The 72,089-nt window shown below is 34.5% G+C and overlaps 1 protein-coding gene and 1 pseudogene across 1 annotated transcript; one reads left to right on the forward strand and one right to left on the reverse strand.

The window, feature by feature from the left end:
* Positions 1 to 9,931: 9,931 nt before the first annotated feature.
* Positions 9,932 to 14,923, reverse strand: LOC132296255 (uncharacterized). Its single transcript, XM_059794467.1, has 2 exons — positions 10,855 to 14,923; positions 9,932 to 10,767 (listed from the first exon to the last, which is right to left on the reverse strand). The coding sequence occupies exons 1-2, from the start codon at positions 14,921 to 14,923 to the stop codon at positions 9,932 to 9,934; spliced, it is 4,905 nt and encodes a 1,634-aa protein (XP_059650450.1).
* Positions 14,924 to 34,501: 19,578 nt separating this feature from the next.
* Positions 34,502 to 44,006, forward strand: LOC132295026 (large ribosomal subunit protein eL6-like; annotated as a pseudogene).
* The last annotated feature ends 28,083 nt before the right edge of the window (positions 44,007 to 72,089 follow it).

Consider the following 72,089-nt stretch of genomic DNA (forward strand, 5'->3'; position numbering starts at 1 on the left):
TATTATTATGTTATAAATGTTATACGGATTCCAATTACATGACCCCGGCTCCTTTTTTTATTTCCGTTCTTTGGTTATTGGCTCAAGAGAGTCCAAAACCGGTGTTTTAGACATTACCTACTGAGCTGTTGAGTTCACCCCTTATCTTAAACATTTTCAGGAAACTGGAGGAGTATGAACGTATGACTTGTATCCATGGACTTAAACGCCGCTACAATTCTACTTGCATTTGTGAGTTTTCTATGATGTTAATGATATGATGTACTATGAGTCTTGGGATGACGTATATATTTTATGCATTGACATAGGAAAGGACGGTAATGCCTTAAATGACCTCGGGTTTAGGTAAGGACCCGGTTAGTGATTTGGACCGTCGGGTTCGGGTAGTTACAAATTTGGTATCAGAGCGTTAGGTTCGAATACCTTTCGGACGACGGGTAGTGGCTTGCCTAGAGGGGTAGAAGGTTGACCTGTATTGATTACGTATTTGTGTTTATATGCTTACTGTTTCATGAAACATGTTTACTTGTTACTTGCTTATATGTTTATGGTTTTGAAGGCATGCCTATTTGCTAAGTGTTTATGTGTTTAGATGCCAGTATATGTAAACTGACCGGTCCTCTTTTACAAGGGTCGCGATACCAAGTCAAGCTTGAAAGTTGTGTGAGAATTTAGGAGGTGGCCAAGTTTTACATTTATAGAAAGCCACTACTACCTTTCTCTATATAAAATATAGATAGGGCGAGTAGGGATCGTCCCAAGGGATTTGATGGTGTATCGAATTGTGAAACTATGGTAATTAGGGTTAGTAGGTCGAGTGATCACACAATTGGTTGGTTGGTTGATTAAGCTAAATTGAATTCAACTAAATAAAATAATATGAGGTAAATAAGAGAGAGAGAGGTCTTGGGGTATAGAGATCACCACCAAGCAATACTTGTCTATACCACTAACAAGTGATCAATTGAGGGTAATGGATGTGTTGCAAGATGATAAGGGTGTGTGTGCATTAGGTTGATTCAATTGGCAAGGATGACAAATCAAGCAAGTATTGTCTAAACATCATGTGAAGAGCACAATATATCTAAACAATAGAGCATATATTGTCTAGACAACATGGGGATAGCACAATAGATCAAAACAAGTCATTAATCCTTCATTAAGCTCACAATCCACATGCAACACAATATTAGAGGAATATGTCATTTGGACTCACAAGCATGGAACATCAAACATCAAGAGTAGATTGTCCTCCCATCTAACATTATACTACCACTACACTAAATCTACACTACTAGCATGAAAATGAAGCTATCTAGACTAGGGGAGAGGCACAAACCATCAAGAATAGGCATAAACCATCAAATGAATCAAAATAGCATTCATTAAGCATATCATCTTGATAATCTCTAAATCTATAGCATCAATACACATAGACATGCATCAAAAACACTAAATCTAGAGATAAGCACATGAATATCCTACTCTAGCATACATAGACATATGGGTAGAATAGAATAGTCAATTGGAAGCATTAAACCATACAAACCATGAAATAATCAAGATTTATATATATATGAATATCAAGATGTATCATACAACACTAATCCCTCAATAATACACAAGATTAGAGTATAGAAAGCATGCTTAGGGCTAACTCTAGCCCCAAGAAGATGTCTAGCCACTCATGGTAGTGATGATCCAACCCTCAAGGGCTAACTCCATGGCTGCTCCTTGTTGGTGAAGATCTCCTCCAATGGTTGCTCTAGCTTCCTCCCTTCTTCCTCTCCAAAAATAGCCTCCAAGATGATTTTCAATGTGTGACAAGAGACTCTAGAGACCTCTCCAAAAAGTGTATCATATTCCTTATATAGGTAGGTCAAAATACACCCTATGATGAGTTGTGGTCGTGCAAGGCATATTCTCCAATGATTGGATGAAGGATGGAATAAATGAGCTGGACTTTAACTTTTCTCGCTGGAGGAAGTTCGATCGATCGAACCTTAACTTGGATCGATCGAAGATGGGTTCGATCGATCGAACTGTATCTTGGATCGATCGAAGTGGTCTGACTCCTCCGGATAAGGACAAGGCTGAGATATTTCGAAGATATTTATGGGGAAAAGGATAAAAGTGGTTGGTAGGCGTACAGCTGTGGATAAGATCAATCATTTGAATAGGACAAAATAGGGTTCGATCGATCGAAGGTGATGTTGGATCGATCGAACTTGGAATTTCAGCAAAGGCTAAGGTTGGATCTATCGAGAAGTACTGTGATCGATCATAGATGTTCGATCGATCGAACTCTAAGTTGGATCGATCGAACTTTTCAGCTGCACAACTTTGATTCCTTTTTGCTCCTTTCTTTCTCCACTTTGCTCCCTCCTTTGGTTTATCTCAGGATTGCTTCAATTAAGCTCTTATTTGGCTGAGTTAACTCAATTTTGGGATTAGTGCCTGAAAATATAAATAACACGTAATAAGTCTAAAGCGGCAAAGTAAGATAGATAAAGGTACTAGAATGCTTAAGCTTAATGGGTTTAAATGCGCACTTTTCAGTGCTCATTATAAACGAAGTGTATACGTGATTTGAAAGCATGTTAATTGTGATAAGATGACAATTATGAGGTACGGTTATTATATACAAATGTATGTATGTATAAGAATATGTGGTCGAGCATGAGATGGTTGCTAGTACAGTAGCGTACTCGTTGCGACATAGATGGTTGTGTGAGTTTTGACCTAAGTAAGCGAGGAGCTCGGTTGCTCCAAGATTGTTTGGGTGCCAGTTCTTATCGAACGAAGGGCTAGGATTTCTAGCTCTTGGATTGAGCTATTCAATGTGCCATTATCTTGGTCCTTCTATTGTTTTCATAGTGTAGTGCTTGGGGCACGACTTTCAAACGATTACGTATAGCACAGTGCGATGTCCAGGGTGAGACGGATGAGTTTCATGTGTTAACGCATGGGTCTCTTTAATCGTGGAGGTCAGGTGTACAATGTGAGGTTTTCATGAAGAATGTATGAATTTTAAGAACTAGTGTTTGTGACTTGGGTCGTTGTTTGATACAGTTCTCTTTGGTCACGATTTGATACCATGTTATGGTGGGTGTGATAGAGGTTGCTTGAGTCATGAGTGTAGTCTATGGGTTGTAGACATTTATTTTGGGTGTTTTGGTACTATCTGAGGAATCGTGTTGGTTATGCTTGTTAGGAGGACTTGTTGGACTCTGTAGGTCTAGGGTGGCGTAGGCATTGACTGGAATCATGCCAGTGCCAGGTGATCGATTGTTTGATGTGATTCAGTTCGTGGGATGTAAGAGTATGTTTTAGAGAATGGTTTGTCGAGGAATGGTTCCCAATTCGAATAGCTACAGGAGTGTGTTGCGGGTAATTGACTCTCAACAAGTCGATTGCATAGCTCGATTAACGAGTGGGGTTAGGGGTTGACACGGTTGACGAGAGAGTCTCAAGGTGGTGTATAGTAGTCAGTTTTAGTTGTGTAATGCAGGATTGCATGATAAAGCAGGTAGTATGGGGTCATTGAGGTGCTTGGTTGGTTGCGGATGACGTGATAGATGGTAGGTACTGTGTTATCAAATGGATCGTGTTCTAGAATTTGAGAGCTGTGGATAGGGGTGATGTTTCAAATTGTGTCTGGAATATTAGGAGGTGGTACTTGTTGTTTGAGGATCTAAAGAGATAGACTGATGATTAAAATGATTGGGATGAGGGTGATCTCGTAGGTTAGTTAATAGCCCAATTTGACTTTTGTTGGGGCCAAGGGTGTTCTGAGGCACGGTGAAGAGGGAAGATGATGGTGTTGACGTTAAGGTGTAAGGTATTTTTGGCTGAGTATGTAGGTTGTCTTGGGAAGAATGGTCAGAGTAATCGTTTAAGCGCTAGTGACTGATTGTGTTGTTGATGGTCTTGAGGAGATAGTTGGGTGTTAAGCATTCTGGAGTTTATGCTCACTTTTCTTTTGAGATTTGTCTGCATGACGTTGCCGTATAGAGCTTCTTTTCTGGTAATAAGTGGTAGTTGCTGCGAGGAGTATCAAGAGTGGGGCATACTTTCTTGTTGTGATGGTGTCATCCTAACGATGCTTGAGGGGAGATCGTTTGGCGGTAGCCTGTTGAGTTGGTGGGACGTGAGTTCGAGTTATCATTCGAGGATGATGGTAGTAGAGGCGTTATGGCGGGATGTTTTGTACTATTGATCAGAGTTGCAGATTAGTTCGTGGTTAAAGGATCTAGAAGTTGAATTTAATCTCAATAAGGTTTGATATCATGAATCGAGATATTTATATCTAACTATTTATTTATGCATTATAGATATGTGAAAATCATGAAGTTCTAAAATTATGGGATTCATGTTTATTTGTGATGAATGGTTTAACACGAATAATTATAGTTTACATGTGGTATCAGAGTTAACGGTTTAAGAACTCATTATTTTTCATTAAAGTTGCATAAATAATATGTATAATTTTAAAATTAAATGATTGTATAATCCATTCTTTTAGAATCGTATGTTTAGATCAGTCCGTGTGGTTTTTGGGTTTAGGTACCTCAATTTCTGAGCCAAAATTGAATTACGAAAGTTGGTTACTGATACATAGTTTACATATGTGTAATAGTACAAACATATGCATAATATGTGTAAGACAAACAACTTCAATGCTTTAGGTTACTGATTTTCGTGCATGACTAATAAAGAACATTGAATTAAAAAAATAATAATAATAATAGCATTTGTCTTGCTATTATTTTATAGAAACAGTAAGTTGTGAAAGGATTACAAAGACTCATTATTATTATTATTTAAAAATTAATAAATACATAAAATTTGTGTATTTATTTATTTTATTAAAGAGATTTAAATTATTGTTATAAGTATTTGTCCAATGATTTGAAGATTCTGATTTTAATTTAAAATAAATTAAAATTAAAGTTATTGAATACATAAAATATATGTATTGATTTATTTATTTTAGGAATTTGAATTTGTAGAATAATTTGTGAGTTTAGAAATTTAATCTAATAAATTAGACATGTAAATAACTTATTGTTTCGTACCCAAACATACATACATATTGTAGAATCAATTTTAAATTAATTCAATTATGATCTTTAAGTCCGAAAATAAAATAATATATTTTATTATGTATATAAAATAAAAAGATATTTTCTATGAAATTTTGGACTATTAAGTTTTTGAGATTGAAGTTGCTTAAACTTTAATCGACAATTATGAGTATGTGTGTATAATGTTAAATGGGTAAATTAATAATTAATTAATTACTAGTTAATTTAATATTCATATTATGTGTGGGTTAGTAGCTACCAAAGTGGCCTAACCATAATGGTCGATGAATATTAATTTTAGTAGTAAATATAACTTAATGATGAATTAATTACTGTCTAATTTAATATTCATATTATGTGAAGATTGGTAGCTACAAAAGTGGCCCAATCATAATGATTGATGAATATTAATTTTTGTAATAGACATAATTAATCATAAATTAGTTACTATCTAATTTAATATTCATATTATGTAAAGGTTGGTAACTACCAAAGTGGCCTAACCATAATAGTTGATGAATATTAATTTTAGTAGTAAACATAATTGCAATATTTCATGAATTATGATACTTATAATTTTTTGTAATATTCATGAATATTGATTTTATTTAAGTATGAGAAATAATTCCTCAAAGGGAATTGATTTTCAAGTGATTAAATAAAAATTAAAGGGTCGTATGTATTTTTTTTTTATTAGGTAAATATAGGATATCCAAAGGTAACTTATTTGTTTAATTAAATAATGCATCACCAATAAAGGTATACATATAAATACATATAAGCATCATTATTAGTATTTTATAGTTGCCACGCAAAGGGGTACTATAGTTATACATTGTATTTATATTTTTAAGTTATACATACGTGTTGTTAATTCAAAGCATTATTGTTGTTAAGATTTTATCTTATTATATTTGTTTTATTACATCCCTTAATGCGCATGCTACATCTGTTCTGATTCTCAATATGACTAACTTCTCATAATGAAATGAGTAAGTTGAGTTCAAAATTTAGATATGTTAAATCTTAATTTAACATTTTAAATTGAGAAACTTACCGTTATTACTGATAAAAACAGTGAGGAAGAAAAGATTTTCCATAAAGATTGGGAGAGATCGAACAGATTAAGCATTATGGTTATGCGAATAATTGTTCCTCATAGTAATAGTACTAAGGAATATTTGATTATAAGAATGTTTTCGTGTTGTAGATAAATATCTAAAACGAAAATTATTAATTGATATAACTACTATGGATTTTTTGTTGTACTCGTACCATGTATGATCGTATTTTTAGATGACTAATGTTGCTGCAAAATTGAGAACCTTATGGATGATTGTTGTTGAGGTTGAATTTCGCCGCGGTCTAGTACGACACCGTTTCCTGCAAAATAAGGATGGCAAAGTCAAACACCGGTGTAGTACCGGCCGTTGACCCTCCGACGATCAAGTTAGCAAGGATTCTTTATAGAGAATTTTAATCGTAATTTGCTTAGTAGGAGTTTTTTTTGTGTATACCTTATTCCCAGGTCGTCTTTGTATTTATAGTCACTTCCCTTATTCTTGATAAGGGAGTTTCATCGTCCTTAGCCTATGGAGCCTACCTCGTGGAAATCCTATCCTTGATAAGATTTGAACTTATCCCATGACAAATCCTATCCTAGATACGATTTGTCATCATTCTTATCTAATAGAATGGTTATCCTTAATAACGAGATATTATCGTCTGAGAGTTGGAGAAATCTGGTGGCCGGTCAATATTTAATTCCCTTTTTTGTTAAATCAAGATTGGCTAGGGTTATTTTTCCCTATCAGTTGCCCCCTATTTCTGGGTACGTGGTGGACCAAGGAAATACTTTCTATATTCCATTTGTTTCCTTTTTACTACAGGCCCCTTCCATATTGTAGTAGGACTCCTTTACAAGAACTTCACTGTTACTTGAAAAAGAATTTTCTTTCCTATAAATAGATAAATATATATATTTATTTATTTACCTTCCTTTTCTTTTTGGTCTGAAATCTTCCAAACTGGATCCTAACTGTGAGTTTATTGTGGATCGTTGTAGATACGTAATTAGGTCAAGTTGTCTCTACCAGGTTATTGGTGTAATTCCAAAGTGGTTTCGCTATTTTTGCGATATCCGATACCTCATCATGTTCGTGCAGAAAAATAACTTGAATACTGAATCTCAATCCGAGGACTCAACCTCTGAAAGTGTTGAAGAACTCGATCCTGACTATGCTGATGAATCTGGTGTTGATTACTCCTCAAGACCAAGGACTGCTTTTTCCAAGCAACCTCCTCGTGAAGGAGAATCCTTAATGAAGGATGAGAATTTACAGAGTTGTAGAGTTAAATATTCCATTCCTTCATCTATTAGTCTTCACAAACCCAAACCAGAAGATAGATGTTCTTCTATTCGTTTGGGTGAGGTATGTTTTTTCGAGTCGACTTTTGCTGCGGGCTTGCATTTTCCGATTCATCCATTTGTAGAAGAAATTCTTTCTCATCTGAAGATAGCTCCTTCTCAAATTGCTCCTAATTCATGGAGAATTATTATAGGCTGTTTGATTGTTTGGGGAAAGTGTGGCAATGGCCGTCTAACAGTAAATCAATTCATGCATTTTTATTATCCCAAGAAGAAAAAAGACAATTTTTGGTACTTCCAGTGTAGATCAAAGAAGACATTCCTCCTTGTTGCAACCCCTGAAAATAATAGAGGTTGGAAGAGTCGTTTCTTCTTTATTTCCGGTGCATACGGGAAATTTCCAACTATTTGGAATAATTCAGATCCAACAGGTAAGATTTATATGTATATAGTTTCCAAATTATTATTATTATTTTTTTTTTTGCACCCGAGGGAATAGTACCATCGGGTACTGTTCATGAACAGTACTGCGGGTACTATTCATGAATAGGAATTTTTTTTTTTTTTGCACCCGAGGGAACAGTACCCTCGGGTACTGTTCATGAACAGTACCGCGGGTACTATTCATGAATAGGATTTTTTTTTTTTTTTTTTTTGCACCCGAGGGAACAGTACCATCGGGTACTGTTCATGAACAGTACTGCGGGTACTATTCATGAATAGGAATTTTTTTTTTTTTTTTTGCACCCGAGGGAATAGTACCCTCGGGTACTGTTCATGAATAGGAATTTTTTTTTTTTTTTTTTGCACCCGAGGGAATAGTACCCTCGGGTACTGTTCATGAATAGGGAATTGAATTTTTTTTTTTTTTTGCAACTTATTATTCTTTTTCCCAGAATTTAAGGACAAACCAACCCTCTCCATTCCAGAAGCCGAGTATGTTGGTAATGCCTCTTCTTACCCAGTAAAGACCTTTAGCGATCTCATAACTGACGAGGCTTTAGATTTGTATGTACGAGCTCATAGCTCAAAGGAAACCTCCACCCACTTAGAGAAAGGTAAGAAAAACAAACATACTTATATGTGAACTTATTGATTTTAGTTAATATCTCATTAAGTATTTCCCTTATTACTTTTTATGCAGGCAAAAAGCTCAGTAAAAGACTCCTAGCCCAAGTCCGGTAAAGTAATCTCCCTTCTACTCCTGCTTCCAAAAAATTACGAAGTGTAGGAGAAGGGAATCATGGTACATCCGCAAGCCCTGGAGTGTTATCAGGTCCTACTCTTGTACCTCTAGGTTTCAGCGGATTTGGTGGGGTTCCTACTAGTTTCGAAAGTTTTTGTTCAGTAGCAACCAACCAAGCCTTTTCCCACGGGGAATCGGTTCTCGATGACGCTAATGTCGCGAATGACAGGTTACATAAAATGGTAGTAAAAGAAGACACTGCCAGATTGCAGAGTCTGCCAGCATCTGAGCTTTCAAAGAAATTTCTTCATCTAATCAGCCAGGTGAGATTTTACCCTTATTATGCGCATCTCTTTTTTTTTCATTTATTTATTTATTTATTTTTAACTGTTCGCCATTATTTATTTATTTATAGGGCACTACATACTCTGTTGTTATCGCCAAAGAATACGAGAAGCTTTCCCTAGAGATGGCTTCCCTCAAGGCTAAATATGAAGATGTTACTTCTACACTTAAAATAAAAGAAGATGACTTGACTAATGCAAAATTAAACTTTCAAGATGAGAAAGTGAAACTTACCAAAGAATACTCTGATAAGCTGGAATTCGAGAAGCTAGCTGCCGTGGAGAGTTTTAAAAATTATGATGAATTCAAAGTGCTCATAGGCAAGGCTTGCTGTGATGGTTTTGACCGGTTCAAAGCTCTTGTCGGCAAAGATCATCCAGACATAGACTTTTCGAGGTATGACGTTCTAAGTGAGAGCGAAGAGGAAGATTGAATTCCATAGTATTAGTCATATATATATATATATATATATATATTAGGTTTTTTGATTTCTCAGTATGTTGTTCCTTTAAAACTTTTCAGAATATCTCTGAATCCAGAGAATAGTTGCTCTACTTTTGTCTTTCATGGTATTGTTTCATACTTGTTGTTTCCTTATACAGAACTCATTTTACTTTCCCAGGCTTCACTCAGCCCGTCCTTCTTTCGAAGGAACATATTTTTACGAGCTTCACCCAGCTCGTCCCTTTAGTAAGGAAAAGTCACTTATTTCTTTTAATAAAAAAGGGGACTTAATGTGTCACTAGTCCTTATGTGACTTATAAAATTCAGTAGAAACACGTGCAATAAATACGAATAACCATTTTATTAAAGACCTATCGAAAATAATAATCGATAGTTGAATATTAGCATCCGTTACACACTGGTCTGCTTTATTGTAGCTAGAAACATTCTATCACTTTTAAAAATGAGATAATAAAATAAAACACAGCCTGGCATGAGTACCTACTGGTAATATTTCCTCAAATGTTCTGCATTCCATGGGTGGGGAAGCTGGCTCCCACCAAGTGACTCTAACCAGTATGCCCCCGGTCTGTTGCTTTTGGTTACTCGATAAGGGCCCTCCCAATTGGGAGCTAACTTTCCTTCCCCCTTTTCCTTAGTAGCCGGGGTAACCTCGCGAAGCACCAGGTCTCTTGGCTCGAACCTCCTTGGCTTGACTCGGGCATTGTAGTACTTGGATATCATCCGCTGGTAAGCCGCAACCTTGACCTGGGCCTGCTCCCTTTTCTCTTCTACCAGGTCTAGGTTTAATTGTAGTTCCACCCCGTTCTGTTGAGGTTCAAAATACTTGGTTTTGAAGGTAGCAACCTTTGTTTCTATCGGGATCACAGCTTCACTTCCAAAAGCTAACCTAAAAGGGGTCTCCCCAGTAGGGGTTCTTATGGTAGTGCAATAGGTCCATAAAACTCCGGGTAGTTGTTCAGGCCACAAGCCCTTGGCCTTTTCTAGGCGCGTCTTGATCATCTTCAATATTGTCCTATTCGTGACTTCAACTTGCCCATTGGCTTGGGGATGGGTAGGAGAGGAGAAATGAACTTTGATCCCAAGTTCATTACAAAAATCGAGGAACTGTTCACTTTCAAACTGCTTCCCATTATCGGTCACAATTACCCTTGGTGCTCCGAACCTGCAGATTATTGTCTTCCAGAAAAACTTTTTTACTTCATTCGCTCCAATATGAGCTAATGGCTCAGCTTCTACCCATTTGGTGAAATAATCGATAACCACAATTACGTATTTAGTTTGTCCCTTCCCTTGGGGTAAGGGGCCGATGAGGTCTGTCCCCCATTGGGCAAAAGGCCACGGCCCAGTAAGAGGGGTTAACTTTTCTGCTGGTTATTTTGGGACATTGGCGAATCTCTGACACTTGTCACATTTCTTCACAAATTCAAGTGCATCTGTCTTCATTGTAGGCCAAAAGTATCCTTGTCGGATAGCTTTATGCGCTAGTGATCTGCCCCCAGCATGATTTCCACAAAGGCCTTCATGTATGTCCTTTAGAATGTAATTTGCCTCATCAATGGAGACACAACGCAAGTAGGGTAGAGAAAATCCCTTCTTGTAGAGAACCCCATCAACGAGGGAATATTTTACCGTACGCATCCTAATCTTTCGTGCTTCCATGCAGTCCTGGGGTAGCTCTTCGTTCTTAATGTACCTGATAATGGGTTCTGCCCACTCCATGCCATGGGCCACCTGGTGTATTTTCTGTGGCCAATCCCAGACCGTGCTAGGCTCATCCAAATATCCCACGGGTATGGCTTTATCTTCCTCTGTGGTTGCCAGTCGAGCCAGGGCGTCTGCCTGCGCATTCTCTTCTCGGGGAATCCGGTGAATAGAAAACTTCTTAAAAAAACCCTTGATATCCTCTATCTTATGTAAATAGGTCTTCATCTTCTCATCCTTGGCTTCATATTCCCCCTGGACTTGTCCAGTTATTAGTTGAGAGTCAGTATATGCTACTAGTCGTTCAACTTCCAAAGCTTTCGCCATCCTGAGGCCTGCTAGGAGGGCTTCATACTCTGCCTCATTATTGGTTGCTTTAAAACCAAACCTAAGTGCATATTTGATGCATTCCCCATTTGGGGAGATAATTACTAGCCCTGCCCCACTTGCACGGGCGTTGACAGACCTATCCACATATAACGTCCAAGTAGATTTGGCTTCTTCCTGCTTATCTGCAGCATGCTCGAGCCCATCTTCTGGTGTGAATTCCGCTATAACATCTGCTAGTACCTGGGTTTTTAAGGCCGTTCGGGGTTTGTATTGGATATCGAACTCTCCAAGTTCTACCGACCACTTCATGAGTCGCCCTGAAGTATCAGGTTTGCGGAGAACCTGCCTAAGTGGTTGGTCCGTCAATACTATTATTATATGAGCTTGGAAGTAAGGCCTGAGTTTCCTCGCGGAGATAACTAGAGCAAATGCCAACTTTTCTATCCTTGGGTACCTTTCTTCCGCCCCCCTGAATGCACGACTAATATAATATACCGGTTTCTGGTTTCCATCCTCTTCACGGACCAAGGCTGAGCTTACTGCCGACGGAGAAACTGCCAAGTATAAATACAACTGTTCTCCTTGCATCGCCCGCGACAATAATGGTGGTGAAGTGAGATACTCCTTTAGCTCTGTAAAAGCTTGCTCGCACTCAGGGGTCCATGAAAAAGCTTTCCTGAGCACACGGAAAAAAGGCAAACACCTATCGGTCGCCCTAGAAATCAACCTGTTCAGAGCTGCGATCCTTCCTGTCAATCTTTGAAGTTCCTTGGTCGATGCTGGAGACTGCATGTTGAGAATCGCCTGGACCTTCTCAGGGTTAGCTTCTATCCCTCTTCTACTTACCATGTAACCGAGGAATTTCCCAGAGGAGACTCCGAAGGCACATTTACTTGGGTTGAGCTTCATCTGGTGTTTCCTGAGGACTTGGAACGTTTCCTGTAGATCAACCAGATGGTCTTGAGCTTTCAAGCTTTTTACCAGCATGTCATCCACATACACTTCCATATTCCTTCCGATTTGGTCCTTAACAATCAGGTTTATTAGCCGCTGATATGTTGCACCAGCATTTTTTAGCCCAAAAGGCATCACCTTATAGCAATATAAACCTCTGTCCGTGATGAAAGAGGTTTTATCTCTGTCTGGCGTGTGCATTGAGATTTGGTTATACCCTGAGTATGCATCCATAAAACTGAGCAGCTCATGGCCAGCTGTCCTTTCTACCAACATATCAATTCTTGGCAAAGGGAAACTGTCTTTGGGGCACGCCTTATTTAAATCTGTAAAGTCTACACACAACCTCCATTTTCCATTGGCCTTTTTTACCAAAACAACATTGGCCAACCAGTTGGGATAATGAACCTCCTGGATGAAATCAGCTTTCATAAGCTTATTCACCTCTTCTGATATAGCCATGTTCCTTTCCGCGGCAAATGTTCTTCGTTTTTGCCTGATAGGTTTGAATGTAGGATCTGTGTTTAATCGATGCTCAATCGTAGTTGGATTAATACCGGGCATGTCTTCATGTGACCAAGCGAATACATCTTGATTCTGTCTGAGGAACTGTATAAGAATATTTGTGAAATCTGAGGGGAGTAGAGACCCTATCTTCACCTTTTTTGTTATGTCAGTGTCATTCAAGCATATCTCCACCAAGTCCTCGATTGGCTTAGCCCGGTCTTGCTCATTCTCTTCAACTTCATCGACAATCAAAGCCTCCTGCTGTCTCTTTTCTTTGAGAGAGGCAACGTAGCATTCTCTGGCAATGGACTGATCTCCTCTTAGTTCGCCCACGCCATGCTCGGTAGGGAAGCGCATTAATAGGTGATAAGTCGAAGTGATAGCCCTCATCGAATTTAAGGTCGCTCTTCCTAGGATGACATTGTAAGCAGATGGACAATCCACCACCAGGAAGTCGACCATGACAGTGACTTGTTTTGGGCTGGTTCCTGCAGTGACAGGAAGGATGACTGCTCCTAGAGGATAGACTTTGTCTCCCGTGAATCCCACCAATGGTGATCTGGTAGGTCTGAGTTTCTCCTTACCAATCTTCATCTTGCTGAATGCATCAAGAAAAATGATATCAGCTGAACTTCTATTATCTACCAAGATTCGCCGAGTATTATAGTTAGCGATCATCATGGTGACGACAAGAGGGTCGTCATGAGGTTGCTGCACATCTTTCATGTCTTCATCTGAGAATGTAATAACTGGATCACCTAAACGAGGCATCTTTCGATGTTGAATCTGTACTCCCACTTCGCACACCTCAGATGAGCTTCGCATTCTCCTTGTATAGGCCTTACGGGCTGAGCCCGATTCTCCACCTCCTGCACACCCCCCGGCTATGACCCTGATCTCTCCTATTGGTTGTTGATCAGGAGGGTGGTTATCTCGGCCTGCTCTTAGTGGGTTAATGTCGGTTCTGTCATTCCCCACAATAAATTTTCGCATGTGCCCCCTTCGGATCAGAGTCTCAATTTGATCCTTAAGGTCGAAGCAATCCTCTGTAGCGTGCCCATGGTCTTTATGGAACCTGCAATACTTATCACGAGGTCTCCTTGCCGGATCTGACTTCAACTTCGGTGGCCACTTCAGATATGGTTCATCCTGGATCTGTAGGAAAACTTGATCTATCGGCATATTTAAAGGAGTGTAATTTGTATACCTCTCCGTGTTCTTATAGCGAGATGCCCTTTCATTCTGGTTGACCATGGGTTTCTTATACTTGGTTTCCTTTTCATCTCTGATCGTCAGGGCCGGCCTTTTCTTGTTTGACTTCTTATCCTCCCCTTCTTTTCCCTTTCTCGCAATCATTGCATCTTCAGCATTCATATGTCTTTTAGCTCGAACCAATAACTCGGCCATGTTGGTAGGAGGTTCCTCTGATAAAGAGAAGAGAAATCTTGAGGTTTGAAGTCCTCCCATGAAGGCGGCTAGGGCCACCTTGTCATCCGCTTCCTCCACCTGTAACATCTCCGTGTTAAAACGACTAATGTAATCTCGCAGTGACTCTCCCTTCTGTTGCTTCACAGTAAGGAGGTGGGTAGCCGGCCTTCTATGCCTCTGGCCAGCAATGAAATGGCCCACAAAGCCCTTACTCAATTCTTCAAAGGTTTTGATGGTTCCTGGCTTTAGTTTGTTGAACCATACCCGTGATGATCCTTTAAGAGTCGTTGGGAAAGCCCTGCACATGATCTCATCCGGTATCGCGTGTAGGTGCATAAGCGCCTGAAAAGTCTCCAAGTGGTCGAGGGGATCTTTAGTTCCGTCGAAACTCTCAATTGTGGGCATTCTAAATTTGTTTGGCAAAGGGCATTTCATAACCGAGGGGCTGAATGGCAAATTGGTTTTCTGCACCAAACCATCTATGGCTGCAATGCCTTTTCCCTTCATGGTCTGCATCACACCCTCTATCTTTGCCTTGAGATCCTGCATCTCTAGGTCAACGTGGGAAATTTCCTTGGTCTTTTCAATGACAGTCGTGTCTTCATGGGGTCAGGAACTCCGTGGAAGAAAGGGGTGGATCACCTCTCTATGTCGGTTTCCCACCTGGCTTTGTTCAACTTCGGTCTCATGTCGGGGAGGATGAGTATCCTGCTCTTCCAGATTCCCATTACCCCTGTTTGGATTCGAGAGGTCTTGGCGTGGCAAGCCCTGTTGAACGGGTGGAACAAGGTGTTGCAGGAGTGCTGTATTTTGTTGGATTAACTGGTCCATACCCTGATTCAGAGTTTGGACCTGCAGTTCCAACGCTGCAAATCGTGTCTGGTCATTTGGGACGTCTAGATTTTCACCCGACTCTTCCCTTTGACCAGATCCCTGCGACGGTGTTCCTTCGGTAACCATATCGGACCGCAAACGTCTATACCCAACGAGTAATAAATCGATTCAAGGGAATCGCTGTTCCCACAGACGGCGCCAACTATTGAGGTTGAATTTCGCCGCGGTCTAGTACGACACCGTTTCCTGCAAAATAAGGATGGCAAAGTCAAACACCGGTGTGGTGCCGGCCATTGACCCTCCGACGATCAAGTTAGCAAGGATTCTCGATAGAGAATTTTAATCGTAATTTGCTTAGTAGGAGTTTTTTTTGTGTGTACCTTATTCCCGGGTCATCTTTGTATTTATAGTCACTTCCCTTATTCTTGATAAGGGAGTTTCATCGTCCTTAGCCCATGGAGCCTACCTCGTGGAAATCCTATCCTTGATAAGATTTGAACTTATCCCATGACAAATCCTATCCTAGATACGATTTGTCATCATTCTTATCTAATAAAATGGTTATCCTTAATAACGAAATATTATCGTCTGAGAGTTGGAAAAATCTAGTGGCCGGTCAATATTTAATTCCCTTTTTTGTTAAGTCAAGATTGGCTAGGGTTATTTTTCCCTATCAATTGTGAATGGGAATTTTATTATTCAATTTATTCTCAATTTCTTGTCTATTCAGTATGGGTCATTTCGAATTAACACTATTAAGACAAGGGGAAAGTGATTTAATTGACCATTATGTTAATTTATGAGGAGACAAAACTTAAGTAGCAAGGTAATCATTATGTTTATCTGACGACTCAAAAAGTTAGAAAGAAATTTAGGAATAAGTCAAAAAAGGCAATAAGTGAGCTACACCCAAAATTAAAAGATTTAGGTCAATCTACTAAAAGAAAGTAATGTAATAATGAAAAAGTGTCATTAATGTATTGAACACTTTTAGAAAGATTACATGACATATAAAGAATGATTCGAAAAAGAAAAGTACGCTTTTGGCTTTTGTATATTGCGAATTACTTGTTAAAATTCTTTGTAATACATGATAGGTTGACTTAAGTACTAATATTTATGTTTCTAATAAATGCAAGAATTTTTTATGACCTAAATCACAAATTCAAATAAGAATTTCTTATTTATGATAATTGGGAAAAAGTTTTGTTGAAACCATTGTAACACTATGTTTAATGTTAGACAATGGATTTTATTTAAATTATTTTAAAAAATTTATGTTTATTCAATTTCTCATTATTTGAATTTATTTCAAAAACTTTATGTTAATGGTTTTTCATTTAAATTTGGTAATGATATTTATTTAAGAAATTATAATTTGTGAGTTATGGTATTATTGTTGATGGTTTTTGTAAATTCAAATTTGATGGTAAATAAATTAAAATCCTTTTGATCTTGTATCATAATGTTAAAATTAAGCGTAACTCAATTAATAGAAAATTTATCATTGCCATAAAAGACTAGGTCAATATCTAGTGAAATGTTAGGAAAATTAGTAAAGGATGTGATTCTTCTGAATCTAAATTTTACTGATTTTGATATGTGTGTAGATTGTATTAAACGTAGACAAACTAAACGCACAAAGAAATGAGCCACAATAAGTACATAGCTTCTTGAAATTATTTGTAGACCTTCTGATGTTCCATCTTTTGGAGGAGAAAAGTATTTTATCGCATTTATAATTAATTTTTCATGTTATGGATATATCTATTTGTTATATGAAAAATCTCAAGCAGTGGGTACTCTTGAAGTATACATAAATGAGGTTGAAAAACGACTAGATAGAAAGTGAAAATCATAAGGTCATATAGAGGTGGTGAATATTATGTAAAGTATGATGAAACAGGTTAATACTCTAACCGTTTGTTAAACTCCTTGAAATGTATGCCATTTGTGTTTAATACACTTTACTATACATGCCACAGCAAAAGCGTGTAGCTGTAAAGCGTAATCGTACTCTTATGGAATTGGTTAGGAGTATGTTAAGTAATTCCTCGTTACCCATAATGTTGTGGATATTAAGTAATCTAAAGGGTACAAGTTTTACTATCTGAAACATAGTACGATAATTATTGAAACCGGTAATGTCAGATTCATTAAAAATGGTAAAATTAGTGGGAGTGATAAAAATAAGAATTTGATAATTTTAGAAGTTAGAGTACAAATATCTTTACCCATAACTTATAAGGAAATAATTGTTCCTTCAGTTGTTGAACCGTATAACAACGAAGAACAATTAAATGATCAACAACTCTATAATGAGATTGTCACCAATGAATAGATTGTAGAAGAATCATAAGGAATAACATTAAGACGATCTCAAAGAGAAAGGAGATCTGCTATTCCGGATGACTATGTGATATATCTGCAAGAATCTGATTTTGATATATAGTGAGATATATACGGATCCGGTTACATATTCACAAGCCATTAACAGTAATGATTTTACTAAATGGATTAGTGTCATGAATGAAGAGATTATAAAGAAATCTTCTCTCTAATATTTAAGAAGGAATCTTTTAAAATATCATGGCATTAGTAGCTTATAATGATTTAGAGTTACATCAAATGGATGTGAATACAATTTTTATGAATAGGAGTTTATAAGAGGAAGTCCATATGGAACAACTTGAAGACTTCAGAGTAGAGGGTAAAGAATTCATGGTCCGTAAACTTAAGATGTCAATATATGGATTTAAACAAGTTTCCTAACAATGGTATATTAATTTTAATGATACCATTATTTCTTTTGGTTTTAAGAAAAACACTGTTGATCAGTATATATACTAGAAGGTTAGTGGGAGTAAGTTTATATTTCTGATTCTATATATTGATGATATTTTATTTGTTAGTAGTTATCTTAGTTTATTATATGAAACTAAAAGTTATCTCTAAGAATTTTGAAATGAAATATATGGATGAGGCATCCTATGTGATAGGAATAGAAATATTTCATTATAGATCACATTGATTTGTTTTTAGAATTGTCTCATAAAGCATATATTAAAAGAGCTCTAGAAGATTTGGTTGGAGGAACAATATTATGAAAAAGTGCAAAGTAATTTATTATTACTTTGTCTATTATGAAATTTTAATTTGTAGCATGCTTTGAGGCTATAATTTATGGTTGCAGAATTTATTTCAGGACTTGGAATTATAGGTACCGTTTTCAGATTGCTGAAAATTTATGCTGCAATTGTTGATCTTCTTGTATGAAAAATGATAGGTATTCTAAAGTTGAAATACTTTATCATTAAAGAAGATATTTAGAAACAACAAATGTCTATTGAAATTATAAGCACACAAATTGCAATCCATTAATGAATGGACTAACATCCAAGACATTTATAGAACATATTGAAAGAATGGGTCTTAAATGTAGTCAATGATGATTATTTTTTAATTGTGAATTGCTTAAATAGTGCTTATATATATTTGACATTTTGCGCTGATTAAATGTGTTTCTGATATTTCCTATTAATTAATGTACATGTACGTATTGCTTTAATAAGTGGTAATAGCAATAGTCTTGGAAAAGACATTATTGTTAGATCATTATTGATACTTCTCATTTATAGACTATGTTGAATAGATTACTAGTATTGTGGTACATGGAAGGGACTGTGTCATTTAAGGATATATAATCGCCATGACTCGCATTGGTAATTTACTTACCATGGTATTTATGATGACCAATTTAATAAGTTAATCTGATTTATGGTGCACATTAATGACTATTTTACTAAACCACTACAGAAATTATCATATGTGCCAAGTGGGAGAATGTAAAATTATTTATTTAATTGTGGCCCACATGATTTGGACATGTGACATATTACTTGGTGGGTAAGTAAATAGATATCAATTAATATTATTTATTTTTGGTCAACTTATAGTTACCTTTTTGGTAATTACTTATTGGAGAAGTGTTTTCCTTTCTTATTCCTTACTTTGATGGAAAGTAGAATTATGTTACTATAAAGAAAACTGGTCCTCTCTCTGCCTTTATAAAAGTGCATATATTCCATCAATTATGTACAATTAATGATACAACACGTAAAAGTTTTATGTATACAAAAGGCCAAGAGAGAGAAATCAGTTTCTACCTTTGCCTATTGATCAGAGTTGCAGATTAGCTCGTGGTTAAAGGATCTAGAAGTTGGATTTAATCTCAATAAGGTTTGATATCATGAATCGAGGTATTTATATCTAACTATTTATTTATGCATTATAGATATGTGAAAATCATGAAATTCTAAGATTATGGGATTCATGTTTATTTGTGATGAATGGTTTAACACGAATAATTATAGTTTACATCACCCTCACATCCGCTTTCAGATTTCCCTCTTGAGGCCGTCTCCGGTCAACGCTTTCATAGACGCCGGAATCGGAGTTCCCCTTGTGATGAGAGTTCCGGGCGGATACATGAAGATGAGGGTTCCGACGACGACAGTGCTGGTGATCACCGCCACTACGTCGGAGACTATGTGGATGGGGTTCCGACCGTCGGCCCAGATGATCACCGCTGCTAGTGACTATTGAGGTGGAGGATGAGGAGACGCTTAAATTTTTTTAGTTTATACAATAAAATCATTTTTTTCTTTCTTCCCTAGGCATTTTTGGAATATATAAATCATAAACTTTTTAGTTTGGTCACTATTAGTCAAGAAAATATCAATTTTGTTTAGATTTATATATAGAGAGGAATTAAATTGAAGCAATGACATAAGATTCAACACAAGGCACTGGATCCAAAATGCATATAGTTTTGCTGTTCTAATGTTAGGCTTAGTGAAAAATCTATATAATAGAAACTATAAATTCCTTAGTGCCGAATTTGCAATTTTAGTTTTAACACTTGTTATTAATTTATAATTGTAATCATAGTAGTTATTAATTTGTTAGTAGTTAATAATTAGATTTAAATGAGTCTGATTTTTATTTATTTATTTAGTTGTGCTCAATCACTAGGTCAAACTGGCAATCATCGCATATTTGAAAGGTGGAAGCGGAAAAGGACGAGGAAGAGAGAATGTTGTGAAGATGAAGACCTAATAATGTATTACTTATGTTTTGCTTAATTATATTCGGGATCAATTATCTTTGATGTTTATTTCAAACATTGGTAAATGATGCTATTTTAATAAAATTCCACTTCGCATTTCAAATTTTGTGTATTCCACTTTTTTTTTTATCTTACTTTTATTATGTTTTGTATGACCCGGAAGCTGAAATTATAATACCATATTTTGTATTGTCAGTCCAAATGTCCAAAATCTGAATCCATGTATTGAAAACTGCTTACTGCTGGAGAGGTTTTTTTTTTTTTTTTTTTCGGGAATTGTAAAAGGTAAAGTATTGAAATTTTAATACTCCGTAATTACAAAGTCAAGCCTGAGGAAGGCTCAATTTCATTTTATACAAGAACCCAGCCCAGAGATGAGCAACCCAGCCCAGAGAAGAGCAACCCAACCCAGCCCAATAGGAGCCATCAATAATCAACCAAGCATGATGACACCCAATAAACAACTGCTGGAGAGTTAGTTAAAGTGAGTTTCTCTGTCTCAGAGGGATCATGGTCATTTCCTTCTGCTATTATTATAATTATTAGTATTATTTTCATTTTTTTTGGCAGTGAAGACTATATATATATATATATATATATATATATATATATATTATATTTAGCTGACAAGGAGCGGAAGGGTGAGGATGGTCGAACCGAGGCTCACACACTGCTTATGGGAATTTCAAACAAATATATATATATATATATATATATATATATATATATATATATATATATATATCTATATCTATACTATTATTAAATGTGCAAAGTGTTTCAGTGTTTCAGTACTTATTTATTTATATAAAAAAATATTTATTAATTGATATAAAAATAGTTTTTGTAGAAATAGTTTCTATAAAACTTTAAAAATTACCTAATAAAATCAATCACACTCTATATAAAACTCTTATTTTTAGTTATTTTTTATAGATAATTATCACAATATAACCGGCCCGGCCCAATTATGATTATGAAATTATCAGAAAAGGACACATGTCATCATCCTATTCATCCAAGAAGCCTATAAATAGAGGAATGGAGGAAGGAGGAAGGAGTACAGAAATTGAGAATTCTAGAAATCCAGAATTTCAGAGTAAAATACAGAAGCTCTGCCAAAGAGTTTCAGTATTTATTTATTTATATAAAAAATATTTATTAATTGAGTTGAATTTCAGAATAAAATACAAAAGCTCTGTCAAGAGTTTTCAGTATTTATTTATTTATATAAAAAAATATTTATTAATTGATATAGAAAGAGTTTTTATCTATATTATTATTAGATGTGTTTAAAGAGTTTGTATAAAATTCTAACATAAATAACTAATTTATCAATTTATCATGAGTTTTTTAATGAGTTTTTTAATAAAAGGAAACCTAATTAGACAAGTATTATTAATATAAAAAATTATTTATTAACTGATACAAAATGAGGTTTTTAAAGAGTTTTTAAAACACAAATTACCTATTTATTTATTTATTTTGAGTTTTTTTTTACTAAAAGTAAATCTAATTAGACAAGAATTATTAAAATAAAAAATATTTATTAATTGATATAAAAAGAGTTTATATTAAACTCTAACATAAATTGCCTATTTATTTATTTATTACAAGTTTTTTAATAAAAGAAAATCTAATTTACCTAATAAAACCAATCACATTTTATATAAAACTCTTATTTTTAGTTTTTTTTATGGATAATTATAATATTTATAAAAATCTAAAAATTACCTAATAAAATCAATCATATTCTATATAAAACTCTTATTTTTAGTTATTTTTTATGGATAATTATCACAATATAACCGGTCCGGCCCAGTTATGATTATGTCATTATCAGAAAATGACACATGTCATTATCCTATTCATCCAAAAAACCTATAAATAGAGGTATGGAGGAAGAAGGAAGGGGTACAGAAATTGAGAATTCTAAAAATCTAGATTTTCAGAGTAAAATACAGAAGTTCTACCAAAGAGTTTCAGTATTTATTTATTTATATAAAAAATATTTATTAATTGATATAAAAAGAGTTGAATTCCAAAGTAAAATACAGAAACTCTATCAAAGAGTTTTAGTATTTCAATATTTATTTATTTATATAAAAAAATTATTTATTAATTGATATAAAAAGAGTTTTTATCTATACTATTATTAGATATGTAAAGAGTTTCAGTATAAAAAAAAATTTTCTAAATAATATGATAAAACACTAAAATCTACATAATAAAATTTAAATTAACCTATTTATCTATTTATTACTATCAATTTTTTAATAAAATAAATCTAATTAGACAAGAATTATTAATATAAAAAATATTTATTAATTGATATATAAAAGAAAATAATTTTTATATAACTACTATGAGTTTCTTAATAAAATTAAATCTAATTCGACAAGTATACATTTAAAGAAAATAAAATAATTTCCATAAAACTCTATTACAAATTATCTATTTTATTTTCCATAAAACTCTATCAATAGAGTTTCTATAAAACTCAAACACAAATTACCCGTTTATTTATTTATTATGAGTTTTTTTAATGAAAAGAAACCTAATTACACAAGTATTATTGATATAAAAAATTATTTATCAACTGATACAAAAAGAGGTTTTAAAAGAGTTTTTAAAAAACTCTAACACAAATTACCAATTTATCTATTTATTATTAGTTTTTTAATGAAACTAAATGTAATTAGACAACAATTATTAAATAAAAAAATATTTATTAATTGATATAAAAAGAGTTTTTAAAAGAGTTTATATTAAACTCTAACACAAATTACCTATTTATTTATTATAAGTTTTTTAATAAAAAAAAATCTAAGTAGACAAGAATTATTAATATAAAAAATATTTTTAATTGATATAAAAAATAAAATAATTTTTCTAAAATTCTTCCACAAATTACTTTTATTATGAGTTTTTTTTTTAATAAAAGCTAATCTAATTAGATATGAATTATTAAAATATGAAAATATTTATTAATTCATGTAAAAAGAGTTTTAAAATATTTTCTATCATACTCTAACATGTATTACAAATTACAATTTTTTAATAAAAAAAAATCTAATTTTCAGAGTAAAATACAGAAGTTCTACCAACTTGTTTAAGTATAAATTCAATTAAATAAAAAAATATTTATTAATTAATATAAAAAAAGATTTTATCTATACTACTATTAAATGTGGAAAGAGTTTCAGTATTTAAGTATCTATTTATAAAAATATATATATTTTTTAATTGATATGAAAAGTATTTTTTTTTTTTTTTAAAAAAAAAACTCTATCAAACTCCAAAATCTATCTAATAAAATTTAAATTAACATATTTATCTATTTATTATTATAAATTTTTTAATAAAAGAAAATTGAATTAGACAAGAATTATTAATATAAAAAATACTTATTAATTGATATATAAAATAAAATAATTTTTCTAAAACTTTACCACAAATTAACTTTTATTATGAGTTTCTTAATAAAATTAAATTCAATTAGACAATGATATATTTAAATAAAATAAAATATTAAATGTGCAAAGAGTTTCTGTATTTTACTATTTATTTATTTATATAAAAAATATTTATTAATTGATATGAAAAAAGTTTTTATAAAAATAAATAAATAAAAGAAAAAAAAAACTCTATAAAACTCTAAAATCTACCTAATAAAATTCAATTTAACTTATTTATCTATTTATTATTATGAATTTTTTAATAAAAGTAAATCTAAAGTTTCAGTATTTATTTATTTATTTAAAAAATATTTATTAAATGTGGAAAGAGTTTTAGTATTTCAGTATTTATTTATTTATATAAAAAAAATATTTATTAATTGATATGAAAAGAGTTTTTATAGGAAATAAAACTTCTAGAAAACTCTAAAATCTACTTAAAAAAATTCAAATTAACCTATTTATTATTATGAATTTTTTAATAAAAGAAAACCTTATTTTCTGAGTAAAATACAGAAGTTGTGCCAAGGTGTTTAAATATTTATTTATTTATATAAAAAAATATTTATTAATTAATATAAAAAAAAATTTATCTATATTATTATTGCATATGCAAAGAGTTTCAGTATTTAACTATCTATTTTTATAAATAAAAAAAAGTATTTATTAATTGATATGCAAAGAGTTTTTATAAAAAAAAAAATGTCAATCAAACTCTAAAATCTATCTAATAAAATTGAAGTTAATCTATTTATCTATTTATTATTATGAATTTTTTAATAAAAGAAAATCTAATTAGACTAGAATTATTAATATAAAAAATATTTATTAATTGATATATAAAATGAAATAATTTTTCTAAAACTCAACCACAAATTAACTTTTATTATGAGTTTCTTAATAAAATTAAATCTAATTAAATAAGGATATATTTAAAGAAAATTAAAAAAAAAAATTGTAAAACTCTATCACAAATCACAAATTTTATTTTCAATAAAACTCTATCACAGTAGACAAAGATATAATATTTAAAAGTTTCTATAAAATTTTAACTCAAATTTTCTATTTATATATTTAGTAAGTGTTGTTTAATAAAAGGAGATCTAATTAGACAAGTATTATTAATATAAATAATTATTTATTAATTGATCTAAAAAGAGTTTTTAAAAGAGTTTCTATAAACTATATAACAAATTACCTATTTAGCTATTTATTATGAGTTTTTTCAATAAAAGAAAATCTAATTAGTCAAGCATTATTAAGATAAAAAAATATTTACTAATTAATATAAAAAGATGTTTGAAAAGAGTTTTTATAAAATTGTAACACAAATTACTTATTTATCTATTTATTATGAGTTTTTTTTTTAATAAAATGAAATCTAATTAGACAAGAATTATTAATATAAAAAAATATTTATTAATTGATATAAAAAGTGTTTTTTAAAGAATTTCTATTAAACTGTAACACAAATTACCTATTTATTTATTATAAAAAGATTTCCAGAAAATATAATAATTTCTATAAAACTCTACCACAAATTATCTATTTTATTTTCTTTAAAACTCTATCACATATAACTTTTTTTTATCTATTTATTGTGATTTTTTTATGAAAGAAATCTAATTAGACAACGATATATTTAAAGAAAATAAAATATTTTTTTAAAAGAGTTTATATAAAATTCTAATAAAAATTACCTATTTATGTATTTATTATGAATTTTTTTAATAAAATATAATATAACTAGAAAAAAATTATTAATATAAAAAATATTTAATAATTGGTATAAAAAATAAAATAATTTTTCTAAAACTCTACCACAAATTATCTTTTATTATGAGTTTTTTAATATAAAAAAATTTCTAATTAGACAAGGATATATATATTTAAAGAAAATAAATAATTTATATAAAATTCTACTACAAATTACCTATTTTATTTTCAATGAAACTCTATCACATTAGATAAGGATATATTTAAATAGTTTTTATAAAACTCTAAAACAAATTACCAAAACTTTACCACAAATTAAGTATTTTATTTTCTTTAAAACTCTATCACGTATAACCTGTATTTATCTATTTATTATGAGTTTTCTAATAAAATTAAATCTAATTAAATAAGGATATATTTAAAAAATAATAATAATAATTTCTATAACTCTATCACATTAGACAAGGATATATTTAAAGAAAATATATAATAATATAATAATAGATATAAATAAAATATAAATGTTAAAGAATTTGAACATTTCAGTATTTATTTTTTAATATAAAAAATATTTATTAATTAATACAAAAAGAGAACTCTATCACATATAAGTATATAACCCTTGTATTTATCTATTTTTTATGAGTTTTTTAATATAAAAAAATCTACTTTTACAAAGATATATCTAAATAAAATAAAATAATTTCTATAAAATCTACCACAAATTACATATTTAAAGAAAATAAAATATAACCTAGGGTCTTCCAAAAACCACAAACTCCATATAATAAATTTTTATATCAATTTCAATCTAATGTATAATTAGTAAAATTGAATTTCTATATTAAAATTTATTTAAAAATTAATATAATTGAATTTCTATTGTAAATTAAAAATTATACTAAATTTTAAATTATCTAATAAAATTCAAATTACAAATTACCTAATAAAATTCAAATTACCTAAAAAAAATTGTTACTTTGCAAAACTCAAATATTTCACTATTAAAATAAAAAATTATTATTTAATAAAAAATAAAATATACATATTTCAGTATTAATATAAAAACATAAAAGAATTTATTAATTTATGAAACTTAAACTCTATCACCAATTTTAAAATATTTCAGTATTTATTTATTAATATAAAATAAATTTTTATTAATCAATATGAAGCCAAAAATTTTATAAGTTACAAAATATTCACCACGTGCATCGCACGTGCCTATTCCTAGTATATATAAAATGAAGGGTCACATTGCAATTTGAATGTAATCTAATTGGAAGGTTGGATGAATGAAAAATTAAAATAAATTCGTAATAAACTCTAAACTAGTTTTGATGTTCATGTTTTACAAAGTTAATTAGGTCTCTTTTTACGTGTTTACATGATAGCTAGCGTGGATGTAGATGAAGCATTTTCAACACAAATACTACTTTATTATTCCATCTAAAATGAAGTTGGAAAGATTTGGAATTGTAGATAAAGCAAACAATAGATCTCATATTATATATATATATATATATAGAGAGAGAGAGAGAGAGAGAGAAAGATATTAGTGGAAATTTTCACTAAAATACAAATTTTCTCTCTACTTTCAATATTTTCTAACTATTTAAAAAAATATTAATTGTTAACAAACTTAATAATCCTAAAACATTTAACAAATTATTTCACACAAAAATATTGGATTTATTTAAAGAAAAGATAAGAGAAAGAGAAAAGGCTCATCAAAGAATGGCTTTTTGTTGATAGAAGACAAGTCAAAAATTCAACTTTCAGTACATGCAATGCAAAAAAAACTTTTGAATTATGGAGTTTTTGCAACTAACTCCCGAAACTACAAGAAACTTTCCTAAACTTTCAATTTGTTGTAATTTGCTCACTTAGACCACCGAAAAAAAAAAAAAAAATGAAACTGCCCTTCCAATAAAACAACACAGTTTCTTTCAATTTGTTGCAATTTGTCCACTTAGGCCACCAGAAAAGAAAAAAGACAAAGCCGCCCTTGCAATAAAACGATGCAGTTTGCTTATAATCTCAATTTCACTCAAAACAACATCTAACCCACCAATAGGATTGCAACAAGAGATAACGACCAAACCCTAACCCACCTTCCTTTATTCACGGCAAACACACAGAGAGCAGAAAAGGAAGCCACTTTGACGCCGCTTTGAACACTTCGATCATGGTGATGCACAAGCAGCATAGCTCTGAATACTTCAATCGCGATGGATTTCTCGATACTTAGAGCTCGCCAGTATGAGCTGTGTAGCCGACGCTTGGAGCTCATCGGTGTGAGATTGGTATTGTCGATGGGTCTCAAAATGAACAGCACCAGCGATGAAGAAGAATATCGAAGCTGCTGGGTCTGAAGTTGGCTTGTTGAAGTTGATGGTTACCAAAGCTCAGTGGGTCTTGCCGGAATTTGTTTGGCCGGTAAGTTCAATTACAGCGCCACCGACCTTTTTGTTCATCACCGGTGAGGTTCATTCCAATTAAATTGAAGGATCTTCTTTTGAGTAATTATGAAATAACAATTTAAAATTATATTCACAAACTTGTTTTTGCTACCTGTTATCTTATTTCTATCTATCTTTGATTATAATGCTTAATTCATTTATAAATTGTTCCCTAAATATAAATCTAAGAAACTTATCTCATGGATTACTCGACATTTACCTTTTAAGTGTATCTTAGGGCAATTACATCACGAGAAGGGACCATTATTTTTTGTTCTATCAGTTGTTATTCAAAAATTGATAGTATAAAGTCAACTTTGTTCCCACTTTATTCCTCGCTAGTGTTTACAATTGTAATGACCTACTCCACCATATGGTATGATATGTTTGCTTTGGACCTGAACTCGCACGGTTTTGCTCTTGGACTTTACCCCAAAAGGCCTTATACCACCAATTGAAGCGACACACATACATATAAGCATTTCACCTTTCCATTTCCCAGGCGATGTAGAATTGTGCACCTGTAACTTACCAGTGTGGTAACCTGTCAGTATCTCGTACTCGCCCACAGGGTCATCATAATCCACCCCCTTGGAGGCACGACGTTCCCGTCGACACACTTCCAGCTGAGTTAGGCTCTAACACCATTTGTAATGACTTACTCCACCACATGATATGATATTGTTCGTTTTGGGCCTGAGCCCGCACGGTTTTACTCTTGGACTTTACCCCAAAAGGCCTCATACCAATTGGAGTGACACACCTACATATAAGCACTTCACCTTTCCATTCCCAAGCGATGTGGGATTGTGCACCCGTAACTCGCCAGTGTGGTAACCTATCAGTATCTCGCACCCGCCTATGACACACCCGCCTACAGGGTCATCACAACAATCTATTTTATGCATGAACTTGAACTTCTCTACCCATATCCATGGCTTTGAAAATGATGACACATTATTCAGTTATTATATCAAACTTCACAAATTTGAACCAGAGTCTAAAGAATATTGTCTATACATTTCCTTGCACTTGGCTATTTTACCCAAGATTCAGTTGGTTTAGTGATATTAGATAATCAGATTTCTTTGCTATATAGGAACACATCAATAGGCCAACTATAGAAATTCTTTGCTGCCTTATTGGGCATCCTCGCGAGCTCGCCGACATTCAGGCCAATCATTCTGGTCGCCTGTCCATTTTTGGTGGCTCATTCATGCCATCCTCTCCACTATCATTTTGTCAAGCTCGCTGCCATCGCCGGCCACACCCAGTTTGCGTGCTCACTAGTAAATCCTTGTGCCACCGTCCTTTATCCTCGCCAGAAACCAGTTACAGAGTTCGTGATATGGGGAAATTTGGTTAAAGCTATGTTTGGCTTTGTTGCTCATGATAAGGACTGGGATATTGGAGTCAAACGGTTGGAAATTAAGGATACTTTTGTCCTTTCATGCTTTTAAGGGTAATATGGTCTTTTAAAAAAATTCAACCAAATTTAACTAGCCTCGGCCCTAGGCAAAGTACCGATATAATCTCTGCCTCCATTGGACAGAATGAGTACCGACCTCACATCGATAACATGATACCATGGAAATAAAAAATGTACTACCTCCATTCCACATTAGAGGTCCATTTTAGAAATGAGAGTTTTTAAGGGGACATGCATTTAATGTATTGTCCCCTTTTAAAATTACCAATTTGTCCCTTTTAATTTAAATATATATAATTATAAAGTTTGAAATTTTTTAAAAAGATAAAGGATAATAATGGAAATATAGAATTTATTTACTTTGACTTTTCAAAGAGGACAACTAATTTGGGACATGTAAAAATAAAAAAAATGGACTACTAATATGGGACTGGGGGAGTAATACAATAAAGAAATAAACACCAACAATATGATAATGAAAAAAGCTAAAAAATTAAAAATAATATATATATATATATATACATACTATAAAATCGGGTTCAGGGCAGGGCGGGTTAAACACTAAATCTACTCCTCTTCTAAACATGAGATGAGTTTTAATTTTTATTACTATATTCCTATTTCATTTAAGACTTACCAAATTCGTTCCATTAGAGGCACCGTACCATTATTATTGTTATTATCATTTTTACTTTTTTGTACCACAAACAGAACAAAACTAAGTTGTTGTTATCAATTAGATCATTTAAGCATCTTCTATCAATTAAAATCATTTTTAAGGTCGGCTCAGTTTTGAAATTAGATTCTAAGGTCGGCGGCAGTTGGCTCATCGTTAACATGATAAATTTTTTTTGGATCAAAACGAAGATCAAATTTTTTTGTTAAAATTTCTTTGGATCAAAACGAAGATAAAATTTTAACATAGGATTTTTTTCCGATGGAATTGAGGTTGTTCCTCTTTTTCACCAACACAAGATCTTGCTTTTTAAGAGCGTATATAATTATTGCAAATATAAATGAATAAAATAAACAAGAACCATATGTATAGGTTACGAAAATCTAGCTAAGATCACAGCCTATTATTGAAAATAATATTATACCTGACCAACTTTCATGGTCTCAAGCACAGGATGCATTCAACCCTCCAAATATTACAGTTGTCCTTGTGGCTCAATATTTCTTTTGCGAATCAGGTCTTTAATGGAGGTTAATTATCACTCCTTCAAATCCGGAAAGCAATTTTACGACGTCCACCTATTCAATTTAAGGGTAAAAAAGTAATTTTACTTTTCATTTAAGACCCATAACCGTCGTGTCTCTCTCATTTGAACTTTATGCAAGATTGCTCTATTAAATAATATGCATAATGAATAGTGATTATAATCTATGTAGCATGGACACACCGATCGCGGGAGTGAAAATGAGTGAAAGTGTTGGAGTACCAAAAATGCAAAAAGGCAAAAATTTAAAATTTGATCTTATTTAATCGTATACTATTGTGGGTAAAATGTTTTTAATATTTATACATATTTCAAAGATATTATATTTTGTAGAATAATAAAATGTAATTTCATAAGCACGTGTTTCAATTATAAGTCACCTTATTCCTTCAATGTTATGAGATACAGAATATTAGTAATAATAAAAATACAAATATATATATATATATATATATATATATATATATATATATATATATTTTAACTCTATATATATTAAATTTAGATTCTTAAAGAAATATGGTTTAAATTTTTGTACATGAAATAATTACTTTAAAGAATTATAAAACAATAAATTATTTGTTACATTTTGATAATTGTATCCATAGTAAATGTCACATATAGAAAATTCGAGGATTGACAAAAGAAATTCGTAAATTGATAAAATTAAGATTCATAAATTAGGGACGAATTCGCTCTTAGAGTGGACACGACTATATATAGATTGAAGTCGGACTCCTTAAGATAATAGAGAGTAATCCAACCGTTGGGCTACGATGACATTTACTAATGATTTTTATATTATTTATATCATATTCCACTACTTTGTTTTAACTTTTTAGACTATATATATGCCATTCTTTCTTAAATAAAAAAAATTAAATACTTTATTATTTGGTAGACTTGTATTAAAAATGTGGGAAAATATCCGTCTAAATGTTTGGAAATGATCGGATGAAGTGTTCGCTAAATATTCAAAATAATAAAATTTAATTTACATATTTTCATTGTTGGACAGATATATGAGGAGCATCGATGCCCAATACCGACATGACACCATACGCGTACAACTCTTTCATATAACTGTCCGTACTTTTTAGTTATTAGTTGATTAAGTAATTGGCTAATTAATTAAGTAATTGGCTAATTAATTGGTTGGAATTAATTAATATTTGAATAAATGTAAAAGTAAATAAATAAATAAATAAATCATTTAATTAAGGGACACGACACCATAGACTCCTTCATAACTGTCCATACTTTTTAGTTATTAGTTGATTAAGAAATTCGCTAATTGATTGATTGGAATTAATTAATATTTGAATAAATGTAAAAATAAATAAATCATTTAATTAAGAGTTGCAATGCACATCCTCAATGTATTATGTAATTCAAGATTTGTATCTTGAATTTTCGTGTTAGTAATGTGACTATTTTCTAATTCAGATTTTATAGAACTTGTAAGCCCAAAAAAAAAAAAAATGGACATAAAGTTTATTGATGGCATTCTCACAAAAGAATACTCTTGACATAATTATGTATAATAAAAATTTGAAGTTGTTTGGATCAATATTTCATAGGGTAGAGAAAACATACGGTGTATATATTGAAACAATATTTCACAGAGTAGAAAAAAAAAAAAAAAATGGATCACAACGAAGATAAAATTTATTTTGTAAAATTTGAGTTGTAGGGATAGTTAGATTAGGCACGAATCTATAATGAGGTTAAATTTTTTGTTATTAAATTTTACGCCTATAAATTTATATATTTTTATATTTATACCTATAAAATTTTAAAATTACTCTCACTAAAATTATAAAAAAATTCCTTTAATAAATTTACTAGGCCTCATATAAATTTTTGGGTAAAGTACACTAAAACCCCTTGAGGTTTGCCAAAAGGACACCCAGATGAAACTTATTCAATTTTTGAATAATGACACCCCCTTGTTAAATTTGACAGCCAAACATAGCCTAAAAACGTGTGAAAGGTCTAATTTGCCCTACATCATTTGATTAATTTTAATAACAAAATATCAAAAACAGTTAAATGACCTAATTGACCTTCTCCTTTCTCTCTCTATACACCGATATAGACACATATACCCATCTGTGCAAATATATATATATATATATATATATATATATATATATATATATATATATATATATTACTCCTTCCTGTAATTACCCCTCCTCTCTCTCTCTATACTCCGGCAGTGAAATTGTCCGGTGAAGGATGAGTATGGTGGTGGTGAGACAACATCTGCATTCTCTTGCCGCGCCAACACCAGCCGCCCCTTCACCCTTCCAATACTTTATATACACATATATGTATATACAAACACAAGGAGGCAGCGGAAGCTACGGCGGGATGAATCGCACCGGTGAATCAAATCTGACGATGAACAATAGGCCTTAGATTTGGTTTGGTCGAGTTCGTCTTCCGTTTCGGCAATGGCTGTTCCGACGTCACCCTCATTAACTATGATGGCGGCTACTTGGCCGCAGAAGGTCTCAACGTTCTTGTCGGACTTGACAACCGCCACGATCTCGCCGGTATAATAGGCAATGAAGAAGAGAGATGAAGGCACCAAGCGATTCCACTGTCGGCCAATCGGAGCTCAAAGCAGTGGATCTGTTGGTGTTGTGTTTGAGGTCGTCGTCGGCAATGTAAACTATTGGTGTTGGAAAGAGGAACTTTTGGACGTTGTATACTTTGTGCAACAAAAGCGAATATCAGTGAAACAATCATCCATCATCTAGATGGCATGGAACAAATTGCTCTCCCAATCCTATAAAATTATGTGGATCAATGAATCCACTTAAAAATTTACTAGTTCAATCTTGCAAATGATATGTCACAATAACGAGAACAGCTATTCAGTCCTTCGTCATATCTCACCAGCTCGTTGTTGGTTAGGTCAATTTTATTTAAGCTTGGAGGTTAAATTTGGTTCATTTGATTGGTGAAAAAAAAGCACACACAGAGTTAGGCACAAACTCATGAGCATCACCATTTATTTAACAGCTGACTGGAGAAAAAAAAACAAAGAAAAAAAAAAGGAAGTTCGAAACCATATCCAACCCCAGATCCCATTTTTGTCCGATCTCTCTAAAACTTTACTGTTTACTGTGCACAATAGAACCGAAAAGGTCTTCTCAAATCTTTTTCCATGCAATTTCAATCTTGGCAATTTGATACATATGACAGTTATGACTACAAACCGTGCTAAATTTAATCATCAATACTTAAAACAACTGTGATCACTGAAATAAAAAAACAAACAGCAAGGTCCAGGTAAAGAGAAAACACTGTATCAAGCTTAAATTTGTGATTAACTGATGCTGCTACTATGAATTACACATCACTTGTAGAAGTTCATTATATAATCTTTATTCCAAAATTCTTCTGAAAATAACCAATATCAATTTCCAGAACTGGCAGTATCTCATACAGAGTATTCAGTTTACATTGCGGAAAGAATGGGTTTGCAGAGGAGGTTAGATAGGTAATTTCAATATTGAAATTGGTCAATATAAAAGTCAAAGGGCAAAAATGTCAATTCATTATCATTGGGGTGTCTTTGGTATAAGTATCAAACTTGAGGGGGTGTCACTGTCCAAAAATGGGATAAGTTTCATCCGTGTGTCCTTTTAGCAAACCTCAACTTTACCCTAAATTTTTAAATCCGTCTTACTGTTGATCATCGTGAAACAGGCTAAAATACATTAAATAAGATGATTAAATTTCAATTAGTAATTAATTGAAAGTGGTTAAATCTAAAGTCAATTAAAAAAACATTAGAATTGTAATAGCACATTTAATTCACCGACATAGATCCTCATCACTCTATTAATTACCTAAATCTTTCCAGTGTGATCTTTGAAGAGAATGGTTGATTTTAGGCATAGGCTCTTGGCCAAACACGGCGGGGCTTCCACACGCCACCACAAGAAACCCATTGAGACTAAACCCGCCGAGAAGCCACCAAAGTTATACCCCTCCGACGATGTCAATAAGCCCCTTGTCAATAAGAACCCAAACCCACCAAACTCAAGTATCTCTCTGTCTCTTTATATATATATATATATATATCATATTGGTGTGCATTTTGTATTTGGTCTTTGATTCATAGGCGTGTACTGATTTTTCTCTCTTTGCATTTTATTTTCTCTCTCTAGGGCTAGTATTGTTCCGGGTACAGTGTGATTATCCTGGCTGGGAGGTGCAAGGGGAAGAGAGTCGTGTTCTTGAAACAGCTTCCATCTGGGTTGCTCCTAGTTACCGGTGAGATAGCTCTATTTATACAATTTTTTTTGGTAGTTTGTCATTGGTATAATGCCTAATTGATGCCTTACTCAGCATTGGTAGTTTTTCATTTGTATAACGCACCTATGTGGTTGTATACTTGTATGCAATGCAATGTGTGGGACTTAGAGTTGCTTTTCCTTCTGATCTTCTTGACGAAGATTTCTCAACTCTGAAAGGCTGACAAAACATGTCCTTGTTACTACTTGTCAGGACTTCGATCTGGTTTGACCAATTATTTTGGACAAGGATAATTTAATTACAAAATGCTAAAGAAATGTAAAAGCATCTTCTAGGATATTTAATGTTGTTTCTAATTTTGCTATGGTGGTGTTTGTAGCTAATATATATATATATTTCTTTGGATGGTATAATAGTAATGTTTTCGTATGTATATATATTATACCACCATCATTTTGCTGGGTTCCTTTCTCATGTTTTTGGATAAGGTTTGTAGGCTATGTCTCTTTGATATTTGTACTATTGGACCTCATGCCACTGCTAACCTGATGCTGGTTGCCTTGGTAGATGCTTCCGTACAATTCAAGTAACTTGTTACTTGGTATACAGTTCCACAATGTATTGACTATATATAGCCGCCTCAATCTATGATTTACTTAGTCCCCACGCAGTCTTCTAGATCTAGTATTTACGTTTGAGATGGTATGTGACGTAATTGCCGGCTGCATCCTCATTTTGTGTTACAGTAGGAACTAGGGGTGCCAATTTGTGTTATTGTGGCATGACATGGGAATTATGCTATATGGGTCGACATGGACACAACTAACACGACACGACCAGTGTAACTTGTCTAATAAATTGGTAAAGACCTGACAAGACACGACACAGCAAGGCACGTTTACTTAAAGTTTCATACTATTAGGGTAATTTCAAACACGAATACGCCACGTTTAATTAGTGTGTCAATTAGATTGACATTATTGAGCCAAACCCTAACTCACTTATCTCTTGTTGTGTTAGCGTGTTGTGCCAAGTATTGCTGCACCCCTAGTAGGAACCATAAAAACCCTATGCGGCCTCAATAGATGTCTTCGAAGGACCAGAGTTTCTAGGACTTGATACCAAGCTTCCTATTTTACAATTCTTGGTTATAGGTCTTGCGGTCCTGATTTTTCTCTTGCCTCAATATATCAACTTAAAAGAATATCATCATTGGATCCATTCACTCCCACAGTGAGGCCCTGATTATTTCATGGGGTGTTGAGGACTACTTGAGAGTTGTAAAATCACCCCCATTATCTTAAATAGCTGCTTTACTTATCAAAAGAAAAAAAAAGGCTGGCTGCTGTTGGTTCTGGTTATAGTATAACTGGAAACAGAATTTTATAAATGCTCAAACCTCTTTTGGTTTTCAAAAACACTGAAATGAAATATTATTTCAAATGCACTTTTCTTATTTCTAATGCCAACCTCATTTGCAAATTTGTGCATTTGGTTCTTTTTATTGATCTCAACTTATATGAAATATAGGGTAAAACACTCACCTCCCTTGAGGTTTTGTTAAATTACACTTAGATGAAGCACTTGACATTTATTACTTTGTACTCCCTCCAAGTTTGGTGTATGCGCTCAAGGACCTCCCTTGTTGGTATATAAAATTTACTAAATGACTCAACTACCAAAAAATTTACTAAATCATACCCAAAGCATACCAAAAAATCATTTCTTTCTTTCTCTAAAATCCCCCAAATTCCAATTCTTTCTCTCTATAATCCCCCCATGTGCCATTTATTTCTCTCTAGAATCCCCACCAACTCCACTGCCATCATCAAGCCCCATCACAACAATTCCTATATGCCAATTTCCTTCATTTTGGAGCAAACACCCAAAGAAATAATATAAGTAAAGTCATTTTCTATTTTTGAAATTGAAATGGATAATATATATACCAAAATGACATATATGAGTGTGTATATACATGTATGTATTTAAGCAAGTATGAGTATGTTTAGCATCAATGGAACCTTTAACACGGAAGGAGAGAATTAGGGTGAGGAGAGGAGATACAAGAAGATGGCAGTGGTCGAAAGAGTTGAGAGGAATATAGGTTTTGGAAGATTTGAGATCTAAAATGTTGTGGGTCTAGGGTTTCAGTTATAGTGTTGGGTAAAATGCAAAAAACCCCTCTAAACTATTAGGAAACTTGCAATTAACCCCCTAAACTACCAAAATTGCAGAAAACCCCCTGAACTATACAAATTTGTTGCAGATCACTTCATCCGGTGACCGTCCGTCAGCGTGGTTGTCACGTGACAGACAAATTATTATTTTTGGACAATTATGCCCTTTCATATATGAAAGTACCAAACTGTCCTTTTGTCATCTTCTTCTTTGCTGGCAGTAATATATACACACCGCTTATATATATACATTTCCAAATCAAGAACCCTAACCCAAATTATCTGATTGTGACCACTGCCACCATTGTCTGCGACCACCACTACCGCCGTCGCCGCCATTACAACTGGAGACCCATCTACGAACACCACTATAACCACCACTACCGTTCCTCTCGCCCGTTACAATTGCAATCAAAACCAAGAGCGAGACCAACCACCAACCTTGGCCCAATTTCAGCGACCTAAACCGAAGCAGAGCATCATCATCCAAACCAAATCAAAATGTTTCAACGACCTAAATATTTAGCATCCAGCAACTCCGGTGAACACACCAATAATTACAGAGTCTCATTTTTCCTATGCTTGGGTGTCCTTAACCGTTCATCTTCAATCTCGCACCTGTTGCATATGTCGGAATTCCTCTGGACAAGACATATACAATGTTCATCTTCTTCACATACCCTTCTGTCTATATACAGAGACATATACAATGTTCATCAACCGATTATGGGAATTGGAGACCAGAACAACATGGGTTTGAGAAATCTAAGATCAGGGTTTCAATTGTGGAGATTGGGATCGATGGGACTCGATGGTTTTGAAGGTTCTTTGAAAAATCAGAGTCTGATATAAGTGAACAAGCAGTTCATAAAGGAATTGATTCAGATTCTATATATAGAACAATATTTATATACACACAGATTCTTGGGAAGAAGATTGTTGGATTGACATAGAACTATATATAAATATATATACACGAATTTTTGGGAAGAAGATTTTTATATAATTGAAAGAACAATATGTTTAGGGAATTGATTCAGATTCTATATATAGAACAATATATATATATATACACACACACGAGGATTTTTGGGAAGAAAATCTATATATATATTGAACGATATATGTCGATTATATATAGAGAGAGACTTTCTGATTTTTGGAGAAGGAAGGTTAAAACGACGCAGTCTTTGATAAGGGTAAGCTGGTATTTCTATTTTTCTGGCACCGAAAGATGACGTGGTGGGGTAAATTGCTACAAAATCATAGTTTTTTTTTTTTTTTGGGGGGGGGGGGGGGGGAGTTGGGGTTTGTTGCAAAACTTTTTTGGCATTTTATCCTATTGTGTTTGAATATGAGAGGAGAGTAATATACAGGAGAGGAGAAAAGAGAGAGTCGGGGGTGCCGTGGTGATGACGACGGTGGAAGGAGGTTGCGATGGGAGGAGGTTGAGTGTGAGAGGGGGGTGGGAGTGGTGGTGGTGGGGGTGGCGACGCAACGGCAACTGTCGATTTGCTGGTGGCGACGGTGGCAGGAGGAGGTGGAGATGAAAGAGAGAAATGAGAGAGGGAAAAAAAAAGGGAGAATATAAAATATAATTCTTAGGTTTTGCTGTTTGTGTAATATAGTATTTACAGAAAAAAAAAAAAAATATGGGGGTAATATAGTCTTTTAGTTTGACATTATTTTTTTATTAAAATTTTGTTAAATTAAATAAGGGTATAAAAGATAATTCACAAGATTAGGGGAGCTCAATGTAATAAACCTCAAGCGCTCCACCCCTTTGAGATTTGTCCAAACCGTAAGGGAGTTCAGTGTAATTAACCCTAAAATATATTCCACTGCTTTTTGTATCTTTCATCAAAAGTTGCTGAGCTGACTTCCTGGGATATCTGTCAGGTTACTACAAAACTTTTGACACTTTTTCTACTCCCTAAAAGCAAGATCCCCAAACGACCTACTCCCCTACAAGTAACATAATCCATTTTGGAGGTAACAAGCATTTCACAACTTCTATAAACTTGTATGGCTGTGATGATTTTATTTGTCCAAATGATTTGTTTCTAGATGGAAGTTATATACTTTAATTATGGTTGTTGCCCTTATCCTCATCCCACCCAACCAAACCCAATCCCCCCCTCCCAAAAAATGAAAAATGAAAAATGAAAGAACAGAAAAAAGGAAAAAAACAGCTCCTGTGCTCCCCTTTCTCTCCACTTCACTTTGTTCGGGCAAACATATTTATGCTTAGCATTTGAGATTGCTCTCATTTTCCTCTTTTCTGCTACAGGACCTTTCAAGATTAATGGTGTGCCTCTAAGACGGGTCAATCAATCTTACATGATTGGTCCTTCAACCAAGGTCGACATCTCTGGTGTCATGGTGGAGAAAATTGATGACAAGTATTTCTCAAAGAAAGTTGAGAAGAAGAAGAAGGCGAGTTCTTTGAGGCAGAGAAAGAGGTTTGTCAATATCATACGGAACACTGAACTTACCACAAAAAAAATTTATTCTGACCTTCCATTGTGTATTTATTTATTCTTCCGAATCGTGGGAGAAGAATGTTCTCCCACAGGAGAAGAAAGATGATCAGAAAGCTGTGGATGAACCATTGATAAAAGCCATTGAGGGTGTTCCAGAATTGAAGGCTTATTTGGGTGCAAGGTTTTCGCTCAAGGCAGGCATGAAACCTCATCAGCTTGTTTTTTAGAGGTAGAACTTCCGAAAATTTTAGGACTGATATTTTTCTCCCCCTTTCATGATTTGTTTGAACTTGGTTTTAGTTTCTCAACTCAGTGATTATCTAAAATTTATGTTATGTCATGCAATGAAGTGTGGAAGAGTTTTGGTTTCTCTCTCTTTATTCTGGAGTACAATTTATCTGTGAAATATGTACTTTAAAAATTCCTTCATCTTCTGTTGATATTGTTTTAGAAGGTGTTCTTTGTTGTGTAGTGATGACCAGAAACATTAAAAATTAATATGTTCCATACTTATTCGAAAAAAAATGGAGAAAAAGAAAAATCAGAATCTTTGCTTATTGTCTGAAATAAGTGATTAGTTGGAATTGAGTTTACAATCCATAGCCTATAGGTTGTATAGAGCTCTTAAAACTGTAAATAGCTATTGCTTATGCTGTGTCTTGTCTGCTTTTGGTAATATGCAGCATATCTATACGCAGGGATGCCTAATATATTTTTAGTTGTCTTACTTTTCTAGTATGTTAGGTATTTAGCTTTTGAGAGCTCTTGCTTGTGCTATCAAATTGTCTGCTCAGTGTTTTTGATGTATTTTTACCCTTACGATTAGCGTTGGTATATGCATGTTTATACATAGGGATGTGTTTTGGGGCTTGGGATTTTAATGCCAAACATATCATTATTTGATAGCATTGGTATATGCATGGTTTATACACACGGATGTGTGTTTTGGGGCTTGGGATTTTAATGCCGAACGTATCATTGTTTGAATTACTTTCATAGTATGCTTGAAGTAGTTATCACGTTACTTTCCCAGAGACACTGATGTCTCTTCGAGCTCACTGGTGAGTAGGTCATCCCTATTGACTGCTCACCGCTCATGTGATCTAATCACAAATGCACACAATGTCTGTTATTACAAAATCAAGAAAGTGATATACAAAGGCAATAATTTTTTTTGGGAATAAATTCAGTTTTCAACTCTGATTTCCTTTTCTATCACTTGGCTAATTTTGCAATGACAATGTGTGCATTTGTGATTGCACCATATCAGCGGTCAGTATGAATGACCTACTCACTGATGAGTAGGCAAGTGTTATTACTTTTCAACCGCTTAGTGTTTTTAATTGAAAAAATTGCATTTCAATGTTGGTAAATCACTTTTAATGGATACCAGGTTTTAGCTGTAGCTAGCTTTTAAACTGCAAATATGAGTAGAATATCTATATTTTAGGTAACTGTTTCCGTAGACAATTTTACCCTTTTTTTTACTTCTTATTTTTTAATACAAGTTCATCATTTTTTATAAAGTTATTATTATCAAATATGGTAACATTTTTTGAAAGAACGTTATTGTAAAATTAAAAGTGATTTAAAATCATTTTAGTTACCAAACAGATTAAATATATTTTGATTGTGAAAAATACTTTGTATTAAGGGAGACTTAAATCAATTTTTTTACTGGCAGTAATATTTTGAAATTGACAGCCCTACTATAACAAAAGCACCTAATGGTGTTCATCTCTTTCAAAAAAAATTATAGCTTTGAGTTGAGGGATGGCAACGGGCGGGGACGAATTTTAAATTCGTTTATAAACTCTGTCTCCATTAGGCAAAGTACCGATATAATCTCCGCCTCCACTGGACAGAATGAGTGCAGACCTCACATCCCTAACATGATACTAGGGCTGCAAGTTGGGCGCCAATCCAACCTCAACCCGAAATCGGGTTGGGTTGGGCCAGCCCGAATTGTACCCAACATAGGTTATGGCCATAACCAGGCCTGGATATTCTAGACGGGTCAAGCCGGATTTCACGGGTTGATTTTTTATTTTTTTCCCCCCGGAAGTTTTCGAAGAGAGGATTTATTGAATCCATGGTGGTTATAAGATCGAATATATCCAAAGGAATTGAAATTGCAGTAATATATATATCTAGAAAATTAATCACTAAATCAGAAAGGTAATAATATGACAAATTCTCATGGTGTTAAGTTATAATTAACCTCCAAGAAAAATATATATATATATACAGAAAAGAAAATCAGCTTCCCAAATCTTTTTATTTTGTTAGATGGAAATACAATTTTCAAATATAGATCCATTTTAGGCTATTATATCAGAGCAATTATAATATATATATATTTTCCCCATATATATGTGTTGCTTCTTTGGCAGGGAGAGAGAAACCTATGAATAAGAGTGAATTGGATTTTGTATGTGATGGGTTAAATTGTGATGATGAAATAGCTCTCATGTCTAAAAATTTAAATAATCTTTTAGAAGATTTTGGTATTTGATTGTTGATAGAAACTGGACCAATAAGCTGATGAGGTTGGTGTCTGTTTGCACTACAGTGGCATTTATTGCTTCATCCTATATTATGATTAGGGCTGAAAATGAACCGAGCCGAGCTGAGCTTGGGGTTGTTTGGGCTCGGCTCGCTAAAATCAAAGGCTTGCTCGGGCTCGGACGAGCTTGGCTAGGGTGTGCCCGGGCTCGGCTCATCCTTGTTTGGTTGGGCTTGGCTCGGCTCGGTTCAAGCTCGCTTATATATATATAACCACATGCGTTTACACAAAAACATCTCAAGATCTGTTTATATATGTACACACATACTCAGAAGATGAAAGTCCCATGGGCCATAGCCGTCGATCTCCGTCAGCGCCTGATTCTCAACCATCGTCTGTGTTGTAGGCTGGTGATGTTGTATGGCACTTGTTGGTCTTCTTCAAAGTTGAGACCAGGATGAAAGAGAAAGAGTGGGAAGATAGAGAGATATTTGAGAGAAAGATGAAAGAGAGATTGAGAAAATGCATAAGAGGGGTAACATACATTATTTCAATTTAAATAAGTATGCATTCTGTCATGAATTTCCCTTGCCACCACAAAGTTGTCTTATTGATATAGCAATAGATAGCTCTATTTGTACAAATTTTTTTGGTAGTTTGTCATTGGTATAATGCCTAATTGATGCCTTGCTCATCATTGGTAGTTTGTCATTGGTGTAACGCACCTATGTGGTTGTATGCTTGTATCCAATGCAATGTTTGGGACTTAGAGTTGCTTTTCCTTTTGATCTTCTTGACGAAGATTTCTCAACTGTGAAAGGCTGACAGAACATGTCCTTGTTACTACTTGTCAGGACTTCGATCTGGTTTGACCAATTATTTTGGACAAGGATAATTTAATCACAAAATGCTAAAGAAATGTATACGCATCTTCTAGGATATTTAATGTTGTTTCTAATTTTGCAATGGTGGTGTTTGTAGCTTATATTTATTTCTTTGATGGTATAATAGTAATGTTTTCATATGTATATATATTATACCACGATCACTTTGCTGGGTTCCTTTCTCATGTTTTTGGATAAGGTTTGTAGGCCATGTCACTTTGATTTTTGTACTATTGGACCTTATGCCACTGTTATCCTGATGCTGGTTGCCTTGATAGATGATTCTCTCAGGATTCAAATAACTTGTTTCTTGGCATACAGTTCCACAATGTATTGAGTATTGACTATATATAGCTACCTCAATTTATGAATTACTTAGTCCCCAACGTAGTCTTCTAGATCTAACATTTACATTTGAGATGGTATGTGATGTAATTGATGGCTACATCCTCATGCTGTGTTACGGTAGGAACTTGGGGTGCCAATTTGTGTTATCATGTCGTATTCATGTTATGTCATGACATGGGAATTATGCTATATGATTCGACATGGACACGATTAACACGACATGACTATTGAAATGGTAACACCACACGACCTGTGTAACTTTTAGAATAAATGGGTCAACACCTATATATATATATATATATATATATATATATATATATATATATATATATATATCATTTTGTACTCCACCGAGAAGCCACCAAAGTTCAACTCCGCCGACGATGTCAATAAGCCCCTTGTCACAATAACCCAAACCCACCAAGTTCAATTCTCTCTCTCTCTCTCTCTCTCTCTCTCTCTCTCTCTATATATATATATATATATATATATATATATCATTTTGTATTTGGTCTTTGATTCATAGGTGTGTACTTAATTTTCTTTCTTTGCATCTTATTTTCTCTCTAGTATTGTTCCGGTTACAGTGCTGATTATCTTGGCTGGGAGGTTCAAGGGGGAGAGAGTTGTGTTCTTGAAACAGCTTCCATCTGGGTTGCTCCTAGTTACTGGCGAGATTTTCCAACTCTATTATTTTATATTTTGAATGATTGTGCATGTTTGAAAAGCTCTGCATTAGACGAGTTGAAAAGGAAAGATGAGTTTTAAAGGATAGATGATTTGAAAACTTACTATAATCCATCACAAAAGATTATTTTATCTTTTCTTATTAAATTATTTTATTTAAATTTTTCTTATTTAAATATTATTTATACTATTTTTCTTAATTTTATAATTAGTATCAATTCATCATAAAAAATAAAAAAAAATAGATATGTGATTATCATTTTCTAAAATAATTGACTTATTATAATAAAATTTATTATACTCCCTTTAAAAAAAAATTAGTGCTAAAAATACCTTCTTTTTTTTTTTTTATACAATATTCATGGAAAATTAATAAATTATGTAAATAAAAATTTTCTTCTTTTATGTAATATATTCATGAAAATATATTAAGAACTTACTTAAATTGTTTTAATTTTCTACTTAAGATTTTTATGTAAATAATTAAGATTTCTATTTTTTAAAATGATTAACTTATTATAATAAAACTTATTGTACTCCTTTAAAAAAAAAAAAAAATAGTGCAAAAAATACCTTTGTTTTTTATATACAATATTCATGGAAAATTAATAAATTATGTAAATAAAAATTTTCTTCTTTTATGTAATATATTCATGAAAATTACTTAAATTGTTTCAAAAAATTTTACTTAAGATTTATATTTAAATAATTAATTTCAAAATTAAAGACAAACTTATGCAAATTTAATGGAGAATATTTTATCAAATTAATATAAAAAAAATTTCATAATTTATTTTAACAAGAAAAATAGATCAATTGTAGTTCAATAAAAAAATGATACTATAGTCATTTAATTGATAAGCTAGTTAAAAGTAAGTAGTTCACGAATTTACTCAATACACGCAACCCCATGCAACCCAACAGATGAAGCAGCTGATCAACGGACCATCACAAAGATAACTGTTACAAGGATCTCACGGAGTTGTTTTCCGAAGGTCATAACTGCGTTTGGGGATAAAAGTAGAGGTGACAAATTATGACACGACAACACATGCGACACGAGTTAAAAGGGTTTGGATTTGGGTTTGGGTCATAAAAATGTCAACACGATTAACCCGTTTACTTAACCGTGTTAGGTTTGGGTTGAAGAGTTCAACCCGTATAACTATTTTATGACTCATTTAACTTAATATGTTATAATCGTGAATATGAAATATGTAATATATTACCTGTTTAAACTCAATTATTATGAATAGTTAAGTTTCTTAAATATAAATCTTCTCTATACCTTTTATGACAATTTTTTTCTATTATTGAGTATTTGATTAAATATTAAAGGTCTTATTTTGATAAACAGGTCATTAAACGAATTAAAACGTTTACTTGTTTAATAAACGGGTTAAGTTAGTATTAAGAGTTCTTGACATAATTATTAAATGAATTAAATTTAAATTTTTTTTATTTAATATAATATTCTTATGCGGACACGATAAGTCACATTCCAAGAGAATCTAAAATTCGTTGGTAGAACCTTGAGTTGAAAAAATAGACCCATCTTTCCTTTTTATCAAATTATATTTTATACTAATTAAAAAGATATATTTGAATACAATATGTAATTTGGTAATCAATTTTGAAAGTTTTTTTGTCTTTTTGTCGGAAGGTATTGCACGGATGATTACTAGTAATCTAGAAAGTCGCGTCAAGGAACTTATTAGTTCTCTTGAGCATCCTCCACGTAGTTAATAGTACTACACATCCTCGATAGATACTCTCTCTGTACCTACGCAAGTGGGGCGATGATAACGAAAGCATGGGACCCAACATGTTAAGCCATCATATTGCCAACAATCAGATTCTCTCCGGTCCAACCGTGTTCATTTGCCTCCATTTTCGTAAATGAATAGTATTAACTAAGAGGGTAAAAATCTATATTTGTTTTATACATAATTTCTGCAATCTCTCTCATCCTAATTTGGCAATTTCTTGGCCTTTTCATGATGGATCCTGTATAAATCTCATTCACCTTTTGAAGGTCACTACATAGTTGATTTTGTTAGTTTTTGTTAATTTCATCCATCAAGTGCTAATTTATTATTATTATTTTTCAATCACAAATCAGTTCTTGATTTGTGGTTAAATTAATTCTGCTATATATACCATATATGTATATTGTGTATGTATGTGTGACTTTCATGTCTATGGGGTGGTTGAAGGGTCCTTGTAGCAGGGGCTTTTTAGAGTTTGTTTACGCTGCGACCGGCTGTGAGAAGAATAATATATTTACTTTTGGAGTGTTAGGGTTTGATTTTGACTTGTTAGTGCATGCATGTTTGAACAAAAAATGTAATACACTATCTAGAAAGTTCTCTTGAGCATCCTCCACGTAGATAATACCGCACATCCTCGATAGATACTCTCTCTACGCAAGTGGGACGATTATAATTAACGAAAGCATGGACCCAACTTGTCAAGCCATCCTATTGTCACCGACTTGGGCGTTTGCGCACACGCGTGACATTATGTTTAAAAACAATCTGGCAGTCGATGAATGAATGGATATAACAATCTCCTTTCTATCTCTCTCTCTCCCTCCCTCCATATCTCATACTACTACAATGGGCAGTGTTTGGAAGATTGGAAAATTGATGATGATCATTTTCTTGCTGATCAGTCTGCTGCCTCTTCTAGCTGTAGCAGCAGGAAGGGGGCCTTTGAATGTTGTGAAGGCAAAGTCGCCCGTGAAGTATCCTAGCCCTAATCCTCCATCTTATGTTCCTAATCATGGAGCAGCAGGAAGGGGGCCTTTGAATGTTGTGAAGGCAAAGTCACCCGTGGAGTATCCTAGCCCTAATCCTCCATCTTATGTTCCTAATCCTGGAGCTGGAGGTGGAAACTGATATATCCATTCATTCATCGACTGCCAGAGGTAAGTGACCTAGTTTCACTTGATTTCATATCTATATATATACATGTAAGTAACAATATATTGTCTATTACTGTGAATGATCACAAGATCTCTCAGAGACTACCCAATTATTATATATATATATACACACACAAAAATATCTTCTCACTTTCATTCTTGCCTGTTTGTACGCAATAGCACTCCTCACCTACGTTTTTTTTTTCGATCGCATTTCCCTCTCTCTCAAAAATTCTTTGTTTTCTTCAATTAATCGTCTTTCATCCAAAATGATTTTTTAGTATAAATTTTAGAGTTTACTATTGATTTGTGCATCTCTCAACTTCTTCCATCAAAATTAACTCAGGTAAGTTTAATTTTTGACTAAATTTATCACTTTCTTTCTTTTTTCTCTCAAACTTTTCTCTTTTTATTAGTGGAAATCTATTACTCTCTCAAACTCTTTTTTTTAAAATTTTTTTATTACAAATCTGTTAGATGCAAGTACCACCAACAAAAAAAATAAAATAAAATAAACGCTCGAGGCTCGTCACGTCAAATATAGCCGAGCAAAGCTCGAACTAAATTTTCTAGGCTCGACTTGAGCATGAACCAAGTTTGAGCAGTCTATTACCTGACCGAGCTGAGCTTGAGCACACCATTACTGGCTCGGCTCGTTTACCGCCCTTGTGACTACCGCCCCTTCACATATATCACAAACCTCGTTTCTTTCTTCTTTGCCACCTTTGCCACCGCCTCTCTGATCTTTCTTATCTTTCCGTTGCCGTCATGCATTTTCGTCACATCCGGCATCAGATTTCCCTCCTGAAGCAGCCTCCGATCATCGGAGCTACCCAACCGGGGAAACCGTCCAGCGCGTGTCAAAGACGCTCTGTGCCCTGGCAAGCAATCAAAGCTTGTGATGAGGGTTCCGACGCCTTCATACATGCGTGGAAGGGGTCGTCAGAGATGAAGGGACTTCGCCGGAATCGGAGTTCCGACGACGGCGTGGATGGTCACAGCGACGGGTTGAATAGGGTTTGGTCAAAACTATTTCACCGTCGCCCGCAACTTCAAAGCGGGCAGGCCGGATAAATGGGTCTCTCTCTTATATTATTAAAAATAAAAAATTTGAAATAGAAAAATATCAAAAGCCACTGAATACAAACCCGATCTAAATCTGGGTTGTGGACCCGGATCGAATCCAACCCGAGCCAGATTTTTGACCCACCTTCTTAAAGCCTGAACACTCTTGTCAAACCAATCATCCTCCAAAAATTGTACTATTAAACAAAGAAACAAAAACAGAACAGTGTTGGCTTGTAAATAGAGAGGAACTAAATTATAGCAATGACATAAGATTCAAAATATATATACAGCGTTGGTCTTCTAATCTTAGTTTCACCGAATGTTTTTTTTTTTTTTTGGGTTCTGTTACGGTCTCTTTTTTTTCAATAATGTGATTGATTTATTTATTTCTCCGAGATAGCTGATTTTTTTTTTTTTTTTTTTTTTTTTTTAGTGTACAAGTTTTAATGCCTATCAACTCTTAGATTTATATTAAAAATGAATGACATTAATTGGAAAATGCTGATATTATTCTAAAATTTTCTCTTTCTACTTTTACTCTTTATATATTTTCCATTTCCAATTTATATGTATTTCACTTTTATCATGTTTTCTGTGACCCATTTGTTGGAAGCTGAAATTTTAATACCATTGAAAACAGCTATTGAACTACAACATTGTATAATTAACGCTTTATGCCCTTTTCTATTTTGCAGAAAAATATTACGTGACGCGCAATTGGCATTGTTGGCGTGGGGGAATGAATGTGAAGCAAATTGCAGGATGTTGAGTATTTGTGAAATTTTAATAATGGTTGTTTGTAGAAACCAAATTGCAGGATGTTGGGTATTTGTGCAATTCTTGTTCTTAATTTGTTTCACCTATATTCGATTCAATAAAAATCTTTTATATGTGTGTTATTATACTGAGTTGTGGTCTGAATTCTTTTGGATTCGGGCTGTGTTGTAATTTGGTTTTGATCCATGAGTGGACTAAAATGGTTTATAATAAGCGTTTATGATTTAGAAGATTGCTTCATGATTATTAGTTGAATAAGCTAATTGATTGATTGGAATTAATTAGTACTTGAATTTGACAAAACAATGGATCATTTTATTAATAGAAATTGGTTAAAAATAAAGTTGAAGAATGGGTACACAATTAGTTTGCCAGAGACAACCGAGCAATGGTAGAAAAAGTACACAAACAATGGGCTAAGTTGATAACAAAAAATCAATAATTCTTACTTCAAGAAAAAATCTAATAAAATTGTGTAACATAAGAAGCCCTATTGAATATATGTGTAAACATTGTTCTTTATCAATCAAAAGTTGAAAGATGAACTAGAAAATGTGGCTTTGCAATTACACAATCTCACAAAAATCTCACAATCTCTTTAACAGAAGCTTAACAAAGCTTAATTGGCATTGTTGAATTGTTCCCCAAAGAAAATTCTAATGGTTTATATTTTGAACTTTTAAAAAGAAAATTCAATGAAGAAACTCTCAGGTGGAGAATATGAATTGATATTTTTTCTCTGGGTAGCAGATTGATTGTTATGTAAACATGTAAATCCATTCACAATCTTCCATATACAATTAATGGTGCGGCCCTATTTAAATATGATATTTTCAGACCTAATTTTGTATGATATAGACTAGTACTATCCAATTAATCCATTAGATAAGATTATTTTGAAATATTTGTACCTGCACCGAGAGAAGGTTGAATTATAGCAGTCTTTTGAGAACAACCAAATTTCTTCTTGTACGTTTTCTGGGAAGACTTGAATTTAGTTCCCCTAGCGGTATCGATTATGCACTTGTCTAGCTATCTACTAGGAGCAGTATTTTTTTAAATAGATTCTAATTATCTAGTTGACTATCACTGCCAATTGGAGGACAAAACTATGTTCCTAATTTAAATATGGGGAGGATATGACTTATCTATGGACTACAATGAAATTAAGTTACAGGAAAAAATCCTTTCCAGTTACTCTTTCGAAATTAAATGAGAGATAAAAAAAACTGACTTGGTAGTTTAGTTAAATTCATATTTATCAAATTTCTAATATATACGTACAGACAATATACATCATACGTACTATCTATTGTTTTATGAATTGACTTTCACTTTATGGATCTCAGTTGGTTGAAATTTGAAAATCTTCGTCCTCAAAACGACCCAAAACAGAAAAAGAACTACAGGAAAAAGATGCAGATATATATATAGAGAAACATGTAATCGTATTAGCAAGGAAAAAAGAAAAACTGAACCTTAGTCACAATTTTTTTTTTAGTTCAATCCTTCTTTGTAGAATTTAAGGTTAGGGATTTGGGAATTTCATCACATGGATTTAAAAATGGATTTTTGTCGACTTCGCGCGCACACACACTCTACTTCTAGGTTGTTTATGGATATGACTTTTCTTGAAATATTTGTTTTTATAAGGGGAAAAATCACATAACTTCCCTGTACTATCATTTTCCTTCAAAAAGCCTCCATTAAAATTAAACACTTCCCTAAACTATAAAACGTTATCACATTGCCCTATTTCTGTTAACCTGCCGTTTGGGTTGTAGCGCGTGTTAGTTACGCGCTTATCAAATTTGTTTTTCCTAAAATACCCCTTACCTTTCTTTTTTCCTCTCTGTTATATATATATATATATATATATATAAGCGTGTGTACTTTGTTCACCTTCATAATTCATTGTTATTGTGATGCACTCTCAGATTGTTCTGAGAAATTAAAAGAATTTAATAAGAATTCCCCGATTGGTGCACTTAATCAATGCTTCTGCGATTTTCTGGAGCTGTCGAAAGGCTTGAGACCTCACCGGAATCTAAACCACGTGGGTTTCTCTTCCGATCTTCCGGCAAACATAATCAGGCGTCTCAGAAGCAATCAAATTGAGGAAAACATCAAATTTTCCGAGGAGATGGAATCGCAATATGAATACAGATGATAGAGAGTTAATTAATGTCTTCAATTGTGGGTCTTCTTCAGAATCGCAATAGAATACAGATGATATTTTTTTTTTCATGTGTATTTTTAGAGAGAGAGAAGGGTACAAGCCTTCTCTGCTATCTCTGTATATGTATACATAAGAGATTTCAACTTACATGATTCTCTCTCAATCGTTTATCTCTCTTTGTATATATATATATATTGATATTGTATCGTTCATTCCTTCAATTTTGCGAAGGGTGTGCCGCTGTGCGATTGTTAATTAGTTTTCGAAAAAGGTCAAAATTTTTGAGATTAACAAGGGAGATGATGTACGCCGGAATTTGGTCGGAGATTGATCTCCAGTCGATTCCGGCACCAATCACTCCACCTCGTCGCTCTCTTTCCACCAATTTTAATGACGGCCATGGTTGCAAGAAAAACTAATATTTTCCATATACACAAACTGAGATAATCATGAAATAAATCTTAATTAAATCATTGACTATTGAAGCTTTGGACTTTGATGTTCTCTCTTAGCACAGTGATTCATTTGTAACAGAGTTCTATACATTCGCTATATATAATTTGTATATATATATATATATATATATATATATATATATATATGATTTTCGGCAAATCGGAGAGTTTCAAATCGAGACGGAAACGGTGGCATTGGGGTTGTAGAAGCCGTGGTGCATGTGGTCACCCCTATTTGGTGAACAAACATGCTCAGACGATATCAAAAAGGCATAAAAATTACGATTTGATGTTGAATCTCCTAACTGGGTATTATAGTTTTTTTCTCTCTCTCCTTCTCCCACTTTCTCTTTCTACTTTCTTTCTCTTCTTTCTGGAATTCCAGAACTTCAATTTAATAATTCGATTCGATTTAGTTCTATTCAATCTAGGGGGGTTAGGGTTTTCAATTAGTGAGTTTAATTCTGTGGCTTCAATGGAGCAGGTGGTGTCAGACTTGGGGTTAAGGGAATTAGGGTTTCAGTAACTGGAGTTTTAGGTTTTGATGTTTTTGGACTGAGTATTATATGGGTATATTTGTCATTTCATGCGAACTTAAAAGATTTAAACAGAAATGGAGCAATGTGATGACTTTTTATAGTTCAGGGGGGTGTTTAATTTTAGTGGGGGCTTTTTGGATGAAAATAATAGTACAGGGGGGTTATGTGATTTTTATCCTTTTTGTAACACCTTAGTAGCTCGTTGTATATAAAGAACTTGATATTTTCATCTCTAAAACTTTTCATTTGGTAGATATGCAGGAAAGTTCTTTAGAAGTTTGTGGGTACCTTCACTGGAAACCCTCACGAGGCTAGCTATAACTCGTCCACTAGGGGTAACCTAGTGGTTTAAGGCATTATTGCATATGATAAATGCAATCGAAAGTGACCTGTGAAAGTGACACATCTTTTTGTTAATAAAAGTAATATTTTTTGTGAACTTATCTATTTTTTTCTTTCTTTGCTAGAGGACTAACAAAAGCTTATTTGGGGGTAGTTTGATAAGTACACAAAACCTATTATTTCATGCATTAATATAAGCTTTTAATTAGAATTTTATATTATTTAAATTTCATATGCTTGTTTTGTGTTTTGTAGGTATTAATGCATGAACGAGAAGAAAAGAAACAAAAATAGAAAATAAGTGAAGAATTGGCTGCAAAAGGAAGATTATATTTTTTTATAACAAAAAATATACACAAGAAGCATTGTAGGAAAGTTGATGTGTTGTACAAATTATCATTCAAGAGGTTTCAAGTTCAAATCTAAGGTGCAACAAAATGGTGTTATATTTTTGCTACATAGTTAATCACTTGTCATGTCATTACCTGTCACATCATTGTTGAAGAAGAAGAAAAGAGAAAATTTAAAAAGAGAAGAAGGCAGAATAAGAAAAAGAGAATGATGATTAGTTAGAAAAGGGAGTGAGAGAAAGAAGAAAAGAAAAGAAAGAATAGAATAGAATGCACCAAGTGGAACAAGTGGGGATACACAATTTTGACTATAAATAGTCTGGAGCATTCAAAGAGCGGGGGGATAGAATAGATCACTATAATAGATTCTTAAAAAATTTTCCTTCTTATTCTAGTTGTAATTTTCTTCTCCATTAATGCATTGTTATTTTATTATTATCAATTTATTGCTCTCAATTTATATACATGAAATTTCTTAATCTAATATTGCTTTAAATATATATTTTTCAATATTCACTTTTTTGTGATTTAAGTTATTTCTAGTTAGTGACAAACTTTAAAATCAATGTTTTTAAATCTTATTTTCCAAAACAAAAGATCACTTGAATGCGTTATTCGACCCTATTTACCATTAAACATTTTTAGTTAAGAAATTATAGGTATTTTATCTTTGTATAGAGTATATTTGACAGCGACAAGTCCACAAATACACGTCTGTTATGATTGTGCAAATATTACCTTCTTTTAACTTGCTTAGCTAGTTTCAATGAATTTTGCTTAAACTAATACACATATAAATGTCTATGTTATAATATATTATAGGCGAAATTGCATTAAATTCCTGTATTATCAAAAAGTTATAAAATATTCTTTTCAAATATTTTTAATTACAACAAACACTCCTAATTTATAAAAGGGTCAAGTACATAAAACACTTTTGAAGTACGTTTACAATGCATATTGTACTCTTCTCGTGTAAAAAATACTCATAAATTATGACATTTGTGCATATAGGTCCTCCTTACATATTTAGGATAAAATTGGACTAAAATGCATTTAGTGACACATTTTATAAAATATATAAAAAAATAATATGATGTGAAAAGACTAAAAAGTACACAAAACCCATCTTCTTCAACTCCAATACAGTGAGGAGAAAAAAAAATCCCACGAAAGAAATATCCACGGCGAAACTTCACCATCATCCACGTGCAAAATTTTAATTGATTTTGTCTTTGAATAAAAAGGAAGATGAACAGGCTGGCTTGAGCCTTTGAAGACTTAGATGGTGCTCTAAAGCCTCAAGGCCCTCAACTAAAGGCCTTAAATATATATTTTTTAAAATTTTACATTATATTTATTTTTGTCTATTATTAGAAAATAACGGATAATTTTTTTTTAGAGTAAGCTAAAAAAGTTCCTATCCTTGAATAACTTTTTTTTTCCTCTACTCCTATTTATGTTTTTTACACCAGCAATAATTATTATTATTAAACTTGTAATTAATATGTATATCCTTAAATAACCTTCTATCTTCCTCATTCATGTTTTTTACTCCATCTATAATTTGATTCATGTTTTTTACACCCGCTATAATTATTATTAGACTTGTAATTATTATTTTTTACTCCATCTATAATTTGGTTCAGACCCACAATGCGTTTCGATGAATGCACTGTTTCTCAATACACGCAACCCAACAGATGAACGCCTGCTTTGACTGGTCGGTGGTGAGTAAAGCTGCGGCCGCCATGGATGACCAGGATTGTGTGTGAGAAAGAGATGAGAGTCTTGTTACATGTATTATCAAACACTACTAACACTATTTTTATTTTTATTATTATTATTATTTTTTTGCAAATTTACCAATAAAAGAGAGTTTTATATATATATATATATATATATTCTAATAGCACTATTTGTATTTTTTTTTTTTCGCTAAGTAAGTAAATGAAAAAAATCCTGTAATTGCCCTTACTTTTTTATGGTTTGGAACTTTTGAAGATTTCGTGGTTTATTGATATGCATGGTGATTATTAGTTGAATAGGTTAATTGATTGATTGGGATTAATTAATATTTGAATTTGAAAAATAATAATGGATCATTTAATTAATTGAAATTGGTTAAAATTAAAGTATACATATATATGTATACTCGTATTATTTACCCAAAAAAAAAAAATTAATTTGTTTAATGCTTAAAACCAAATAATTGATAAGCCAGTTAAAAATAAGTAGTTCACTGAATTTACTCAATACCACGCAACCCAACAGATGAAGCAGCTGATCAACGGACCATCACGAAGAAGGCCTGCTTTGATTGGTTGGTGGTGAGGTACAGCTGCAGCTGCCATGGATGACCAGAATTGTGTGTGTGAGAAAGAGATGAGAGTCTTGTTACATGGGTGTAATCTCTTTTTAAAATAGGTCCAATCAATTTATCATCCATAAAAAATCTAATATGTAAAAAATCTATTATAGAAACTCTTCTAAATTTCTTTTTAAAAAAGAAAATAAAAACTTTTTTATTTTTAAATTTATTAAAAATTCCCCATTTTGTAATATGAATGTCAAACATTCACTTCACAATACTCTTAATTACTAAATCACGCGTTTCGTACTCACTTATTAACAAATAAATTAATTAACAAAAAATATTAAATTAAAGTAACATATTTTAATATGTTCGGATGTATGGTTGTCTCTCGTTACTTCTGTTTGTGGTTTCGTTATTTTCTCTTGTTTACCTATGAATACACTCGTTACACAAGAATTTTTTTAGTTAAAAATCAATTTTCATTGTGTATGAAAACTCTGCAAAGTGATGGTGAAAACGAATGTGATAACACAAACTTCCTGCACAAAAAGGAATTCATCATAGAGATTCATGCCCTCAAACCCGCAACAAAATTATCTTTGGTCAAAAAAAAAGAAATATAAAATTCTCTTGATTTTTTTGTTTGTTTGTGGATAACTCGTGGACAACCCCGTCATCACGTGGACTCAAACATGCAGGAGTCAAATTACAAGCGCGTAGACAATGGAATGAACTACCTAGAATTTTGTTAATGTCAAATTTCAAGCGCGTTGACAATGGAATGAACTACCGGCCATTTCAAACATGCCTCCAAACTCTAACCATTACAATTATGCCCCCGGGGACAAGAGGTGTTTTGTTTGATACCGCGTATATTCCACACAATATATAAATAAACAGTTAAAAGTTCCAATCGTCAGAATGTGTGCCCAAATATAGTTTATTAGACATGATTTATACAGTCTCGAATACAAACATTCCAGATGGTGTTGAAACGAAACTGATATATATATATATATATATATATATATATGAAATAAATCTACCGAAACCCTTCACCTTTTATATCTTCTAGAAGTAATGAAAATTCTCCTTTTTCTTGCCATTACCCTCAACATTACTCACACGACAGAGCCAAAAAAAAGTTTTTGGGGACACATTGTAGTATTTTACACCATGGCATAAATGTGTATGGAAAGAAAAAGTTATATTTTTTAAATAAAATTAATTTACAGATATAAAATATAAGTGACCTTAATTCCCTCAATCCCTGATTTTCCATGCTCCTTAAAAAATGTTGCATGTAACAGGATATATATATATATATACAAACACGTGTGTGAACTAAAAATTTGTAATCTTCGAATTTGTAGTTGCACTGGTTTGTGATCATTGAGGCTGCACGGTTAGTCTTTCTTCTCATTTTCTCTTTCTTACATTATGAGTCAAGAAAGTAGTAAACAAACTCATAGTGTTCATATATCTGATTCTGAGTCGGGAACTGTGGCGACGAGTCTGAGTGACTACACCGAGGGTCCTATAATCCTTCCTACAGATATTGTAGAGAGGAAGTATTTTTCAATTTCTTAGTTGAGGAAGAAAAATCGTTTTCCTTCTGACGTTACCCTTAAGGAGTATGATCTTAGAACAGGCGAGGGCTTAGAAGAGGGCAAAATGCTCTTTTCAGCTTTACATTTTCCTGCCTTCCGATTCCCCTTTAATCCTTTTTACCTTCGGGTTTTGTCGGTGTAATTTCTACCGTATTCTCTCTTATCCTCTTACTTTGAATAGGGCTAGGGGTTTGACTTTGAACCTTGCCGATCTCTTGGTTTGTTATTCGCTTGATAGAATAAAAGGTGGAGAGGGTAGATTCCACTTTCATTTTCATCCTAGTAGGGCCCTCTTCTCTCATCTTAATACTTCTGACAAGGAGTGGAAGGACAAAATTGTTAAGGTCAGAGGAGTATGGCGATCTTCGTCCGCTAGGGATTTATTTATTCGATCGAGCTTTCATACCCCATCCATTCCCACATTTAATGATTCGGGCGAGTCTTCTTGCTTCGTCTGTGTTGTAAAGCATTTTTGTTATATTTATGATTTCCTGGGTCATGAGACTGATTTTCTCTCTTTGACATTTGCAGATAGTCGCCTTGTTTATTTGCAGAGAGAGTCTGGAGCGATATCCCCTCTGCTCGGGTCCTTCTTTCTTCTTTTCTTCTTGAGACAATCTCGTGGGATTCTCCAGTAATTGTTCAAAATCCTAAAGAGCCCATTGATCTTGACGTTTCTGACTCTGAGGCTACCCTTTTATTGCCTGCCCGTCTTTCCCTTTCTCAATCATCGATGGAACTTCCTTTTCCAAAGCCTCATATGACTAAAAAAGAGAGAGAGATAGCTGCCAAATCGCTACAAGAAAGGAAAAACCTTTTGGTCGAGGAGAGTAAGCTTTCCCCTTCTCAAAAGCAGAAAGGGGTTCAGTTAGGGACTAAACGTCCATCGTTGAAGGATAATTCTCCTTCAAAGCGTCCCAAGCTTATGGTTGGAGCCTTTGGGGGTAAATGTGCCCTGACCCTGGCGCTGCTGATGTTGTCAGTGGTAATTTTGCGGGGTCTATTGAGAAGTGATTCCCCGAAATGATGAAGGCTGATGGGTCCCTATCACTATTGGCGACTCTGGAGCTGAAGACCCAGAAACGCTGATAGGCTTAGCCAAAGGGATGTGGCCTCCCAAAGATGAGATTTTATAGTAGCAGATGAGTGTTGATGATTTGCTGGCTCTTGCTCCCAAATCCATTGTGAAGGTAATTCTCTTTTCATTTTTTTTTTATTATTTTTTTTTCCTTTTATTTATCTTGGCTCTTTGACAATTTTTGTTGTCACACAAACAGCATCATAGAGATGATAATCGTATCCATAAAAAATATCAGTCATAATTGTCCATTTTGTTGATGGCATGATTTTTTTGATAAAAATTTAAACTTCTTTGAATCAATATTTCATAGAGAAGAAAAAAAAAATTACTGGATCGACGAGAAGAAAAAAAAAATTGTATAAATTATTTGGGTTGTAGTCCCGGGGCAAAATACTCTACCTATGTAATCTTTATGTAAGGTAAAAAAAAAAAAAAAAAAAAAAAAAAAAAAAAAAAAAACTTTTTTTTTGAAGTTAAAACAATTACTCATACACTCTACTTCCATCAAGAATCAAACCCCCAATCTCCCTTTCAAGAAGGAAATGATGATACTTCTGGACCAATTAGTCTTTTGGTAACAAAACAGTTACTATCAAGATAAATATAATAAAATTCAATTCAAGATGTTTAGTTTACATTTCTCTTTAATCAATAATTAATTGAAAGTAGTTAAAACTAACTTCTTCTTCTTCTTCTTCTTCTTCTTCTTTTTTTTTTTTTTTAAGTTAAAACAATTACTCATACACTCTACTTCCATCAAAATTCAAACCCTCAACCTCCCTTTTAAGAAGGAAAGGATGATACTACTGGACCAATTAGTCCTTTGGTAACAAAAGAGTTACTATCAAGATAAACATAATAAAATTCAATTCAAGATGTTTAGTTTACATTTCTCTTTAATCAATAATTAATTGAAAGTAGTTAAAACTAAAGTTAATTAAAAAATCATAATAAGAAGTTTTACAGCGCATTTAATTAACTGCCAATCCTCATTCTTCATCGATCTAGACAACATTAATTACCTAATTGCTAATCATAATAAGAAGTTTTACAGCGCATTTAATTAACTGCCAATCCTCATTCTTCATCGATCTAGACAACATTAATTACCTAATTGCTACAGTAAATCTTTGCAGTCAACGTCATTGACGACAATTGTCTTAATCACATACTAGTTGATGGTTTGTAAGGTCGCATCGTACGGCCATCCACATCAGCTGGTGGGGTGCAATAAAGAAGTACTAAATCCACTTGTTGATTTGACAACGAAAGTAAAAAACAAATCTTAGAGAATCTAAAATTCCAGAGGCCAATAATTAATTCACGCCTTTGGGGGCTAAAAGTTACGGACCGAAATTCTCTCTGGCGCCTACTGTCCCTGTGAGTAAATTAGAAAAGTAAAAAACTATAAAGTAAAAAATAAAAAAGAAAAACTTTTGTATAGAGATATACATCCGAGACCAAAACAAAATCAGATCAATTTTATTTTATTTTATTTTTATTTTTTATAATCTCTCTTTACAAAAATTTCTAACCTACATTCCAATTTTGAACTTATCAACATTTCACTTATTGTTCAAATACATAATTTAACATACCTTGATACAAATGGTAAATTCCAATATTTTTCTTATCAACATTCCAACTTTCTCCTTATCAACATTCCAATTTTCTCCTTACCAATATCACATTATTCATCTTTTTATCTTATTTGGGATGTACATTAGAAAAATATTGGGATGCTAGTAAGAAGAAAGTTGGGATGTGCGTTGGGAAAATGTTGTGATGCAAGACCAAAATAAACATATCTTGGTACAAATTATATATCACAATATTTTCCTAACATACATCCCAATTTTCTTCTTACCAACATCACACTATTCATCTCTTTATGTTGTTTGGGATGTATGTTAAAAAAATATTGGGATGCTAGTAAAGAGAAAGTTGAGATGTACAGTAAGAAAATGTTGTGATGCAAGACCAATGTATCAACATTTTCCTAACATATATCCCAAACAAGAGAAAGAAATGGTTGGAATGTTGTTAAGGAGAAAGTTGAGATATATAGTAAAGATTGGTACAAACTGATATATATACATCAATACGTGTTTATGTGTGTGTGTGTGTGTGTGCGCGCGTGTATATTGTAGGTGCAAAATTTCGCCCAACCAATTACGATCAAGAGAAAATAATACAACACACTCAACAAACAGTCAGAATAAACAAGAGCAGTGTCTATTGAAGAATTGAATTGCTCGCCTCTTTATTGGAGGTCTCGACCTCTATTTATACACAAAAGTTGGTAGAATTATGATAGGACTCGCGTTGCTTGTCCTCCAATTCTTTCCATATATGACTTTCTTTACAAATAGAGTTCTTTCCATTGTTTGATATTTCCTATGTAGAATTTGCTTTGTATGAAACTTTCCATCTGAGTTGACTCCTTTGTTAAAAAGGACTGAGCCATATTTAGTTATACTTGGGCCAGACGCGATTTGGTGTAAGTGACTTGACTAATGGATCAAAACTCCAACAGCGGTGATGTTGGGCTGATCGGTACTTTTGTCTGGTTTCGGAGGCCCAACATAAATGATAATGGGTTAAAGCACAACGTAACTTGGGCTTGATCTGGATGGGCTTCTGAGATCTCCAAAATGCAGATTTGTATAATGGTGACGTGTCTCATTCTTATTGGAGGGAAATTTTTCTCTCCACACTTTGCCCCCAATTCCACTTTAATTGGGTTACGACTCCTAATTAAAGGGGAATTGAAGTCGTGTAGTTGCCATTCTTGCACGAGGCGTTTCCATTCATGTCTATTGTTATTCTGACTCAAGGGCTTCTTCAAGACTCATATTTGTTCTCAGTGTGCTCTCGTTCTGTCTACTGCGTTCTTCATATCTCCAGGTTAGTTCTTCTTTCCCTTCTTTCAATCTTACATTATGAGTACTTCGACTACTCCTGAGCGTATAGAGATCGTAGATTCTGAGTCCACACCCTCGTCTTTCCCTAATCTTATTAGGGTTCCCCCTCCTAGGGTTTCGAACTTCCCTAGACCTGCAAATGACTCGATTAATCAGCCAGATGTTTCCCCGATCCAGGCTGAAACATCCACCTCTAGGTCAGACAATATCTTCACTAAGGAAGAAAGGAATGTAATTTTATCTATTCGTCGTATCCCGTTCTCCATTGAATCCGTAATGGAAGAATTCGAGATTCCCGAGGGGGTAGAAATTGCAGAATACCCCAAAGGCGCTGATTTTTGCGCCGGCGAGGGCGTCGGAGAAGACGAGTTGCTCCTCTCTGTTAGGCATCTCAACGCTTTTAGGTTCCCCCTTCATCCTTTCTATCACTTAGTCTTCAACAAATTGGGGATTGCACCCCTACAAGTAAACCCTAACTTCCTTCGAGTAATCTCGGCACTCCTCATTCGCCGATGGCAGGAGAGTCTTGACCTGACTCTGGCTGACTTGCTGATTATTTATTCTATTTCTAAGCATGGGACCGACCGAACCTGGTCGTTTCTTTTTCACTTCCCCCTTGCACCAAAGGATATGTACAGACCTCCTTACTTCTGAGAAGAAGTGGAAAGAGAGGATGATAATCGTTAAAGGGAGATGGGCCGTGCCCCAATCGAGCAAACTCCCAATCCCTCGCAAGTTAGGGAAATTAGGTATAGAACATCCTCCCTTTCTTCATGAAGATTGTTCTGGCTGTTTCCCATGTCGAGTCTTATTCTTTCGATATATTTACGAGTTTCTTGGTGTTTTTTTAGCGACATTTCTTTTTTCGGCTGCTAAGAAGAGGCTTTCCTTCCTGGAAGGGCAGGTTTAAAGCGACCCTCCTTCGGTTGAGAACTTGCTCACTTCTGCAAGTCTTAAAGCAGTTACTTCCAGAGCTGTAACCGCTGATCTCATGGAACTCTCACTTTCATTATTCGACAGCTTCCCCATGACTGAGGAAGAAAAACAGAGGGTTGAAGCCTTGAAGAGGAAAGCTACAGAGAGTGCCCCGTTGACTATATTGCGCACAAATGAGCAGGAGAAGGAGATTGACGAAGTCCCTTTGAACAAAAAGGCAAGGACGAACCCTTCTTCAACCACGAAACCCAGGGGTGCTTCCAATCCAAAAAGTAAAGGGAAGAAAGCTGAAGAGATTAACCCTGAGGATGAGGTCAGTGCTTACGTCTTTGCTGAGGCTGGGGCACCTTGGACTCCTTCTTTCTCGAGGGCTGACAAGTCCATCCTCTATGTTGGTGATTCTATGATCACTGACCCATCTGCAGCACTGGCCATCGCTCGGGGAATGTGGCTCCCCAAGGATGAAGAAATTATTGGCAAAATGGGGTTGGAACAGCTACTCCCATCCGCCCCTGTTCGAGCCATAGAGGTTTGCTCCTTCCTTCATTTCCATTGTCATAATTGTCTTACAAATTTTCTTACATTGTTATTGTCTCATGATGTAGGGCTTGTATCATACTATAGCCCTCTGTGCCACTGCTGAGGCTCAGTCTCTCTCTCTTAAGAAACTGGAGAAAGACCTCAGCAATTCTGAGAAGAAGGCATCCCATGCCATTGCTAATGCACAAATTGCATATGAGGCTCGGGATGTTTATAAAAAGCGTCTGGCTACTTCTGATGCAAAAGTTGAGTCGCTGGAGGCTGAAGTCCAGCGTTTGAATGATGCCCTTAGCACCTGCATTATTGCCGGGAGGCAGATGTAAGGTCATTACTCCAGTCTGGTGAGCTTGTCAAGTGCAAAAGCTTACCGGTCCGGCTTCAATTAAGGCTCAGGAAGCTGAGGTGTTTTTGCTGAAATTGTGACGGCTCACCCGGAAGATCCTCCAAGCTCATCAACTCCTGTAACTCCTGGTCCTTCAATTCCTCCACCTGCAAGTCCAGCTGTGGTAGACGTTTTCGAATCTGCCCCGTTTAATCCGAAGAGGAAGTAGGATCGAGCAACTTTTTTCCTTTTTTCTTTTGTAATGAAACAATATTGAGAATAATAAATTTGAATGATATAACCTTATTTCTTAAGCTGTGTTACTTTTATTCTGCTTCGACTGAGTATGCCTGTATGCTTCTGATATTGCACACACTCTGTTAGATGAGAGATTTTTTTTTTTTTTTTTTTTTTTAAGGAAAGTATCCTGCCTGAAGGTTCCTTATTTGTTTTAGTCCGAAGCAAAATAAATGAAAGGTTTTCCGAGTTGGACACTTAGTGTCCAAGGCGAATGAATTACTCCCTAGCGTTGAGCCTGAGGGACTCCCCGACGCTGAGCCTGAGGGAGTTTTCCGAGCTGGACACTTAGTATCCAAGGCAAATGAATTACTTCCTGGCGTTAAGCCTGAGGGACTCCCCGGCGCTGAGCCTGAGGGAGGTTGTGCCGAGCCGGACACTTAGTGTCCGAGGCGAGGTTTTGCCGAGCTGAACACTTAGGGTCCTAGGTGAATGAATTACTCCCCGACGCTGAGCCTGAGGGAGGTTTTGCAGAGCCGGACACTTAGGGTCCGAGGCGAATGAATTACCCCCCGGCGCTGAGCTTGAGGGAGGTTGTGCCGAGTCGGACACTTAGGGTCCGAAGCAAATGAATTACTCCCCGGCGCTGAGCCTGAGGGAGGTTTTGCTAAGCCGGACACTTAGGGTCCGAGACGAGGTTTTGCCGAGCCGGACACTTAGGGTCCGAGGCGAATGAATTACTCCCCGGCGCTGAGCCTGAAGAGAAGTTTGCATATATATATATTCTTCTCTTCGTTGTTGTTTTTTTTCAAACAACTTGTCGAGGACTCAAAAATGATAGGAGGCCAAGAAAGCGAGTAACAATGGTTGGGAAGTTTCCTATTTGTTTACTTTGGAGACTTTCCTCCATTGATACTCCCTTCTTGGCAACCATATGTAATGGACTATGCATATATTAACCACATTTCCTTTCTATTTTTATCCGATGTGGGATAGTGAGTTTTAACCATAGGTCAAAACGCATGCTTTTTAATAACTTGCTTCCAACATTGCTTTGCATAAAAGCATAAAATTGCATAATCACAGTGTAACACCCCCACATTTTCCACGCATAAGTTGATCAGGCTTATACACGAAAAACGAGGGATATCAAAAACAATTGGTAATATACAAGCATGGAATACAAAATGATAGAAATAAAAGAATTTAGACAGGAAAGAAACATTAAATAATACAACATCCATCCATCCTTTATTTAAATACAGTCCTCCATTACAACTTGAAAATCCTATGTCAAGGATCCCTAAATATAAACCTGAGAGTTCGACGTCAAAAGTAAATAAAAACTGAAACTGAAGTAATACGTAAAACTTCTACCCTGATGGACTGGATCGTAAGAGTAGATGAGTTCGGATGGTGGTCCCACACTGCTAACCTCAACCTTGAAACGGATACTGACCGTATCCTGAAATAACAACAATGGTGGGTCAACCCCACGAGCAAGTCCTCTCTACTATGACCCAAATCAGAGAATCAAATAAATTAATCATTATGAATCGGATGAGTACTATATCTGTATACATCCTACGGGAACTATCCGATGTATAACATGACCTCAACCAGAATAGACGGTGATCACTTAGACTCACACTAGGTGGTTAAGTGTCGCCTTTCCCTACCCGGGAAATCAGCTATTATACATGGTGCACGGTACTGACAACACAGACTATAACGAACTACACAGTGATAACACCTCGCAAAGTACTGATGAATATACTGAGCATATAAATTAGGTAACACATGCCAACAATATTAATAAATATACCGAGTATGTCAATTAGGCAACACATGCCAATAATATTAAACCACATACCCCGACAGCCACATATCTGTCTATCGCAACGAATGTATAAGGTATAAATGAGTCTAAACTTATTAGCCAGCTCATATGGTTCTATATGGCAACACATCCATATAATATAAATGCGACATAATTAAACAGTCCATTTATTTCCTGAAATGCACACAGCATAATGATCATGGTTTATATATCAATTAACAGTATAAACATCCCATAAGATATCATGGATAATTTATCTGACTACAACCATGGCCTTATTTAATTTATCAGTAATGGTTGATACCATTTAATAAGATAATAACACTATTTATATTTAACAATGTCGTTAAATAAATTACATTAGTATCTGTACTGTGAACGAGCCAATAAATGCTTAGAAAAGATTAATCGGCCATAAGAATAAGTAACGGGTATTAAAATAATAATTTCGTGGCCCGTTAAACCCGTAAATACCAACTCAGTACCTAAAAATCCAAGTTTAAGGTTCTGGAATTTACAAAACAGGCCCTAGGGGTATTCTGGTAATTTCCAGTAGCTGTAGAGACCCCACACGCGCCCTCACGCGCCTCCCAGAGCCTCCCCACGCGCAGCCCAACCTTCCCCACTCTCCCACGCGCCTCCACGCGCCTCTGGCATCAGCCACGCGCTCCCACGCGCGTCTGGAGAGTCCCACGCGCGCGCACGCGCTGCCACGCGCGCACTAATGCATCCTGATGACGCGGCGTGTGCTGGTTGGTCGGTTGTACCGTTTCTATGTGGGCGCGCTACACTGGATTGATCCAAGGCTCCTCCTTTAATCCAACGGCTCCTGACTTGCGTGCACCATGCTATTGTGTGCTACGCTACACTGAATCGATCTGTGATTTAAAATCCAATCTAACCGCTACTGATGCGCGCGCATAGTAAGCCTTGTGCGCCGCACCACATGGGATCACTCCGGTCACCTTCCTCGTTGCCGGTGGCCGGAAATCTCGCCGGAGTCTCGCCGGAAATTACAGAAAAATCCCGAAAAATTCTAGAAAATTCTAGAAAAATCCCTAAAGCCTTATTTAATTATTTTTAGCCATTATTAATTTCATAGGACATTAAATAAATATATACCATCCTATATAATTAAAATTTCACAAATTTAATAAACTAAAATTCCTAATTTATTAAACTCCTTACATGGTCTCTATGCTCTAAAATAATATAAATAAACTAAACAATTAATTTATTAATTCAAAGGGGAAAAATAGATAATAACTTGCCTTTTTGGATTTAAAATAAATCCGCCGGTCTGCGCGTAGTCGGGTAAAATCGCCTACACCGGTCCAAGCTTCTTTCTCTTTCTCTTTTCCTTTCACTCTTATAAAATAGCTCACTAGAATTTATACTTTGCTTTTAACTCCCTTTCTTTTCTTCTAAGGTAAGCTAGTTAATTTATATACAAAATATATAATATAAATATTACAAATATCTAATTTTTTTCATCTACTAACCATCTTCCCAACCATATGGCTTCAAGTCCACCCATAAACATTGATGAAATCCTATCCTAATCTCTAATTTCATCATGACATTGGTTTAATACTATTATTATTATTATAACTATTATTATTATTATAACTATTATTATTATTAATAAACTTTTATAATAATTATTATTATATTATTAAACTATTATTATTATTATTATAATTTTACATAAGAATACATTATATCATCATAATACTTTATAACACAAATATAATACTTTAATTAACTAATATTGCTTAATTAAACATAATCAACAAATAAAATTAATTATAATAATACATGCACAATTAAATGAATAAATTTACTATTTTAACATACACAATTAATTTACATACACCATTAAATGAACTTAATATAACAATGCAGTATACACAATAATAGGTAAAGGAATCCACACATAATTGAATTTAAATAACTAAACTCTTTACTAAATTACGGGGTATTACATTCTCCCCCCCTAATAACGGAATTTCGTCCCCGAAATTCACTACATACCCGTTTTAAAGAGCTCTGGATACTTAGCACGGATAATATCTTCCCGTTCCCAAGTAGACTCTGTAGCACTATGATGACTCCACTGTACACGTACTAATGGAATAGTCTTCGTGCGCAGTATCTGATTCCTACGATCGAGAATACAGTAAGGTTGTTCCAAATAGGTTGCATCGGGTTGCAACTCAATCTCACCCACATCAATGTGTTGATATCGATCTTCTTCCCGTAGAAATTTTCGCAGCATAGATACATGAAAAACATTATGTACCCTATGAAGATTATCTGGTAAAGCCAGACGATAAGCTACTGCCCCAATCCGATATACTCCCTTCCCCACTACTTCAGTAATTTTATAGGGTCCGGTCCAATTAGGTTCCAGTTTCTTTACATGAGCTGTCTCTTACTTCAGAACCCAATCGCGTACCGCAAAACTCCGAAATCTGACACGTTTGTTATAATTGTTGCGCAGCTGCTACTGATATAAAGCAAGCCTAATTGCTGCAGCATCCCTTTTTTCATCCAGGAGATCAGACTATGTTCGAGCTGCTGACTATTGTTTTCTTCAAGCAACAAGGATGTCCGAAGGGTTGGAACTGCCCCTTCGGTTAGAATCACTGCTTTAGATCCATAAGTGTTGTTGGTTTCCTTGATGGAGTCGCCACAACCAACAAAGCTTGAAAGTTGTGTGTGAATTTAGGAGGTGGCCAAGTTTTACATTTATAAAAAGCCACTACTATCTTTCTCAATATAAAATATAGATAGGGCGAGTAGGGATCGTCCCAAGGGATTTGATGGTGTATCGAATTGTGAAACTATGGTAATTAGGGTTAGTAGGTCGAGTGATCACACAATTGGTTGGTTGGTTGATTAAGCTAAATTGAATTCAACTAAATAAAATAATATGAGGTAAACAAGAGAGAGAGAGAGATCTTGGGGTGTAGAGATCACCACCAAGCGATACTTTTCTATACTACTAACAAGTGATCAATTGAGGGTAATGGATGTGTTGCAATATGATAAGGGTGTGTGTGCATTAGGTTGATTCAATTGGCAAGGATGACAAATCAAGCAAGTATTGTCTAAACATCATGTGAAGAGCACAATATATCCAAATAATAGAGCAAATATTGTCTAGACAACATGGGGTTAGCACAATAGATCAAAACAAGTCATTAATCCTTCATTAAGCTCACAATCCACATGCAACACAATATTAGAGGAATATGCCATTTGGACTCACAAGCATGGAACATCAAACATCAAGAGTAGATTGTCCTCCCATCTAACATTATACTACCACTACACTAAATCTACACTACTAGCATGAAAATAAAGCTATCTAGACTAGGGGAGAGGCACAAACCATCAAGATTAGGCATAAACCATCAAATGAACCAAAATAAAATTCATTAAGCATATCATCTTGATAATCTCTAGATCTATAGCATCAATACACATAGATATGCATCAAAAACACTAAATCTAGAGATAAGCACATGAATATCCTACTCTAGCATACATAGACATATGGGTAGAATAGAATAGTCAATTGGAAGCATTAAACCATACAAACCATGAAATAATCAAGATTTATATATACATGAATATCAAGATGTATCATACAACACTAATCCCTCAATAATACACAAGATTAGAGTATAGAAAGCATGCTTGGGGCTAACTCTAGCCCCAAGAAGATGTCTAGCCACTCATAGTAGTGATGATCCAACCCTCAAGGGCTAACTCCATGGCTGCTCCTTGTTGGTGAAGATCTCCTCCAATGGTTGCTCTAACTTCCTCCCTTCTTCTTCTCCAAGAATAGCCTCCAAAAAATGATTTTCAATGTGTGACAAGAGACTCTAGACTCCTCCCCAAAAAGTGTATCATATTCCTTATATAGGTAGGTCAAACACACCCTATGATGAGCTATGGTCGTGCAAGGCATATTCTCCAATGATTGGGTGAAGGACGGAATAAATGAGCTGGACTTTAACTTTTTCTCGCTGGAGGAAGTTCGATCGATCGAACCTTAACTTGGATTGATCGAAGATTGGTTCGATCGATCGAACTGCATCTTGGATTGATCGAAGTGGTCTGACTCCTCCGGATAAGGATAAGGCTGAGATATTTCGAAGATATTTATGGGGAAAAGGACAAAAGTGGTTGGTAGGCGTACAAATGTGGATAAGATCAATCATTTGAATATGACAAAATAGGGTTCGATCAATCGAAGGTGATGTTGGATCGATCGAACTTGGAATTTCAGCAAAGGCCAAGGTTGGATCTATCGAGAAGTACTGTGATCGATCATAGATGTTCGATCGATCGAACTCTAAGTTGGATCGATCGAACTTTTCAGCTGCACAACTTTGATTCCTTTTTGCTCATTTCTTTCTCCACTTTGCTCCCTCCTTTGGTTTATCTCAGGATTGCTTCAATTAAACTCTTATTTGGCTGAGTTAGCTCAATTTTGGGATTAGTGCCTGAAAATATAAATAACACGTAATAAGTCTAAAACGACAAAGTAAGATAGATAAAGGTACTAGAATGCTTAAGCTTAACGGGTTTAAATGCGCACTTTTCAGTGCTCATCAATAAGCTATGGCAAAGGGACTCTCCCCCGTGGGCCGCCGTGGTGTGGTTCGGTACGCCCAAAGCACCTGAGGGAGATTCTCGTACCATTTCATTTTGAGTTTCTCCAGCTTCTTCTTTAAACAACTGAAAATGGTTCGATTAGTTATTTCAGTCTGTCCATTCCCTTGTGGATGACTGACTGCAGCTAGCTTTTGTACAATTCCATGCTCAGCGAAGAATTTTCTTGTACTTCTATTGTCGAAATTCTTACCATTGTCTATCATAATGACTTTTGGGACCCCAAACCGGCAAATGATGTTGTTCCAAAGGAAACTTTTTACCTGCTCATAGGTCACACTTGAGTAGGCCTTGGCTTCTACCCATTTAGTGAAATAATCTGTAGCCAGTAGCACGTACTCCTTTTGTTCCACAGTCTTGGGTAAAGGGCCCACCATATCAATCCCCTATTGTGCGAATGGCCATGGATTTGCCATTGCATACAAATCTTCGGCAGGTTGATGCTTCATGGGACCGTGGCGTTGACATTTGTCACACCTCCGAGTATACTCTTCTGCATTTTGGGCCAAGTACGGCCAGAAGTAGCCTTGAGTTAGAACTTTATGTGCAAGGGATTTACCCCCAGAGTGGTTGCCATAATCTCCATCATGGATTTGTTTCAACACCACAAGAGCCTCAGTAGGGCTTAAACATTTCAGGTAAGGACCTGAAAATGACTTTCGGTATAATTGATTGTTAATGATGGCATATTTAGCTGCGGTGAGTCGGAGCTTCCGTGCTTCGGACTTTTGGTTTGGAAGAATTCCATGCTTGAGGTAGGCTTCTAATGGATCAATCCAGCATGGTTCTCGAGGAACAACTGGAATCACTATTACTTCCTGCTGAGGATTAATGATGGGCTCGTCCAGGACGTCAATCGGCACAATCCGAGTTAGATCTTCATTTGAGGATGACGCTACTGTGGCCAATTGATCTGCTTCGGCATTCTCAACATGAGGTACCTGACAGAATTCGATTTGATCGAATCCCCGTGCAGCGTTCTCTACAGCTTCTTTATATACTTTCATTCTTTTCTCTTTGGGATGGTACTGACCTGTCACTTGATTTATAACAAGCTGTGAGTCACTAAAAACCTTTAAACAACGTACCTGGAGGCTGCTGGCCAATCGAAGACCAGCAAGTAACGCTTCGTACTCGGCCTCATTGTTCGTAGCCGGGAACTTCAAGCAAATAGGTTGCTGCAACTTGGTGCCTTCGGGTGTTGACATTACAACCCCTACCCCTGCACTTGTTTGATTCGAGGAGCCATCGACCTGAAGCTCCCACTGTGGTTCAGGCTATACCGGCTCTTCGGGAGTGTCTTCATATTTGAGAAGAAAGTCTGCTACGGCTTGTCCCTTGTGCGACACCTTCGGCTCATAAGTTATGTCGAATGAACTAAGCTCAATAGCCCATTTGGTAATTCTCCCAGATATATCGGGCTTAGAGAGTATACCCCGTATAGGATAGTTGGTGAGTACCACAATGCTGTGAGATTCAAAATAATGCCGAAGCTTCCTCTTGGCATAGACCAAGGCTAAGATGATTTTTTCTACTTTACTATATCGTGTCTCCGGATCCGTCATTGTCTTACTTGTGTAGAAGACTGGATATTACCTCTTTCCTTCCTTTCTAATCAATGCTGCACTTGTCGCTATATTAGAAATTGCCAAATACATAATAAGAACCTCCTCGGGTTTTGGAGCAGATAGAATTGGTGGTTCGGCCATGTAACCTTTCAACTGATTGAGGGCCTCCTGCTGCTGAGGTCCCCATATATCTTTATTCTTAGATCATATAGCATCGAAGAATTGTTTGCACTTATCTGACAATCGGGATATAAACCGGCTGAGGGCTGCGATCCGACCGGTAAGAACCTGCACCTCCCTGCGATTTTTTGGTTCTTGATTCTGGATGAGGGCCTTAGCCTGAGCCGGGATTACCTCTATCCCTCTTTTATTCACTATGTGGCCGAGGAATTGACCTGATGATACCGCAAAGGAGCACTTGGATGGATTCAGCTTCATGTTGTACTTCTTTAAGGTATTGAAAACTTCCTGCAGATGCTTCGGATGATCTTCCTTCTTCACACTTTTAACCGCCATGTCATCTATATATGCTTCAACTGTCTTTCCCAACAGATTATCAAAGATCTTGTTGACAAGACGTTGATAAGTAGCTCCAGCATTCTTCAGTCCGAAGGGCATGACCCTGTAACAATAAGTCCCATTTTCTGTAATGAAAGCAGTTTTTTCTTCATCCTCGGGGTTCATAGGAATTTGATTGTATCCCGAGTATGCATCAAAGAATGTCAGCCTCTCGTAGCCGGTGGTAGCATCAACCATTTGATCTATCTTGGGTAGAGGGAAGCTATCTTTAAGGTAGGCTTTGTTAAGGTTGGTATAGTCTACACAAACCCTCCACTTTCCATTCTTCTTCTGTACGACCACCACGTTTGACAGCCACTGTGGATATTGCACTTCTCGAATGAAACCTGCTTGCAACAACTTGCTCACTTCTTCAGCTATAATGTGATTGCGTTCAGGAGCAAACCTTCGGTGTTTCTGCTTAACCGGTTTGAACTCTGGATCCACCTTCAGACTATGGCAGGAAACTAAGGGATCGATCCCTACCATGTCCGAGTGATCCCACGCAAAAGCATCTGCATTGCTCCAGATAACATCAATTAACGCCTCATTTTCTTCGAACGTGGAGGAAGAGCCTAAATAAGTAACCTTGTGAGGGTCGCCGAGGATAACTTCCACGGCTTCAAGGGTCTCCTCGGTGGGCTTCGCAATTTCCTCTTCCTCCTCTACCTTAAGATACTTGGGCAGAGGGCTCTGTAATTGCTATTTGGGTATAGTTTTGGAAGCCACACCTGGTTGCTGTTGAGTAGACACCCTCTTTGCTTCAGCCTGTGTCAACATATAGCATTCCTTCACTGCGACTTGATCACCCCATAGATTAATCACTTCTTTCCCGTCCGGAGATAAACAT

The sequence above is a fragment of the Cornus florida genome, unplaced genomic scaffold, assembly GCF_030987335.1.
Source record: "Cornus florida cultivar Cherokee Brave unplaced genomic scaffold, ASM3098733v1 CherokeeBrave_3.0.0_Hap2_Chr02, whole genome shotgun sequence".
NCBI classification, from domain to species: domain Eukaryota; kingdom Viridiplantae; phylum Streptophyta; class Magnoliopsida; order Cornales; family Cornaceae; genus Cornus; species Cornus florida.

Excerpts from the sequence above, each read along its gene's own strand:
- LOC132296255 (XM_059794467.1), bottom strand. The coding sequence starts at position 14,923 with ATGCAGGATCTCAAGGCAAAGATAGAGGGTGTGATGCAGACCATGAAG. Across the intron at positions 10,768-10,854 it reads TGTGAAGAAATGTGACAAGT|ACCTCATCGGCCCCTTACCC; the intron begins GTCAGAGATTCG and ends AATGGGGGACAG.